Here is a 72,089-nt window from a genome sequence, read left to right as displayed (position 1 = left end):
TCCAAGTTTTATATGGACTCATCAGGTTCTGCCTAGATCACTTATGTCTAGGGTTTTCTTATTGAGTGTTACACACATGTGTTTCACTTTCTTACTTTGGAGTTTTATTTGAACAACACAATGTTCATATACTCCGGATTGATGAGTTGGCCACCAATTTTAATGCTTCTTTTGGCATGATTTATGTCCATTAGATGGTATGCATTGAGTTTTATGATCAACTATGGTTTTTATGGATTTAACGAGCGTCTATGCTTTTATCCATGGTTTTATAAGGATCTTTTGATCTTTTGGATAATTTCATGTGCCTTGAAGGTAGCATTTGCCTTCGTTTTTTGCACGTAATTTTGGACTATGTTCCTTGTACTCTTGTACATATTCCAACTCGGATACCTAGTTGCTTATGTATCTAGGTGAGTTATTTTTCTACCCTAACTTTATTGTGTTTTGGGTAGTTATCATTAGAAAGGCGCCAATAATTCAATTTCTTTTCTAATGATGTACTCAGAAGGAGTTATTCCTTGATGTAGTCTCAAGTATATAGAGACAGGTTTAGTATGTGAAAGTCTGGATAAGGCCATCTTATTCCTTTTATACAGGATTTTATTCATATTTTCCTAGACGGCATACTAGGGAGTTTCAAATTGTTAAGGTATGTATGGGTGGTATCATGGTGGTATGGGACGCTAGTGATCCCTCACATATATTATCTTATGGGATAATTTGGGCTCAAGATTGTTGCTTTGCTTACATCACTTAGCATGTTGACCTCAACATTCAAAGACAATCTTATTTTCTAAATTCACTAGAAGTTATACTGTGGGCATTCTTTAGATAAACTTCTTTTATCTATAGCCTGCATGTTTTGATGAGAAAAATCTCGTCGGCATTTTCACTTGTTGTGTTCAGATAAGGAAATTTGGATTCTTCCTTTGTTGGCATTTCTTTCTCTAGTTCCGTACTTTAGGTGATTTACACAATCAACCTGATAGGTTTACGGATGGACATATGTAACTCATCGAGACGTTGATGATTCTCTATGTTGATATGGGTAACTCGAGACGTCGATTATTCCATATGCAAATGTGGATATGTCGGGGCACTGATAAATCCCTGGTTTCTGCTGTTATAATGCCATGTTTTCTTACTTTATTCCGAATGGTTTACAACGAGGAAGTTACTTTGAATGTGAATTGCTCTGATCATCCGCAGTAGTCTGATGGGCAAACAGAGTGTATGAATCAGATTATAGAGTATATGCTACGTGCATGTCTCTAGAAAATCATCATATTGGAAAATATTTCAATGATGGAATTTGCCTATAATAGTTTTAAATTTACGGCTATTATTTTAGTCTGTGCATACTTATGTATGGGTATTAACCCAGGGCACCTATTGATGTCGGTCTTAAGGACATCGAGCTTGATGCATCGAGGGATTTCTTGCGAGATATGCAGGAAATGCTGACCGAAGCTCGGGATTCTATCATGAGTGCTCATGATAGGGCACGGTTTTATGCTGATAGGAGACGCTCATCTCGGTCTTTTGAACCAGGAGCGTTGGTTTATTTTAATGTTCCTAAAGATTCTCAGACTTGTTCAATGGAAAAATGCTCGAATTTATCTCCTAGATATTGTGGTCCATTTCGAGTTATACATCGGATTGGCACGGTTGCGTATGAACTGAAACTACCTCCAATTGTTAGAGTTCATCCAGTCTTTCATATCGATAGATTGAAAGGGAAACTGGGAGGTGAGGATAACACAGTTACTCCTCAAGAACTCGTTGAAGTCGATGAATTATCCTATGTTCCACATGAACCTGATAAGGTACTTGAATTCAGGGAAAGGAAACTTTGTAGTTGACTAATCCCTGAGGTTAAAATAAGGTGGAAAGATAGGAAAATTGAGAATTCGACTTGGGAGTCGGTTGAGATTGTTCAGCGCAGTTCTCCTTCTTTTCATTGCAAGAGTGCAATGTTTTGAGAGAGGGGAAGTATGTTATATGTACATTATGTGTGCTATGTTATATACACATTATGTGTGCATATACTAGGAGGCTAACCCACATTAGACTTGTGAGCATGGGAGCATGGGAACAAGCTCTAGTGGAGCATGGGTTAGGACTAACCTTAAGGTTTAAGGTTAGGGTCAGGCATCCAAGGGTCACACATGAGGAATGGAAAGTCAAGAGTCACTTGAGGGCCCTCCTATATAATAGGGGCATGGGGCACACTCAAGGGGGCTTGGTGGCTTAGGCTTATGAGGCCAAGGCTATGTTATGCTCTCTTGTGTAGAGGTTCATATCTACTCATCTACCATTTCACACTTTAGCTACATGCTATTGGATGGTGTTATACCTCTTGATGGTATGGGACATCAAGATAGAGGTATGATGTATTTCATTTATTATTCATGTGTGCATCCCTTGGGCTCGGGGGTGGTTGGGTGGTTGAGTTTATGCCTGATTTATGCATGTTTATGCATAACAATTATCTAGAGAGATCTTAGGGTTTTAACAAGTCATCATGATGGTCAACGACAAAAAGTTGAAAATACCATACTACGAGGAAGAGGATCCAACTTTAATGGATATCTATGATACTGAACGCAAAAAGATACAAGCCTCTTCCACAAAAGTCCCTGTACACCATGACCTACCATTTGCGTCAAATGACCGACTCTGATAAAGCCTCTACTCCTTCAATCCCATCCTAGCCTACGAAGTTCGATGCCAAGACCTCACAATTGGCATCTATTCTTGAAGCAATTCCTACAACCAAACCATCTATCTCTAATGGGGAACCCAAAGGAAAGGCCCTGGATCCTATGCATCTTCATCGACAAACCTCATCAAAGGAGACAACCACATGCTCAAAGGCCTCGTCACATCGACAGCCACTCAACAAGAGACTCTAACCTCATCATTAACAATGCCCATGAGTCTCAACCCTGCAGCCTCAGTGCCGCCAACAAAAGTCAAGGAGGGCCCCAAACCTTCCACATCACCCCAAAAGAAAACTCCACCATGACAACCACAATCAAGATATCTTAATAGTATCAAAATGTGGGTGGAGAAGCAGTTACTTGTAGCTCAAGGCTACTATGAAGGTGCCAATCAAATTTGGGTGCCTCGACAGTCAAAACCTCTTCCTCAACATAGCACTCAAAAGCCAAGGAAGAAGAAAAGTAATCCACAACAGCGTCCACAAAAGCCTATGCGAGTTCCTCAAAGAACTCCACCAATGCAACAAGTGTGGGTACCAAAAACACTCCTGCAAGCACAAGGGTACTACCAAAGACATACCAAAGCTTGGGTCCTCAAGCGCATCACAAAGTCCCCTAAGCTTGCACAAAGAAAGCCTCTGGTTGCCAAAATCAAACAATGTGAAGAAAACCTCACTACCGACTACAACCCCAACAACTTCACCTATAGTCTAACAAAAATGGAAGCCCAAGCAACAGCAAGCAAATCACTCAACCACTCGTGCATCCAGCACCAACACAAGAGCTTGTATGTTCAAGCAAACAATCATTAGTCTTCCCTACTGCCTCAACATCATTTCAGCAAAACAAATTCAAGACACATTTAAGACTCATCATGGATTAAGCCATATCACACAAATAGCCACTATATATTTATTAAGCTTATTGCTTACTATTTTTTTAAAAGCTAAATTAATGTAGCAGCTTCTCCATGAGTACGTATCCATACTCATGCACTGGAGAACATTTGCACCAAAACCTCACCATCGATAAGTTCCAGGTACATCTCTGGATGGGGGGCCATGGTGAGTGGGCGGAAGCCTGGTCAATGGTTAACCCATTGCCTGGAATTTTCCTTCAAATTATAAACCTCTCCAAACGATGCCACCATCTTCATCACAAATCAATGATCTTCAATCCTTAGTGAAGATCTCTATATTAGCCTCGCAAGTCGATGTAATTCTTTCAATCCTCACCAACAAGTGACTACTTCAACAGAGAGCAGTTCAATAAGAGTCTATATGACTCAATTCTTTCAATCCTCACCAACAAGTGACTACTTCAACAGAGAGCAGTTCAATAAGAGTCTATATGACTCAATTCTTGTACTTCATGTAAATATGCTTCTAAGAGCACTTAAATATACATAAAAACATAAAAATAACATGGACAGAAGAAGACATGATCAAGTCCTACTCAACAACATTTGACAACAATCCTGCCACACAAAGGGACATCATCACTCACAAGCCAATTACTTAAAATGATGAATGTCGCTTCAATGAATCAAATGAGGAACTGAGAATCACCATCTCGTTCTGATGATTACGTCTACGTTCCTCCAGATCCTTCTCTCTCTTCTCTCCCATTATTAACATCTCTTAGTGTCCCCACACTAACAAAAATCACATGTAACCTTGCCGATTATTGCCAAAAACACAGTGACGGGGGAATGTTAATCCAATTCTAGGATTAGCAAGAGCTACCGCCATTATCTTACATCAAGGAGTTATGATAGATACACCAAAGGGTCATATAATACATTCAAGATATCAAGCAATAGTGTCCAAAGCTACAACTTGGACGGGTGCCCGTAATAGTGTGATGGAGTATTTATGGCAATTCTCGCTTCAACAACGTGTGGTAGCACGATAGGATGAAGTCCTAAGTGATGTACTTCATGGATATATTGTGAGAGTAGTCATTCTAATAGCATTAGGCCTCTTATATGAACCTAAAGTGCCCGGTCGGCCCACAGTTTAAGTGAGTGTGAACACTTATGGCCATGTATATAAGTGAATTTCTCTCATAATACAACACTCTCCCATTGTGCAATTGAATCTTGCTCTTGCTAATCTCTCTCCCTAATGCATGCTAGTGAGTGTGTGTGAGTGAAGTGAGGTGAGAGGAGGGATTAGGATCCGTAGTGCAACGCGATGGTGTAACAACGCTCGCGAGACACGGTGGAATTGCTTCTCAAGGAGTTGTAGAGCTTGGAGAACTCGAGGGTTACAAGCTCGGCCATTGGAAAGATCCTCACATAACAGTTGCGGCTCACCAGGTAAGCTCTTTTTGGATGTGGGGTGAGCCATAACAGTTGTGCATATTTTACTTTTTATGTTCTTGTCTATTTGCAAAGCTTTATGCTATGTCTATAGAGGTGAATAAACATCATTGGTATCAAAACCAGTGTACGCTCCACCAAAAAGTTTTGTGTTTGGGGCACTCAGACGCCTCAGGACTGCATGTGATGTGTGTTTAGGTGCAGAGAGTAGCAGCACATGCACAAAATGCAAGGAACCATTATGCCAATAATAGCCGCGCGGGTGCATGTCCTAACAAGAGACATAGACACATGCCAGAGAGTCAGACGTACACAGACGAACACTTTGGATCTCTGACTGTGCGCAACAATGCAGACCAACAACCCATCTATGGAAGCAATCCAACCGATTGGCAATAGGCACGCACAAGATAAAGCAGCGAACGGACCAGCCCAACTGCCGGTAGTAGTGAAAGAAGGCGCGATCAACAGCCCCAATGTATATGTCTCCTAAGAGACAAGGACTAAGCCGTTTTGTTTCCTCCCCTTATACCCTTGTGTCAACTTCAAAGAAACGTCACGTGGGATGCGTGGTAGCTTGTGGCGAGCTGCAGGACAAGAGGAGAGAGAAGGAAGAAAAGAAGAAGAGGAGGAGAAGAGAAGAAAGAGAAGAGGAGGAAAAAAAAAGCGATTATTATTTCAATCTTGACCCATCATTGGATTCCCTGGTTTTAAATGTCTCCTCAACTCTACAAGGACTCTCATCTGGGGAAAATTTTCGAATTCCTAACTCAAGGCTAATGTTATTGTAGGCCGTATGATAATTTCACTTTACTAATTGATAGACTTGAGTTCGTACATGTGGTGTAAGTATGATGTGCAAGTTATACCAATGATCTCTACCATGGAGCCATGTTGAGTTTTTGACAATTATTGTCTCAACTTACACACGATAAGTCCTCATCCTTACCGAATAATTACATTTTCAGTTATTCACAAATTGTTTTAAATTATCTATTTCTCTTAACCTTTTGATTTTGTAGCCAACAATACATCACGGTAAGACTCTCTTACTTTTGGATTTTATTTTTACGTCATCAAATTTTATTTGATAATTCACTTGGACTCAATGATGATGAAGAACAAGACTATCACGACGACGACTACTCTGACTCTTAGGGTAGCATATTCATTTGTTTATCTTTACAATAAATTTATTTAAGACTTTTTGCAAATTTCAAGGAAGTTCTTATGCATCAAAAGTATAACTTCTTGGAGGAGCTGGCCCTTTCATCTTGAACTATACTTTATGAATTTTTCACTATGAATTAGTCTTGTGGTATGGGACACAAGATTAATCCTCCCCATCTACCCCCTTCTCGTGGTGACTTAGACCATAAGGTAGAACTTCTTCCAGGAATTCAACCACCTCACAAAGCACCATATAGACACGACCCTTTGCACAAACAAAAAGTGCAACGTCAAGTAGTTGAATTGCTTTTGACAAAGGTCTCATTCGCCCTAGTAGCTCCTCGTTTGGTGCGTCTATATTGCTTGTGCAAAAAAAGAATAAAACTTTTAGGATGTGCATAGACTATAGAGCACTAAATAAAGTGTCTGTTAAGAATCGCTACCTAATCCCTAGAATTGATGACCTATTAGATAAATTGAAAGGTGCAAGTGTATTTAGTAAAATTGACTTAAAATCTAGGTATCATCAAGTCCATATGGATCCTACTAATATCTTCAAGACTGCTTTCTATACACAATTAGGACATTATAAGTTCGTTGTCATGCCCTTCGGTCTCACTAATGCTTTTGCAACATTTGCACGCATGATGAACAACATTTTTATAGATTATCAAAACTTTGTAATTGTTTTCTTTGATGATATTCTTGTTTACAGTCACTCTAAAGAAGAACACAAGGATCACTTAAGTATTGTCTTTGATTTGTTATGGAAAAATCACTTATATGGTAACCCTGACTTATGTTTTTTCTTTCAAACTAAGATGGAATATCTAGGCCATATTGTATCGGCCGATGGTATTCGAGTAGACCCTAAGAAAGTCCAGACCATTCAAGACTGGCCTACTCCTAAAAACACCCATGAAGTTAGATCTTTTCTAGGTCTAGTAGGTTTTTACCGCGCAAGTTCGTCAAGAATTTCTCGCTCATTGCTCTCCCATTGACAATTTTGCTTTGCAAGAAGATAGTTTTTAGATGGGGTGATAGTCAACGTCGAAACTTTGAAGTACTTATTGACCCATACACACCTGTCCTACAACTTCTAGACTTTGATCATCCTTTCTTTTTAGTTGTCACACAGATACTAGTGGATCTGGCATAGGCGCAGTCCTCATGCAAGATGACCATCCCATAGCTTATGAGAGCTGCAAGCTCAGACCCAATGAAGCCAAGTATAGTACCTATGACAAGGAACTTTTGGGTGTTGTCCATGCCCACAAAATATGGAAGCATTATCTCATGGGATTTGAGGTACTAATAAAGACGGATCAACAGGTATCACTTGTTAAGCCAATCTTTAATATCAAATCGCCACATCCAATGGGATTCTTTTATCCAACATTTTCACCCTATGATCTAATATCAACCAGGCCGCATAATGTAGTTACAGATGCTCTAAGTCGCAAATCTCTTGATGATAACCAAAATTATGTTTGCAATTCTAATTCAGTTGATGAGCTTAAACATGCTTATTTGAATAATGTATTTGCTATTTAAGTGCAATCTTTTGATGCCATGATTGACTCATATGCTGATGATTCTGATTTTCCACCTACATGGAATGCCATACATGCTAACAATTCTTTGCAACTAAATGATTACTTATACAAATGGATTTTTTTTCTTTCAAAAGATACTTTGCATCATTGTACCATTTAGAGAACTAGCCATAACTGAGATGCATGCTCTTGCATATATGGGACATGGAGAATTTCAATCCACATTAGCTGCATGTAAATAATATTTCTTTTGGCCTAACATGAAACATGACATTGTAAAATTTGTGTCTAAATATATTGTTTGTTAAAGAATTAAACACCATAATGCTAAATCTTTTGGTCTTTTAATGCCTCTACCTATTCCCAAAGGTCCATGGGAAGAGATTTCAATGGACTTTATTACTGGTTTGCCGACTACATCCTCTCATAATGACATGATATGGAACATAGTTCACAGATTTAGCAAGCAAGCATACTTTGTACCTTGCAAGAAGACCCTGTCTACCCCTCAAGCTGCTAAGCTATTCATTAAGACTATCTTTCCTCAGCATGGCTTTTCCGAAGTCATTCTATCTGACCGAGATGGCCGCTTTTGCAATCATTTTTAGGTTGCTTTATTCAAGAATTTAGGTTCTAAAATGGACTTTACATCCGCTTTTCATCCAGAAAGCAATGGCCAGACTAAAGCTACTAACAACACTATTATGGATCTTCTTAGAACCTGCACTATTGACCAACCCTCCAATTGGGATCAACATTTGCCTCTACTTCAATTTGCTTACAATACCCCCCATTCGGCTACCGGTCGAGCTCCCTTTGAAATTGTCTATGGCAAGAAACTTCCTATTCCTGTCTCTACCATAACTAGTGATGTTCCAGCTGCGCTGCTGACACTTTAGCTCATGACCATGCTACTATTCTAGCTGAAGTCACTGAATCTATTAAGCGAGCACAACTGAAATACACCGCTCAAGCCAACAAGAAACGACAACCAATGACATTCAAAGAAAATGATCTAGTTTGGCTTCGCATAGAGAAAAGACGCTTAAAGAATATTGCTAGCATCCTAAGATCAAGTTGGCTCCTAGATTTTATGGACCATTCATAATTGTTGATCCCATTTTGGATTAACAAGTATGATCTTCCAATTGAGGACATTAATAAGTGTCATGAAAAGGCACTATAAAAGTTTTACATTATGAGATATTGGCCACCCAAGGCCTTCGTTAAGTAAGTTTTGGGCGCCCAAGTGTAAATAAGGGCCAATTGTATATAAGGCATTTTCTCATAATGAAAAAACACAATCTCCCTTTGTGCTATTAAGAGCTCTTCCTTGTGTCTTGAGAGAGAGCATTCTAGCATTTGTGCCTCTTCTATGCTTGTATGATTCATGCTTGTGTGGGAGAGTGAGAGAGAGTGATTGCCTTATGTGACGGTGTGAGCAACTCTACAGTGAGAGCGTGGAGGTTTGGAGCTTGACAAGTGAGCTTGGAGTCCTCAAGGGACTCAAGTTTGAAGCATTGGTAAGTGCCCCACGACAATTGTGATCTATTGCTCTTCCCTTAGGTGAATGCATTGAGTTCCCTCTTGGAGGTGTGGTATCCCATAACACTTTTGGCACCGCTGCTGAGGAAACACCTTTGTTTCTTTCTTCCTCTTGGAGTTTCAGCTCCCATTGCATAAGATTCATGATTGCCTTTGCATTCTGGTAATGCATTGTGTAGGAAATGAATGGATAAGATTTGTGTGAAAGTAAAAAGTCATGAGAAATTGGTTGTGTTTATTGTGTATGTGTGTGGTGGAGTGGTCTTAGAATAGAGCTTCACTATTTTTTAAAAGTTATTTTTAATATTTGCATCATTGGAATCATCAATGTGAATGAGCAGGTTGGTGTTCTATTTTTCTTCTTTTCAAAAATTCACAAAAATTGAAAAAATAAGGAGCCATTGACTGTGTGCCTTGAACTTGTATTCCACTCCTTAGACATGGCACAATCATTTTGGAAACTGTTGGATAAGTATTTTACACCCAAAATCACATTAGTCGACACGGGAAGTCCCCACATGAAATTGTAGGAAAATGAACACGTTGTGAACTATTTTCTGCAACTTCATGCCGTGAACCACTCTCGACATCAACGCCGCAATTCACGGGATTACCTTGCCAAAAATAGGTAGCCTTATCCTGACACCTCTAACACCACGAGTTCAAGAATCGTGAATGTACTGAAAATTGTTCACGACGCGAACTATTCCAGAACTCTTCACGACGTGAACTATTCTAGAACTCTTCATGGCGTAAACCACATCGTTCACGATGTGAACCATTTATTACTAACCTTCAGAGCGTGAACCATTTTTTGTTCACGACGTGAACCCTTATCTCTTCACGGCGTAAACTTTTTCTGCAATCTCATGCCTTAATCAAATCCAACTCATATAGTCACGTGAAGGCTAAGGAGGTCTTGAAAAGATTGACACCCATAGCAAGATAACGTGGAACTCTGATCCCAAGAGTAAAAAATTTTAAATAATTGAAAGTGCAGAAAATCGATCACGACGTGAACTGTTTTCTTACACTTCACGTCGTGAACTGTTCTCTCTGCAACTCAAGGCCTAGAAACAAGTCGAGAGAATCTGATCAAAACTTAATTGGGACAGCAAAGGAGCTTATCAAATCATACATACATGCACTTAAGGTCTGGAAAGCTCATCGGAGATAATCTTATACGTGACAATAGTGCATCAAATCACCCAAGATCTTCTTATCAAAAAAGTGTGGGTTTAGGCCACTCAATAAGCACTCACTTGAGTGTCTTAAGGGATCTGACCACCATTGAAACTAGTAGTGAATAATCCATGAAAGAAGGGCTGAGGTACTCTGGGTTTGGGGAAGAGGAGAAACCACCCTCCCCAACTAGATCCAATGGTATCATTAATATCGCCCGTGGATTTTTTGGTCTCCAAACCATTCATGACAAAGAAGGGCAATCTGTGGGGCATGGGTCCGTCAACCAGCGCTGGACTTGGTCCAAGGCAAGAGGTACCTATCCAAACGTCAAATTCAAGGCAGTCAAACACCGGCACCCCCCGAATGAGAGACATGACATGGAAAGTGTAGCCAGGACGAGTCAAGTATTCTTCCCAACCTCGAAGGAAGTAGAGTTAGATCTAAAATGGATCGAGATGGAACGACAACTACGAGAGTTGAGCTTAAGGAAACAAGAGCTTGATACTCCAAGGGCGAGAGCTGAACAAAAGGAGATGGGAGGTTTAAACTTACTCCAATCACGGGGTAAGGAGCCGTTATTAGTTATGGGAGAAAGTGAGGGAGAAATGCCTACCTTAGAACCCATAAATGAAGAGCCCAGAGTTGAGGAAGGGTTTGTAACCCTAAAAGAAGAGGATAATCTAGCAAGAGCAGTGGGTGAAGTAGAGGACCGTCTATACACCAAAAAGGACATCGAGCAGATGATCAATCATCCTACGTTCCTTCAGGACATGGAACTTTTAATTCTGCAAAGGTGTATAGAGGCAAAGGGAGAACCCTCAATCTCTAGAGAACCTGGACATAGGAAGTCTCGCAAGCGACGAGGAGACGAGGACTGTACTGTCCATGCTTGTGCAAATTCCATTGGGGCAACTGCTACGTAGTTCACCAACCTTATATGGACAGACATAAAAGAATGGATAGAAGGCGGACTAAGGCCAGCCGACACTATAGAGGAGGTTCTACCACCTCTAGCAGAAAGAACCCTAAAACACTCAAGGGAAACCTGAGTCATCAAGATACCAGTTAATCAATTGGGACGTTATTATAAAAGTGACGACACAAATGCTACAATCCCGATTCATCATGGCGGGCACTGGCTATCCTGGATGGTGGGGCGGGGTTAGCATCATCACAAAACATTGCTAGTAAAACTTGGGAAAACCCGATCTAAAAAGAGCAGATCTAGTCGTTAAAATGGCAGACGGAACATCTTCAAGACCCTTTGGACTTTTGGAGAATGTGAAACTCAAACTCTTTACATTTCTCTACCATTATACATCATGGCGGGTAGGCAGCACTAGCTATCCTGGATGGTGGGGCGGGGGTTAGCATCATCACAAAACATTACTAGGAAAACTGGAGAAAACCCGATCTAAAAAGAGCAGATCTAGTCGTTAAAATGGCAGACGGAACATCTTCAAGACCCTTCGGACTTTTGGAGAATGTGAAACTCAAACTCTTTACATTTCTCTACCATCATACATTTGTGGTAATAGACTTCCTGCGCCAATCTGACTCATATGACATAATATTCATGATGAGTTTTCTAAGGATTGGGGTGAGGAATTAAGTAAGATATCACTGGAGGGAAAACATAAGGAGAAAGTCACCCTTCAAGAGCCAGAAACACCTAAGCTTATGAAAGTTGAGCGTCGAAAACGGAACAAAGCTTTGACAAAAGCTAAGCGTGAGGCTAGAAAAGTCATGGCTAAAACAAAAAGTGAGAATGACGATAAACCAGACTTGCTCTCAGCAGACCACTTCAAAACCTACACTGTTGAGACGAATGGAAAGTGGTCTGACTGACGGCAAAAAGGGTTAAGGAGGATGGGTTGTCCACATCATATGATGGCTCGACGGAAGTCAAGGAAGTTGATATGGCGGGACTAGGGGAGGAAGCCAGGCCTGTATATATTGCTAAGGACTTGACTTCAGCTGAAAGATGAGCTCGTTGCCCTTCTTAAGGAAATTAAGGAATGTTTCTCCTGGAATTACAAGGAGATGAAGGGTGTACCACCCTAAGGTAGTGCAGCATATGATTCCAATCATGGAAGGATCAAGACCAACTAGGCAAAAGCCATACCAAATGAATCTTAAGTACACGCGGCAATTGTAAAGGAGGAAATAGATAAACTCATTGCTGCGGATTTCATCTATGAGATAGAACACACGGATTGGTTGTCACCAATCGTAATTCCAAAAAAGAATGGGAAACTTAGGGTATGTGTCCATCTTAAAAAGGTCAACGTAACTACTAGGAAATACCATTATCCATTGCCCTATACAGAACATGTTTTGGAGAGAGTGGCTGGTGAAGAAGCTTACAGCTTCTTGGATGGATTTTTAGGCTACAATCAGGTGTCAATAGCACCAAAAGACTAGCATAAGATAGCTTTCAATACAATGTGGGGGACATTTGTATACAAAGTCATGCTCTTCGGTCTCACCAATGCCCTAGCAACATTCTAACGATTAATGTACATAGCCTTCAAAGACTACTTTGCGAAAGTGGTTGGAGGTATTCATTGATCTGTGAGCACACTCTCAATGGGCGGACCATCTGGTTTCCTTAAGGAAGGTGTTCGAGTGATGTCGATTATATTGTATATCCCTAAACCCTTTAAAGTGCCAATTTTGGGTCAAATATTATGTTGGGACACATTGTCTCAAAGAACGGTATATCCACGGATGATAGCAAGGTCAAGTTGATATTGGAGCTGCCACCCACCCACTAATTACAAAGGTGTGCAAAGATTTATGGGCCACGTTAGGTATTACCGCCGTTTTATAATTTTATATGCTAAAATCGCTAGGCCATTGTACAAGCTATTCATTGTCTTTGAATGGACTGAGGAACGCAAGAAAAGCATATGATCGATTGAAGCAGGCATTGGCTAGCGCGCCAATTCTACGACCCACCAATTGGGACCTCATATTTCATGTGCATATTGATGTATCAAACTTTGCTATTGGATGCGTACTAGCCCATCCTAGTGAGTTCAAATTGGACTATCCAGTCTGCTTTGCTAGTTGTCAATTAAATGATGTAGAGGTGAATTACACCACCACAGAGAGAGAAGGATTGGCCATGGTTTATGCTATCAAGAAGAATCGACATGACCTAACTATTAGCTAACAAATTCGTATTCTTCGTGGACCATTAAGCCTTATTATACTTAGTGAATAAGCCTTACACAACAAGAAGAATCACACGTTAGTTGCTATTACTATTGGAATTTGAATTTACAGTTACGATAAGGAAAGGGACACATCATGTGTTAGCCGATCATATGTCAAGAATTCCAAATGGGAAACCAGCCAACTAGTTTTGATGATGACCTCTCGGATGCTTGTTTGTTCAAACTGGACATGGAACCCGAATGGAGCGAGGAGATATCTGATTATCTAGCTTATGGTTTTTCGTAAAGAAACACCATTGAACAAAGATCAAATGCAGCGACTTATCAAGCTTCCTGCACCTTATCAATTAATTGCGGGAGAACTATATAAGCTAGGTAGAGACAATGTCCTAAGAAGATGTGTGAGAGAAGATGAGTTCGTCCACGATATTAGATGAAGCTCATTCAAGGATAGCAGGAGGGCATTTTGCCAGAAGGGAGATCACGGCTCGAAGGTACTTCAAGCAGGATTATGGTGGCCTACGTTGTTTTCGGAGATGCCATAGAATTTGTCAAAAGGTGCAAAGAATGTCAGCAATTTGCTATTCCACAACAAAGGGACAAGATGCCGCACACCCCTATGATTGTAAGACAACCCTTTGAAAAATGGGGGGTAGATTTTGTTGGACCTATTAGTCCAGTGGCACATCCATCACAAGCCTGATATGTGATCATGGCCACGGACTATTTCACCAAATGGGGAAAAGCCAGAGCCTCGAAAGCAAGCTGATGCACGAACAACAACAAAATTCTTATAGGAGCAAATTATCTCAAGATTCGGTTGCCCATTAGAATTAGTTAGTGATCGTGGCTCGCATTTTATTAATGAGGTGATTGATCATTTACTTGCTGGATTCTTAGTAGTCCATCGAAAATCATCACCTTATTATCCACAGGCTAATGGTCAAGTAGAGAATACAAACAAAATTTTGTGTACTATCTTTACAAAAACCTTGGAAGCAAGTCGAACGGACTAGGAGCATAAACTGACAGCGGCTCTATGGGCATACCAAACATCATATAAGGTAGTGACGAGATACACTCCCTTCCATCTAGCTTATGGTGTTGAGACAGTAATGCCTATGGAATACCTAGCAAGAACATCTGATGGAGAATGCATTAACTGAAAGGCTAATCGATTTAGAAAGGCTTGATAAGACCTAACTAACTACATCGCATGGACTCATGGTCGAGAAACTATGCAAAAAGCATTGGTTCGACCAAAACTTGAAACAAAAAGAACTGGAAACGGGGGACCTTGTCCTCATGTATGGTGTAGGAAGCACCAGGAAAAAGAAACTCAAATACAAAGGCCTAGGACTCTTCCTAGTGTCTGAGATCACACCTCAGGTGTCGGTTAGAATTGAGACAATTGACGGCGTACAGATGGAGGGTTACGTCAATGAAAGCAAACTCAAAAAATATTTTGGACCACTGACCCAAGAGATGCTCTTGCAAGAACATCTCTTAAAACAACAAAAACAGCTCTAAGGAAAAATCCAGCAAGCTCAAGAAAAGGCTAAGGCAAGGGAGGCCAAAGCTAGACAATTACTCCATAAGAGAATGTTACACGTGAACATGGCTTCCTTGACTCTCCTAGATGAAGAGGAACTGAACATTAAGCCAGCACGACTGAGGGTGGAACTCTCTATGGCTAAATGCCATGCAACGAGCATTGCACTAATAAATACGGGATCAAGTCATAACCTGATCTCATATGAGACATGTGTAGCCTTAGATAGACCGCACCTTGAACCCACCAATGCACAAGTACGCAGTGTGCACTTGATAACTACGAAAGCTAAGGGATTTTTAAGTGTTAACATTTTCATTAGAAATAATTCCTTGTTTGGAAAGGTGTTTGTCATGCCTGCAGGTTCCATGGAAGAGGAAACAATCCTAGGACGATCCTGGATTTGTGCCAGCAAATGTAATATCCAATGGGAGAAGAGGACAACACTACTAAGCGGGGGTGACAATGTCATGTCCATACCCTTATAGAGCCTGACAAACACAGGAAAACAGGACATGATTGAGGAGATAACAACACCAAGCACCGTGACATCAACTCGTGAAGCAAAAAAAGCATCAATTCCACAAACCCTACACAAACAATATCCAAAGTCACAGGGTACACAACAATGAGTGCCCAAGGTTCAACTCAGAAACCAGCCCCACAAGGAGGAGAAGGAGGTTAATACGGAAACAATAAGAAGGATTCAAAAAGGGGCCAAAAATAAAAAATGGTCTTTATAAAGCAGGTTGGCAATACTCCAGACAAACCAACACCCCACAAAGGCATTCGTAATAAGCAATGGGTCCAAAAGGATTTACTACTGGCACAAGGATACTACCAAAGCAATACGGTAGTGTGGGTGCCCAAACCCCACCTAGTGGCCGCTATCAAACTACTCTGAATACAAAGGAAAAGGTAGTAAAAGCATGCAGCACCACTCCCAACTAAAACCAATGCTCAAACTGTACAAACACTAGTATGGAGAAAGAAGACAACTCAACAAGATGGGTTGAGTGTTGCCAAAGCAATATCAATAACCACTTCAATCAAGGAGCTGGACAAGGACCCTAAAAGAAGAAACAAAGAAGTCCAGCAAAGGGACATGTATAAAAGCCCCCAACCACAGGACCCAGCAATAACATTGTTCAATTGGGTGGAAGGAAGAATCAAACACTCCCACAAGGAGCTAAAATGCCTGCAACAACACCTACCCAGAAGTGCCAAGGTGTCACCTTGGTTTTCATCGCAAAAGCGTGCACCTTCACGCTACATTATTAACCTGTTCAATTAACACACCTTGTTTATTGCTCCTACCACTAACACACTTCTCATCTCGATTAACCATCTTACCATTTAAAAATAAAAAAAATGAAAAAGAAAAGGAATGGTACCTACCCCACCAGTCTAGAGATTGATTTTCTTTCCATGTACAGACGTCGACCTCAAACCTCGAAGCCGTAGAGACCCCCCGTAGCAGTAACCCAAACCAGCGCTACAGTCTCCTCGGTGAGTCAGAAGAAGAAACCAACGTGGGGACCAAAGACGAACTACTTGGGCCCATATGCCCAAGCCTTCCATGGGACCATCATCAGCAAGGAGATCCATACGGCCCATGGAAAGATGGCACTGCAGTATCATAGCAAGGAGTGCCTCCAAATCCTGGAAGAGGCAGAAGTAAAAGAAAAGCTGGAGAAAGTGGGCCTAGGTAGCATGGCACAGATTCTTCCCAAGAACATTGACACTGAGCTTTGTGCTCAGTACATTAAGACTTATGACAAAGCTACCAACGCGGGGCACAATCACGAAGGCCGATGGCACAACAAAGCAGATCCTGATCATGGAAGATCTAATCCGTGAAGCTTTGCAGCTCCCACCACCAGTCAAGGTACATGCCCATGCCTTTGACAAGATGCCCTTGGATGCTATGCTGAAGAAGAGATCATATAACTCCAATGGGGCAGAATATGAGAATATCCAAGATGAGGCCACAGAGAAGGCATGCAGAGCAATGTCGTTGATCATGCAGGTGAAGCCAATGGACCACTACAACAGGGTCCCACTAAACAAAATTGCAAAAGTCCATGAAGAGAAGGAAGAAGACTGAGCGCACTACATACATCGGGAGATGGAAAACTACCATAAGGCCCATCAGTCCAAGATATGCAATCCCTGCTTGCTGCTGACACGGGTCCTAAACTATGTGGCAAAGAGGACTGAGCACACTACATACATCGGGAGATGGAAAACTACCATAAGGCCCATCAGTCCAAGATATGCAATCCCTACCTGCTGACATGGGTCCTAAACTATGTGGCAAAGAGGACTCTTCTAGAACCTGAACCAGCAGAGCAAATGTAATTAGCACTACTGCTAGAGCAACCAACGCTGACAGCTGCAGAGATGCAAGAGGGCCAAGCTGTCCTAATAGAAACACAAGCCATAATGAAGGAGACAATAAAAGGAAGAAGAAAATAGAAAGGAAGATGAGGGGCATCATTCCTGCCGTGGTTCAAGAATCACAAAGGATAGAGGCTGAGCTGGCACCAAAGATTGGATCATACCAGGAAGTACCGACACTGCAGGAAGCCATTGTCAGTTAGGCCACTCAAGAACAACCGCAACAGATTACTCCTCCTCAAAGCCCAACACAGCTTATATTCACAAACCTATCCCCGCTCAAGGATTCTACCATGGCAGACACACCTGCAGAGATGGAGCCAGAGACAACAACATCAATCCCAATGCCCGCAGCTGAAGAATCACAAGAACTTGAGATAGCAACATCAACCCTAGTGCAAGATCCAATAGCACCACTTGATACATGTAAAAGACCAAGGAGTGAAGATACATCTAGTCCAAGCAAAAGAAGGGGTCTGGAGGATGAAGAAAGACTACCCCAACTGTCATTCCTACAGAATATTGATTATAAACAGTTCATGTAGGAAACTATGGAAGGTTTGGATGGACTATTAAACCTACCGCATGCTGGACTGGAAGGGGCCACAAGCACAAGTGCACCACTATGTGGGAGCAGGAGAAAAGGGTATGGCGCTACCATCTCCTCACTACACACATGTTGCATGATCGTAAAGCTACACTTTGGAAGCAAGTTCAAGAGTCAAACACACAAGTACATACCTTAAAGGAACACTTGACAACAACAGAGGCCACGCATCGAGATGTCATCTTATGAAGAGTTTGAATTTCACCACCACTGATGAGGAGGAAGAGGCCAGGTATAAATCACTAGAAAGCAATAATTTGGTTCTAAGCCAAACTCAACAAATTAAAGAGAATACATATCTTAAGGCAAAGCTAGAACAGGCTAAGGAGGTCACCCATAAGGAGGTCAACAAATTAAAGAGAATACATATCTTAAGGCAAAGCTGGAACAGGCTAAGGAGCAACTCTAGAAGGAGGTCACCCACAACCACGAGCTCACAACTATTCCTACCCAGCAAGTACAAGAAGCTGGAACAGGCTAAGGAGCAACTCTAGAAGGAGTTCACCCACAACCACGAGCTCACAACTATTCCTGCCCACCAGCAAGTACAAGAACTCCAACACATGTCCATGGCCAAAGAAGTCAAGAACTCACAGCACATGTCCATGGCCAAAGAAGAAGAGCTGCAAAGCCAGATTCAGCAGTTATCCTCAAGTCTGAGGAAGCAGAAAGCAGTTATCCTCATGTCCATGGCCAAAGAAGAAGAGCTGCAAAGCCAGATTCAGCAGTTATCCTCAAGTCTGAAGGAAGCAGAAAGCAGGGCAAGAAAGAGAACAAACAAACAAGGCACATGTAGAGAAAGTGAGAGCCCTTAATGATGCCATTAGTGCCAATCAAGTTGAGATGCAAAGAATGGTGATAGCACACCAAGAGGCAATGGCACAAGTCACCCAACAGTTACAAGACAGTCAAAGGTTGGCTGTTAAAAGACTTCAGAGAATCACAAAAGCTCAAGAAAGAGAGGCTATCGTACTAGACGTGCCCAAGAGGAAGTAACACAGTGCTTCGAGGAGTTGGATGCTGCAAGGATGGTCCACGAAACCACCATATCGAACCTCCTCAACACCAATGACTCCCATCTACAAGAGTTGGAACACCAATTGGCAATATAGGACCGAAGTTAATGGCAAGAGCCTACAGATGGCATGCACCTACTCCGTGAGCGAGCCTCGAAGATAGGTCAGTGTTGCCAGTAACCCCTCGGGCCCCTCCTCAAACTCTTACTCTATTTTTGTCTACACTACCCCTCTCCTTACTTCAATACGATATAAATCTGTCCTGAGGACCTAGGCCTAGGTGAACTAACCCTCATTAAGCAGAATACTAAGCGTGACGCTAACCCCACTATTATAATGAGAATTTTGCGGGGAGATATAGTATTAACTAATCCATAGGACATCTACTTTTATCCATTACATCCTATTGTGTTAAACCTTCGTAGTTGGTGTCAAGTACTACAAAACTCTGAAATTCTAGACAACAGTGTTGACAAATTAGACCTGTTTGTTCTAGATGATATTTCCGAGACACTGGCCAACTACGAGGTGGTAGCACAAATTTATCAATGGATTATAAGCCATGGGTGGCTCGAAGTCTGTAACAATACTCACTAGCATTTAAACTTATGTGAGTCTTCTTTATATCACCCTTTTGGAATTCTGAAACTATACTCTAATATCTATAAACACTTAGAATCCATGTTAACCAGTGTACTTTACACTCTTGATGCCACCCATATTGAATATCCTAACATAAATCCTGGAAGATATCCCTGACCTTCAAGAGTTTATAAAATCTCAAAAACCTAGCCACCACCCCCCCCAGCTCAAGTCATGGTCTGGAAGAGACACAATCTTCATCTTCCATCTCCACTTACTCCGTATATTCTAATGTCGCTAGTAAACTACTTAATCCCTATCCTACTCAGGCTGATTGCATCTCTTCTACTCTCACTCCCGAGGAGATAGTGGCACCTCACCCGTCTGCCCAACAGCAACCTGAGGAGGTATGCTATACTGTTCCCTAAGACAATATTGAAGCTTTTAATGATGATACAATTTTGGAGTCATTGTTTGGTGCAGAATATGAAGGCTTCATTCGAGCTGACAATCCGCTGTTAAAGCCGAAGCTGATGTTCAAGGTGTTAATGCAAATAACACCATTTGAGCCAACTCGAAGAATTTTACCCGAGGCCTACTCCGAGGTCACACCGACAAAATAGCCTTATGTACCATACCCTCTACGAGAACCTCCCCAAATTTAGAAGAACTACTCCCTTTGGCTGGAGAGGGTACATTGTGGTCTAATGTGGCACGGCAGACAAAATTAGCCAATCCACAATTGGCCAACCTGTTGGAAATTTGAATTGTTACCTTCATAATTAGTTATTGCTTTCGCAGAGGTGGAGAAAAACTCACCCAGTCCACATATGAGAGGGCTATGCCACTATCATCACAGATGATACACATCCCAAATTAGAAGATTTTGGAATACAGCCGGACTGGAGAAAGGATTTCTTAACAATTCCAAAATACAGCCAAGTCTATATATGCGTGCCACCAACTCAACGAGTTGACCCATTATACATGCCACTAAAGAGAAGATGGACTCCACTGGAGTTTCAGGAGGCCAAGTAGTCGCATGACTCGCATGTCTGTTATAATTTCCCAGTCTTCATGCTAGCAACCTTTACAGACATACGGGAGTAAAGAAAATAGATGCTCACTTGGATACAGGCATGGTGCTGTATCCCGGACCCAGCAATCGTGGCCAATGTTAGATTTTTAAAATTGCTTGTGGTCCTGATTGATCAACCCAAAGAGCCCTATGATGGATATGAAGCTGAACAACTACAATTCAACATGAATCAAGGCCTATCTAACAGGGGTATGATGCTGTATTATCATCGTTTACGTTGTCTTCCTGCATACATGCGTGTCACATTCGAAGACATGGTGGACACAGGGTTCTAGTGTTCACACTCAGCATTCAGAAGAACCCTCAAAAGCTTCAGTCACGTCGAGACTTTTACCATCATCATGAGTTCGATGACGAGGTCTTTCGACCTCGATAAACAGGTTCTAAGGACAGAACCTACATCAGGTAGGGGGGGATGTTAATCCCATTTTGGATTAACAAGTATGCTCCTCTAATTGAGGACATTAATAAGTGTCATGAAAAGGCACTATAAAAGTAGTACATTATGAGATATTGGCCACCCAAGGCCTTAGTTAAGTAAGTTTTGGGCGCCCAAGTGTGAATAAGGGCCAATTGTATATAAAGCATTTTCTCATAATGAAAAGACACAATCCCCCTTTGTGCTATTGAGAGCTCTTCCTTGTGTCTTGAGAGAGATTGAGAGAGAGCATTCTAGCACTTGTGCCTCTTCTATGCTTGTATGATTCATGCTTGTGTGGGAGAGTGAGAGAGAGTGATTGCCTTATGCGATGGTGTGAGCGACTCTACGGTGATAGCGTGGAGGTGGAGTTTGGAGGTTTGGAGCTTGACAAGTGAGCTTGGAGCCTCAAGGGACTCAAGTTCAAAGCATTGGTAAGTGCCCCACGATAATTGTGATCTATTGCTCTTCCCTTAGGTGAATGCATTGAGTTCCCTCTTGGAGGTGTGGTAGCCCATAACAATAATTATCCAACAAATCAATGAAAATGCATTCCGCTTGGGCATTCCCACTCACTGGAAGATACATAACTCATTCCACAATAGTTTATAGGCCCCACTCCTATTAACCCTATTATTAATGACCCTCCTCTCCTCGAGGATGACTCTAAAGTTCTAGTATCTCAAAGTATTATTGACCATGCCCAAACAACCACCCATACTGGCACTGTGTATCATCATTACTTAGTGAAATACAAGAATCATTGTATTGAGGAATTATAGTGGATTTATGAAACATCGCTTACCCCGCACTACTGACACTGGATTTCGGCATACCACTCACATTCACATTGATTCTTTTATGGATACCGATACGCCGATTGAGGCAATGTCATAGTTCTTCATGTTTTGGTGCCAATTCGCCGACTGAGGCAGTTAATTCATTTAGTGCCGATTCGTCGACTGAGGCAGCACGTTAGTTTAGTGCCGATTCGTCGGCTGAGGCAGCACGTTGATTGAGTGCCGATTCGCTGACTGAGGTAGCATTATAGCATGACGTTGGGCACCCTTGCTTTTGTTTATTTCACACAACTAAGGACATTTGCTTTTTAACCTCGCAGTATGTTATGGAAATGTGAATTGTGGAATTATTTGATATTTTAGGTGATATTTATGGTACGCTCATTTGCCACACAGTCGTGATTGGCTACGCACGAGAGTATGGAGCCCATTGTTATGGGCGGATAAGCAAGATTTAATGTGTCTTGTGGTGAGCATATCAGTGCGCAGAGGAGCGTGGGTGCGATGGATTTTGGCTGGTGTGCGACCGTCGAATTTTGGTGTACGTCGATGGTCACCCGCCCATAGTTTCATTTAATTAAATTGCTATAATTTTAATGTAAATAGCCAAGCTTGGGGACCAAGTTACTTTTTGATATTATTAGCCCAAAGTGGAATGTATCAAGCTATTTTTGAGCACTTGCTGTTTGCTAGTAAATAAATACATGCATGAGGAAGCGTGCTCACTCATGCATGGGGGGAGATTTAACCCACTCTTGTGTCGTGCATATTTTGCTTTCTATGTTCTTCTTGTCTATTTGCAAAGCTTTATGCTATGGCTATGGAGGTGAATAAACAACATATTTTATGTGTACGATCGCCACTTGTATATGAAAGGCGTGCCATGGGATAGCTTAATTAAGGGTACCAAAATGAGTATAAGTAAACCCTTATTGGAGACCTCTTAGCTGTCGACACCAGCCACTCCATCATTTTCACCTCTTTTGACCATGGGCATCGGAAGGTTGAATACACATTAAACAATTGTAATGTATTATTTTACGTGCGCGATTGCCACTTGTATATAAAAGGCATGCCACGAGATAACTTAATTAAGGATATTAGTGAGTATAAGGTTTACACTAGTGCAAGCAGTCTAGGAGGCCTATGACCTAATTTTTAGCTTTGGCTAGCCTAAATGGTGTAACCCTAAAAACCGAGGAGATAAGGAAAAATCCAACCCCCCCATTCTCTCTTGTATTCTCCTATTTTATAAGCAATTAGTACTTGTCTTCTCTACTCTCTTCTTCTTACCTTGCTTGATTTGTGCTTTAGTGTGCTTGTCTATGTGCGTGCCTGAGTGTGCTTGTTTGTGTATGTGTGTTGTGTTGTGTGTGTCTGTGTGAGTGACTACGAGGAGGGTGGAGCTTCTCTTGTTTGCGACGCTATGTTGAGGTCAAGCTCTCGTGTGCTCCATCGACGACGCTTCCTACAAGGATCAAGAAATCCAAGCATTCACGAGGTAAGTGACATACCGCAACCATGCATTCTAGGCAATGCCATGGTACATTGGTTGCTTAATTGAGCTCTTGTGTGCTCCTAATGATGGTCTAGCAATTCCCCATGACATTGGTAGTGCACCTGCGCCTTTCCCATGGCACTAGGGACACCCATAATTTCTTGAGTATATACGAGTAACTGGTTTGAAGAAAGGGAATGGAAGAAATTCCACAATCATGGGATTTTATGTTTTAAAAAAGAGAGCCTTGGTTGTAGAAAGGATGATTTGTAAGGAAAGGTAAAACGTACAATGGTGATGTGGAGTGTGTGTAGCAAAGATTATAACCATAGACTATGGTCAGGCTCTATCTCCAAAAGCTAATCAAGTACACAAATTTGTAAGTACAATAGCTTGGACCACAAATAAATATGTACAAAATCACATGTAGTGCTTGAATGTATAACCATGAATGGATGTTTGCAAGTTGAGTGCATGCCAAGAAGTCAATTTTAGAAGTAAGGTTGTTTAAACCGAACCAATTGTACAGAAAGAAATTTGTGTGAGCTTTATTCGAGCATGTTCTCTGTGGTGTGTGAATGGGTTGGGAGATTTTTGGGGCTCTAGAGGGGGTGATGTCCCTGTCGGCTTGTGTGTGTTATAATTGTGGCCTAAGTTTGTGCTAGTATGGATGCTAAGGGTGTTTACTGACTACGAGCCTGCCCATGAAAAAGGTTGAGAGTTGTGGGCAGGCACCTTGTTGGGTGACAATACCCTTTACAGACCGCAGGCATGCCCACGGAAAAGGCATCCTGCAGCTAAGAGTTGTGGTGGGCAGGCTATTCGCCTGGGACTGGAACGGTGGTGGTTGGGCTCCAGTCAGCAAACACATCAAGGCTGAGGGTGCATGGGCGTGGTCACAGTCTGTAAAGAAATGTGAGACGGGTGGGTGATTGTGGTGGTTTGATTGGTTGGGCAAAACGTTTTTCGTGGGCTTCCACCCTAGTGTGTAAACACACTAAGAGGGCAAAGTTGATGCAAGTGTGGATGCACTAGGATAGGGCAAGGGCAGGTACATTGAGCTCTAATGAACTTGGACGATGAAGGTGGGGCCCCCGCCTATGATAATGCCTATTTTTAATATTATTTATTGCGATATGGCCAATGAGAATAATTTTGTTTATTTTTCCCATCTCCGACGTACATTCCCTTACCTCATTTCTAAACTCTCTTCTAACCTGCAACAAGCACCAATCCTTCTCCCAGTTTCAACAATGGCCGTGGAAGGTGCCAACATCGCTGCAGACGTGACCCAGGTTTTCCATTAATTCTCGCTTAACCATGCTTAACATCTCCCAATGATCTCTAAATCGCCTCATTTTTTAATTATCTTGTTTTAGTGTTTTTTTTTTGGTGACCTCTTGATTGAGGTTCCAGCTGTTTTAGCACCATTTAATCAAAGAGAAACACCATTGCACTGAACGAATCAATCCTTTGCACCATTTTTTTCAACTAATTTGCATAAACTCGTTGTGCTTTGTGTAGCTCATCGGCAGGACCCCCATGGTTTACCTCAAAAAAGTAACGGATGGATGCGTTGGATTTGTAGCTTGCAAGCTAGAATCCATGGAGCCCTGTTCAAGTGTGAAAGATCGGTGCTTATCTTTATCAATCTCACTAATCAACACCTATAGTCATTACGGCTTTTAATCTCCTAAGTTATTTAAGATCTCTTATACTGCGAGTTTTGTACAAAATTCAACTCGTATGTATGCATGCACATGTTGTTTGTGGATGCATGTATCTGTTTGAATATCAATATCATATGTGCACATATATGCATGTTGTTGTATGTACATATACATTCTATGTCTACATATCATATGCATACTAAGTATGCATGTTGTGGTATGTACGTGACATATAATGTATACACGTCTTATGCATATATTAATATGTAAGTATGTCCACATATATATGCCTCATGATTTGTACCAAAGATTTTTACTTGTGTGTGTGATTATTCCCATCAGAGTTCATGTCTTTATTGAGAACTGCAAATATATTGTGTTTATATTTGTGATTAATTTTTCATATTCATGATAATGGGTGTTTGCAGGATTGGGAAGAGTATGATTGAGGATGCTGAATCTAAGGGCCTTATCACCCCTGGAAAAGTAAGCTGATGATCAGTTCATCACGCGTCGTCCTAGAACTGTGGTTTTTAACCTATAGTTTTCTTTCGTTTTGGTTAGAGTATTCTAGTCGAGCCTACAAGTGGCAACACGGGTATAGGTCTGGCTTTCATTGCAGCATCCAAAGGCTACAAGCTGATCCTAACAATGCCTGCTTCCATGAGTATGGAGCGTCGGGTGTTGTTGAAAGCCTTTGGAGCTGAGCTGGTTTTGACAGATCCAGCCAAAGGCATGAAGGGAGCTATTCAGAAAGCTGAAGAGATTTTGGCAAAAAACCCTGATTCTTTCATGCTCCAGCAGTTCGAAAACCCGGCAAATCCAAAGGTTTCTTATTGAGCTGACAGTACTGGTTGTTGCCTCTAGAGCCTTTTGATAGATCCTAATTGCATCTCTTCCAACAGGTGCACTTTGAAACCACTGGGCCGGAGATCTGGAAAGACACAGCTGGCAAGGTGGATATTTTGGTGTCTGGTATCGGCACAGGTGGGACAGTTACGGGTGTCGGCCGCTTTTTGAAGGGCCAAAATCCCAACATCAAGGTGAGTAAAGAAGTAGCTTGTTGGAGCACTATATGATTGAGAAGTTTCTTTTGCATTTTACAAGTTTGTAGTGAGAACCTTCTCTCATCCTATCGTTGTATGTGTAATGTGTCGTACAGATTTATGGGGTAGAGCCAACGGAAAGCAGTGTGCTGTCAGGCGGAAAGCCAGGTGGAGTTTCTTTTGCCTCCCAGGAGTAGGACATTTTAGAAGCCGTCTCTCATTGCTTTGATCATACATGAAGCCCCTACATGCTGCACTTTGGTTGGTTTCTACAGGTCCTCACAAGATTCAGGGCATTGGTGCTGGCTTTATTCCGGGCATTTTGGATGTGGATATTTTGGACGAGGTCATACAGGTCAGTATGACCTTTCATTCTATCCATTGCACCATACATTCAAAGATTGTGCTATTATTTTGCATGCCTTTAAGGCAAAGTAGTGCATTCAATTTTGACCACATATGCTCTTTGCATTCAAGGAAAGCCATGAACTGATTTTAGCAACTAGTTGCTTAGAGGAAGACAGGGCCAGTTATGATAATCTTTTTCTTCTCTCTACTGTCTCTCCCATGTGATGAATCTTTTTGAATGTATGTAACCAACTGAAATAATGCATCTACCTGCATTGGGTGTGCTGCAAACTCTCTTAAGATAATATGATGTGGGATAGAGGGCTTATTGCGGATAAGGCATGAGAGCATCATTATCTCTATCTTGACTCTCCTCTAGTTGAGGGATGTCCACATCCCCAAATGGCGCACCAAACATTACTGTTGGTCTGACAAGACAATAGAGAAGGAGTGCCTTGGTTTCAACCTGTTGAAAGTGGGCTTGAAAGCACTCTCAAGGTGGGCCACTGATGCAAATCCTCTTGTTAGCCATAATGTGGCAGCTGGAGGGTGCCATGGAGTGCTGGTATGCACAAACCACACATTGGATGCAATCTCAGGCTTTGATGCTCCTTTTGGATACACACAATCACAAGCTGCCATATTGACCTCTTGCTAGCCATAATGTGGCAGCTGGAGGGTGCCATAGAGTGCTGCTATGCACAAACCACACGTTGGAAGAAATCCTCATGCTTTCGATGGATGCTCCTTTCGAATACACACAATCGCAAGCTCATCAATCAACTTAATGCATCTGCATGTGAGGACAAACAACTGTGCTGTGGCATCTGTTGTCCAGATTGGAGTTGCTGCTGCTTTTCTTGTGTTTGGAGAAACCCTGATTGGCAGATGCTGATGGCAAAGGATTTTTGCGAAGAATCTGAGATGAAGGCTAGTGTATGACACACCTCTGGGTGGTTCACCAGCCAGCCCACACCCTTTGGTGGCCGGCTGTCTGAGTCGAACAGGCCCGGACAGACCCCTGACCAGCCCTATGCCCTCCTATATAAAGGCGCCCCAGCGCCCCCTCTCCATCATCAATGATTTCTGCACTCTAGGCCTATAACGCAAGGCAATTCCAGGAGTGTGTGGGGCTGTCCAGTATATCTGTTTGCTCCAGGGCTGCGATCTGGCAGATTTTTGGTTAGAACATTTGTACAGATTTTGCATTGTTCATAATATACATTTAGGTGAACTTGAGTTTATGTGTTCCTCGTCTCTGTTAACTCTTTCACAAGATTAAGTATACCACAGTACATAAGTGACAATCCCTGTCCTAGGCATGCCTTGTGAAACTATTTATGCTCACTGTTCACTCTTGACCATCTTTCTTCCCTTTCAAGGCTAACATCAGGGCCTGTCCATCCTAGGAGAGAGCTATACATTGTTGACAAATTGCACTTCTGGAGCATTAGACAATGATGAAAAGGCACTAGATCATGGCGATTACAGCCATAGGGACTTTCCATCTTAACATCCAAATTCCTAGCTGCTGCTAGAGGCCCTTGGATGAGGACAGACACAGCACATCAAGGACCCAAAGCTCAGCAGAAGAGACCACTCTCCATGCGATGCCACTCCTGGACACGCAACACTCCTGACAGAGAGGACCATTTTTCACCTCATGTCTCTCATCAGAGGAGGCCTTGGGACGCCTCTACAACCATCTGGCTTTGACATAGCTTGCCTTCATTGTCCATTGGTGTGGCATACCTCACAGTTTCCTTTCGTTGTTTATTTGCATTATGTTTGTTTAGGCTGTAGGCATAGTAGCAGGGGAACGCCGTTTCCACCCCTTGGGAACGGTGGAACGCGTTCCCCCAAGGCTGAGATGCCTAAACCGGGTGGAACGTGCATGGGGGAACGATTTGGCATGGGAACGGCCAGGGGAACGTGGGGGAACGTGGGGGAACGGTTTCATGGAACGTTTGGCTGCCGTTCCCCCTGTGGGGAACGTTTTTTATGTTTGGCTAAGAAAAAGAAAAAAGAAAAAGAGAAAAAGTGTACCTATTGTTGCGAGCCACCTGTGGATATCCTTGAAAGACGTACCCTACTGTCGCTTGCCCGCATACTTCCTAGGCCCGTGCGGCGTGCGTACTTGACAGCTCTGAGTTACGAGTGGGCTCCTCTCTCGAGTCTCTTTAGACTTCGACTCCTACTTTCCAAGGCAAGGTAGCAAGGCTACTTACTTTTCCCTCTCTTTCTCTCTCGTTCCCCCTTACCGTTCCCCCTCGTTCTCGTTCCCCTTGTGGTCCGTTCCCGTTCCCCTGATGGGGCTTTCATTCCGTTCCCGTTCCCGTTCTGTTGCTACTATGGCTGTAGGAGATGCCCTATGCATCTTCCACCATAGTACTCACACATTGTATCATAATTGATCTCATGGGCCATATCGGCCTCCTGAAACATTAATAACCTCTCTCTCTCACTGATTCTCTCTCTTTGGTAAGTGTTTCATTTTTCATGTCTCTGACATCAGTTATTCATGGATCATTTGTACTCATCCTTAGTCTCATAGACACTTTGGTTCTTTCGAAGATGTTTAATGCAATCTCTCTCTCTCTCTCTCTCCCCCCCCCACACACACACACACACACACACACACACACACACATGCATCATGTCCAATATCACTTTTATCTATGCGTGCGTGTACACATGCATGAATATAGTGTTTTGCGTAGAACTTTGAAGCGTTCCAAACCTCAAGAAATGTTTTTGCAGTTTCTCATGTAACAAAACTGTTTACATGCAGCCAGTCTGTTCCAGCTGCCTTTTTGGGCATATATATGCCAACTCCTGTTTGTCCATGTCACTGTCCGTGTTCGAAGAATTTTGCGAGGGTCGCGCTACCATTGTTATCTTGTGCTCCAACCCCATCTGGCATGTTGTTGGGCGATTTCTATGTCTTCTTCTAACTGAGCTGTACAAACAGAGCATACTGGGCACTGGTCCAAGGGTGGAGCATTGGTTTTCTAACACAAGGGACCTGTGCAAAAGTGAAGCAAGGGGCATATGAGCAAGACTCTGATGGCCCTATTATTTTGCTTGGGTGAGGGATCTTAACAAAGGATGGGGCTGAACGTGACATTGTGGTAATAATATAATTACGCAGGGAGTGATGATTGATCTTATATAATGAACTCTGCACAAGTTTGTGTATGGTTGGGAGGTGTTCAGCATGCATAGCTGTATGTTCGTTTCTTTATACAGAGGGTGCCCCAGTGGCCTTTCAGCAAGGTAGGCTGGCATCTCACCTTGTAGTTGTGACACACTTGAGGCGTTTCATAGTGACTGCATTTACTACCCATCTTGTTCATGTTTTCCTCCTTAAACGTAGCACACATTTGGTGGCTCATTATAGCCCATGGTGGTGAGGATAACTATCTATCTCATGGCGCAAAAGAAGTATGCATTCAGTTGTGCATGCATACTTGAGACTGTCATTGTCCGGTAAAGACTCAACACTTCAGTGGTTCCGGACCACCTAGCAAGCTTTTATGAGCTGAGCTGTGTAGCGACTGTGCCCAATGCCATATGTGGGCAACACATGCCAAGCATGGGTTTGCATGAGCAGGGAATGCTTTGGAGATTAGTCCAGATGAGCTAGAGTACATTCTGGAATGTGTTCGGACTGGAAAAAGGAGTGCCTATTGCCGTTAATTGTGCAAGAAAGACACGTGAGTGTGAACTATAGTGCTCATTTGCATGCTTAAACAGTGCAAAATAAAGACTAACGATGTTAAAGTGAACACATTGGCACATCATGATATGAATAGACGCACTCCAGACAGTACACAGATAGAACACAATGAACATAATAGACTGAACCATTAAGTAAAAGACAATACGAGGTGTGCCTCTAATGGTTCGAGGCGTCCACAGTCAGCCAAAATTTTATTATTATTTTTTGTGGCCCATTTGAGTCTCTAGGGGCTTTAAATATATATATAGTGATAGATAGATATATAGTGAAAGTGGAGAGAGACTAGATACCCGCCTCGTACCAAACGCCTCTGACAACCATGGTCAATGTAGCTTTCAATTCCATCAGATTCCTGACTCCATCACCGGCAACTAGCTATGCTTCCACCCTATGCTCAACCTTTTTCTGTCCATACCAGCTCATCCGGGTACTACCCATTACAAAAGGACGTTCCAAAGAAAGATTGCCGGCTCACGATGAGTCCGTTACAGGTGAGACAACCAAAAGTCTGTTGGTGTGAACTATGGGGTGTTCACCCACCAACAGAAACTCTCCCACAGTGCCATCAATGTAGATGGAGTGCGTAGACCCTCGATGCCTTTACCTGGCCTATTGATAATAGATAGACTAACTGGTGGAAAGGAGTCATCTATCTGATTCTTGGCTTCTTTGTTATTTGAGCCCGGGCATGTAATTCTCGAGACCCAGCTAACTACTGCGTTTGAGTTCTGCCTGTTATCGACTCACTCAAGAATTTTAAGGCGTACCCTAATCCTAACTGTGTTTATCTGGTTGTACCAAGGCTTTTGAGGTTCCCTTGCGTTTGGGATATTGTAAGGACATTTTAATTTTGGGCATAGTAACATGGAATGGAAATGGAAATGGAAACTGCTGTCGTCTCTGCAACGGAAATGGTCGAAAATTAGGAATGGCTAGGAAACGGCAGGTGGTAAAAATTATCAAATATAAAAAATTGGAGAAAATTGATAATGGAGAGAATTTTGAGCAAAATAGAGGAAGAATTTGAAGTACAACATATGTACTAGATGAGGGTTGTCAGTGGAGACTAGGAAATGAGAAAGGGAAACATAAATGGAGTTTTGCTCTTTCTAGGCTAGGAAATGGCTGTTTCCTATTACCAGGCATTAGGGTCATATACGTGCTGTCTTTATGGTGGTGGTTGTGTAATATTGGAACCGCTGTAAAAAGCTTGGATTATTTGCTGGCAGGTTTCCAGCAGTGAATCAGTTGAAATGGCTAAACAACTTGCTCTTCGAGAGGGCTTGCTGGTAGTTACATATTGATACTTTGGCTATATGATGTGGTGGAATATTTATTCATCACATTTCTAGGTAGTAAAACACATGTATACTTATATTGTTGGGTGGTGTCTGACAGGTCGGCATTTCATCGGGAGCAGCTGCTGTTGCTGCCATTCAGGTCGCAAAGCGGCCAGAAAATGCAGGGAAGCTTATTGCAGTAAGTTACTAAGTAGTCAACCAAATTGTGATTCCTTCTTCTCAAAATAGAAATATGGGAGTCCTTTTTTAGGCTAGCTACATTTTATCCATTTGCGGTCACGCTGGCCCTACCTGCGGCATGCGGGAAGGGGCAGGCGCACAATTTGCCAGATTTGTTGGCAGAAGGCACTGTGCAGCCTTGGTGACTGTAAAGAGCAGACTGGAGCAAAGAAGATGAGCCTCACTGGTGAAGGTGACGGCTCTGCTCCTTGTATAAACGACCTCTGTTGGCCGTCTCAAAGGTCTAATGTCCCACATTGCATGATGGTTTGAGTGCTGCTGGCGGCCAAGGGACGTGCGTGTATTCTGCTTAAGTTCTGTCTCAACTTATTTTTCAATTTGTAATCTTGTATATAATCCAACCTTATGAGGGTGTTCTAAGGTTTTATATGATTACAGACAAACATAATCTGTGATGTCTTGTGACATGCAGGTGGTGTTTCCTAGCTTTGGTGAGCGGTACCTATCAACAGTTCTTTTTGAATCAATACGCGAGGAAGCTGAGAAAATGCAACCAGAAGCTTAGGCTAGACAATTTTTGGTCATGTCTGAACATTCGATATACTTGTTTTTCTTGGACTGCATTTGCCGTGCCATCTCAGGGCTGCCCGTTCAATAATATATTATGATTAAATGTTGTTAGTAGGGCCCCAATGTCTTGAGCCTAAATCACTTTTTTTGTTTGTTTACCTTAGGTCTGGCTTATTTGTTATCAGTTGACTTTCAGTGACTTGAATATGTTTGTGCGTCGATACTGCTACTAAATCAAGAAAAATGGAATGTTTGGTTATCAACTTAGTTCGGCAAACATTAGTTTTAGGATGAAATTATCTCCGTGCTTTTGGATCAAACTTGAGGACTTGTACCATATGAAAAGCAAAGATATGCAAAGCAACTGTATGTGGCAATGACAGAGAGCTGTTGATTACCTCAATGTTCTATGCATGAGGTTACCTATCAATGTTCTATGCATGAGCTTATTTATCATGTTCTATACAGGGTCTGCTTTTCGACTTCAGTCGTCACCATGAAGTTGTGGCTTTAGTAAGGTGTTTTCTTATCAGAGGTGGGTGACCTATTCCTGAAGATGATGGATCACTCATTTTGACCAGTGGTAGGAAATTTATAGTTGATAAGCAGAGATGGTGGTAGATGCTTGTTTGTTGCTTGCATGTGAACCCTCTCCATGTTTTTAACCCAGATTCAAAATCAAGCGCTTAGGGATGAGAAATGTTTGTTAGTTGGGTGTGTGGCCACGGTCAAGCATGATATGTGATGGCGTGCATGTTCTTCATGTGGATGGATGATAGACTAGCCGTGTAGGTTGACACCACGTGTCACAAGTATATATATATATATATATATATATATATATATAGAGAGAGAGAGAGAGAGAGAGAGAGAGAGAGAGAGAGAGAGAGAGAGAACGTCCGTCCAGAGGGTCTATGAGACCAACGAGGTATAACAATGTATCCGTGATGAATTTTGAACCATGGAAAAGAAAAAACTGTACAAAACTAGCTATATAAGCTTAAGTATGTATGTGATGCCACATGAGGACAATGTGTGGTCACATTGTTATACCATCCTCCTCCAAAATAGAACGCAAAGTAGCCATAGCATCTCCCCTCTATGATGGGAGCTCACCCTATCATCAAAGGATATCGCATATCTAGAGTTGAGTGGGACATAGTCCTTTTGAGATTTGGAGCAGTTCTTAGAAGGGATAATGTGTGGAGCTATAAGGGACTGTGCATGCTCACTAGTGACACCTTGTGTAGGGCTAGAGGTTTGTGTTAGTTGTCATGGACCTAGCTAGTCCTACTGGTGGCATTGTTGGGCCACTATACCCAAAGAATTCATGATGGAGGTCTAGGAGGTGCTTCATTGGCTTCGTCTCTTGGGGTGATGTCTTACAATGACTTCTTTGTGATTGGGAAGATCTAGTAAATACGTATCTTAACATCTCTCATCCTCACTCCATGACTTGTAAAAGGGGTCTGAATTTGTCTTGGAAGAGAATGGAATTTTCCTCGGATCTCATAGTAGGGTGGGCATTTGGATAAATGCTAGTGCTCATCCTCCACCTCACCAATGCAAAGAGAGAGAGAGAGAGAGAGAGAGAGAGAGAGAGAGAGAGCCACTTGAATCTCAGTTGGCAAAAAAGCAAAATTTACTCTCTGCAATTTCTCAATATCTGGTGCAAATTGCACTTGCAACTCTAAGGAGCATCTTGAAGTACAAAACTTGCACTATTACAAAACAATGTTGGCAAAAATTCATAGAATTGAATTGTGGTTTGTTAATGTTGAAAAATCTATCTATTATGTGGCGTTGACAAATAAATTCTTTTTTTTTTCATTAAATATGCATTTGTGTTGAAGAAAGATGATAGAGAAGCAAATGCGTTGTCAGGCGTTCTTAATACTTGAAGAAATCCGTATGTCAGGCGTTCTTAATACTTGAAGAAATCCGTACATATGGCATGCATGGCTGCAGAGGTTAGCTGCCACTTTTGATAATCCTGAAATTAAGGGCCCTCCCCTAGCAGAATGCTTAATCACAACATGCATCAGATACTGGAACAACCAAACACAAGCCCTATTCAAGCTAGAGAAGAGGCTGTTGATTAAATTACAAAAGAGGAAATCAGATTACACAATGAATCAACTTGAAAAAACCAGAGACAAGATCCTCTTAATCCTCTCAAAAGACAGAGCATTAATAGAAGCTATCAGAAGGATGCAGTAAACAATCCTAACCCTCCCCTCACAGGAGAAGAGGGAAACACCAGACATGCAGGCATTAATCAACCAAGAGAAGTCAAAAGGCAGCTAAGGAAAAGTGACCTGTCGACTATATGGAGTCACCGTTGGCCTGTCCACCAGGATTTCTGGAGAGGCTAACGCATCTCGGCAAATTCAGGCAAGTTCACAACCGCATGACCCCGATGTGCCAGAGTCATCGAAAACAGAACCCCAATTCATCAAGAGACCGGTGCCAGCCTCAGCATCCTCTATGTACCTGCAAAGAAGGAAAAGAGTCAGAACGAGCCATCTTATCCATCATCAAGAGAGGAAGGCGTCCTGGTGATTCAAGAGGAAAGTCCAAGGGCCCCATAAGGGCTCCCAACAAAGGATCGAAACCAATCTGTCATAAAGGGCGAGGAATCTACAAGACTCCCAGGGGTAGTCCCCCTTCCGCCGCCAGGAGAGCCCACCACCTGGACTCAAGATCAAGAAAGAAAAGAAGCAGCACAGAAGGTCTGCCGGCCAGAGGCCTGTCGAGGGCGCCTGCAAATCTGATCAATGTACCAACGCCTTCCTCCCCCAGATTGGAGAAGCGTGGACCGAGCCAGAACTGACCGAGCCGGAAGAGACAAAGGAGGAAGGGCCAATCAGCAAGATGAAGCTCCCTTTCAAGCCCCAACCAGCGGCCAGAGTGAGAGAAGGAGCCGGCGGCTAGGCAGAGAAGGAAGGGAGGCATTACTGGTCGAGTAGGCGGACGACACCAACAGGCAAGGCCGAAGGTCGAACAAGCACCAGGATGAAGACTCGCCATGCAAACTGCAGACCAATCCTTATCGCCCCTCCCACGCGGCGCACATGCCATCACGTGATCGGTGTGCGCCAAATGGCATGTCTTCATCGGATCCCTCTGACTCAGCGTAGTCGAATTTTGTTTTTTTTTTCCTTTTTAGCATCATGCATGGCCACATGCAGTGTCCATGCGGCAAAAGCGCCTGGAGGCCTCGCATGAAGGACACGTGGTGGTCTTTGTAAATTCGCCCCTCTCTTTTCATAATTCATCAGCCTATTTTTGAAAAAAAAACACTATTGTTTAAGGACAAGAAAAAGTTGTTGAGACTACGAGTGGTTTCGCTTCCGTAATTCCATTCTTCAATTCTACTTAATAATCAAGGCTTGTCTTCTTCTTCTTCTTCTCCTTCTCCTTCTTTTGTTGTTCTTCACCTTCTTATTCTTCTTGTGTCCTTCTATTTATGTGAATGATTTCTTGTGTTCAGCTAAAACATTTGGCTAAACACAAGATTGGCGTAGAAAATTTTGATGAGTGGATCTAAGGCATAGTATCTTCTTGAATGTTAAAAGCCACACAAAGTTTGAAGTGTGAAACAAGTACGTGGCTGCACCACCTGTGCAGAGGAAATGCTCATCTCAGTGTTGGTTGCACTATGCTATTCCTCTACTTGAGAAGGCACAACTATCACAAGAGGAGGTTACAATCCTTAACAAAAAAATTGATGGGTTCACTACAACCATGGGCGACGCTTGAGGGGAAACACACATTACACACTATATGGTTCACTATACCCATGGTCGATGCTGGGGAAACACACCTTATACACTATATGGTAAACCCTTAGTGCAAAAATAACCCTTAAAACAAATCTTATATTTTTATGTAAGTAATTTCTGGCATACCATCTAAGCACATGTGGTCACTTGCACTTTGGAGCACACAAGGAATGGAATGACCCCAATATCTAGCACTTAAATACAAGGCATATTGGGGGATTGTAGAAGAGTAATACCATTCATGAAATGTTCAACTGGTTAGGTGTCTGAGTGGTAGAAAACACTTTAAAAAAAACACAAACAAAAATTCCCTCTCTATTCTATAGTTAAAAAGGTCATGAATCCACACATTTAAGCACGATGCACTTATTATTATAGTATATATTTAAGCCTAATACATTTTTAAAGTGAGTATAAAAGTCACTTATTTTATGGCAAGGACAAAGCAATTGTTCATAACATTATTTTTGCAGCACGTAATGCCACACTAAACCATGTAAGATACATGTTACGATGTAATTTGTTTTTCCCAAATCAAATACGGACTATGATATAATGTTTTCTAAGAAGAAATCTAATAAATTGTAATCGAGCCCTAAACAATATGGGTTACCATGTTTTTCTTTCTCTCCAAATATGGAGTATGATCTAATGTTTTCCAAGAAGAAATATAATAACTTGTAATCTATTTTTTGGATTATCTATAATTGCAAAACAAAATTTCGTCATGATATAATGTCTTTTGATATCCCAAATTCCATTTTGAAAATTTACAAAATGATGCTATGAAGTTGACTATAGATGTTTATGAAATGCTTACATGTGAAATTTTAACAAAAAAGTTTAATCCCTACAAGTGTGATGGTTGGTTGGCCAACACATGGCCTTATGTTGAGAATTTGTTGACATGCCAACTAATGTGAGGAAAAGTGATGTCTAGCCAACAGTGGCCTAGTTTAATATTATTTTTTCAAATATTAATTGATGATGATAGGTGTGAGAAGTCAATTAGGCCAACATTGGCCTAGTTTGATATTATTTCTTCAAATACCAATTGATGATGATAGGTGTGATGAGTCAACTAGTTTCCATCTTCTTCTCCCTCTAGCCCCCAATGATGATCTTTCGTTCAGCCTCATCTTCTCCCATGACTTCGGCCTCATTTGTTGTTCTTCTCAACCTCTTCATGATTTCTACCTGCCCACCTTTCTATCTGCCTCAATTGTTGCGCTTCATGCTTTCTACATGCCCACCTTTCCCAAGCTCTTCATTCCTTCTCTCAAAACATCTCTAAACCTCTTAGCACATGAGTCTAGACCTTTCTTAAGCTCTCTATAGCATATTTGTAGACCTTTGATGAGCACAACATCTCAAGGCCTTTCCCAAGCTCTCCATCTCCACACTATCATATTTTAGAGCACATCTATAGATCTTTGAGCACATCTATAGACCTCTAAACAAATCTCTAGGCCTTTCCCAAGCTCTCCAGTCTTTATTTCTTCCTTTTTTCACACTAGCATATAACACATACGTAGATCTCTGAGAGCACATTTACACACTATTCCTAATCTATTCATTCTTAATTCTTACTTATCTCAACATTATCAAAGATTTGGACATTGGCATCCACCTCTTAATACTCTACTTAAAGTCAAAGCTCTCTAATAGAGCTTAGAGCATAACGTCCCCACTTATGTTTAGAAGGCTAATGCTAGTGACATTGCATCCTTTAACGAGAGGGGCACATAGAGTATTGAAAAGGCACATTCTTGATTTTTAACTTAGCAAGGATGGGAAACAATTGGTGAAGGTTAATGACATCTTACTGAAGTCGGAGCTAGGAAAAAGTTTTAAAGGAGGAGCAATTGATATTGTCAGATATGTATTGGTACTACACTGTGAGGTCATGCGCTTATACCATGGGCACTTTTATCCCCCTAGGTTTTCCCCCATGGCCATCCAGGTGTGAACAAGCACCTTAGGATTAGTGAGTATATAAGTAACCTCATCCTCAATTTAGTTGTTGTTGATTTTGTACTTCATTGTACCTTGAGCTCTTGCTCTTAGGATTAGCTAGTATATAAGTAGCCTCATCCTCAGTTTAGGGTGGTTGTTCATTTTGTACTTCATTATACTTGGAGCTCTTGCCAGGGATTTCACTGATGTAATTCCAAGCACGTCAATAAGTTATTAACTCTTGATAATGATGCTTGAAATCAATGTTAATAATGTTGTAGTAACATTCCCGATAATTGACCTAAGGTTTTGGTAAACCCCATCGGGCTTTTGTTGTTTCCTAGCGATCTATTATTATAATCTATAAAGTTGATAGATGGTGTCATTTCTCATTTTTTAATAGTAGTGACACACCGCTTCTCTCACAGATAGGAAGCCCTTTCTTAGTCAGGTTAGGTAGGTACTATCCCTGAGAAAATCCATGTGCTGCTTGTGGATTGGGCTATTAGTCCTATTATTGGACTATTTTGGCCCTTGATATAGACAGCTTAGCCTATGTTTTGCATATAGAGTACAGTGTACGGATTGGACATCTTGTCCTTCATTAGGTGGTGGTTGTCCTTGATTTACGTTTGTACGCTATTTGTGTGCGCTTTAGTTTAGACTTAGGGTTAGGGTCCGAGGATTACTTTATGCTTTAGCTTAGACTAGTAGTGCTAGTCCTTGCTATGGAGAAATATGATTGTGTATATGGGTGATTGGACCATTTGTCCTACTATTGGGCCGTTGTGGTCCTTTCTTGTGCCTCCTTTCTTGTGCCACATCTCTTGCCATAGGATAGCAAATGTGATCGATTGGACCATTTGTCCTACTATTTAGTAGTGTTGGTCCTTTTGTCTTTTGTAATCTCTATTTTGTTATGAAGTGTAGGCCATTGGAGTATTGATCCTTTAGTGGGTTGTACTACTCCCTTGGTGTAAGCTACTTGTTTGATATCACTTGCATATATTGCAGTGTAGTTTGGACTATGAGTCCTTTGTGTAAGCTACTTGTTTGATATCACTTGCATATTGCAGAGTGTGGTTTGGACTACGAGTCCTTTGTTGGGCTGTAGTGGTCCTTGCTGGTGGTGATTCGCATCTTACGCATATTTTTTTGAGGTATGCTCTCAATTTTTATATGTAATTGGACATGTATAATATGCTTTTGTATTATATTGTCTTACATCTTGGTTATATCCTATTGAAAGTTTTTTTTAATTTTAATGGCAAAGAGGATGTAGTATATTTATGGAAGTCTTTAAAAGCTATAAATGTTAAAGTGATTTTTTAAACACAACTTACAAGATTAGTGTATAATTTAATGTCATTTAAATCTAGTTTTTATATTTATTACATGTAGACTTTTTTAGTAAACCATGTACCACTTGAAAACTAAACGCAAAAAGTTAAAATTATTACCTATGTGATGCTGCCCTCACCTCTTGATGACAACGGCCAACTACTGCAGTCTCTCTACACTCACTTTCTCTCTCTTTAGCACTCTCTCTCTCTCTCTCTCTCTCTCTCTCTCTCTCTCTCTCTTTCACACACACACACACACACACACACACAAATGTGAAAATGCATCTGGTAGGCCCATCGTGGCTATATTTATATCACTGTCGGGCCTGTCGAGCTTTTGCATTTTCCCAGAGGGCACGCTGGGAAACTTCAAAAGCCCAATGGGCTCGGTGGGAAAATGCAATAGCCTGACAGGCCTTTATTGGTTTCACAGTCCCTCACAAGAGGTCAACTTTTTTGGTGTCAATGACACTGGTGTATTATTGACTTATTTACACATGTTAATAATGTAAAAAATTTGAGTAATTATGTAAATATGAAATTCTATTTAGAGTTCTTGTTGATGGTGCAAGTAGGCAAGCGATCTTTGAGGAGTAGGTAAAGCCAAAGCTCCATTAGTTAGATTACCTTTCAGTGTAGGATTAAATCTATAACATTGGCTAATGTTATGATTTCCCGTACCCGCGTAATAACCACACCATAGATTAGGTCTTAGTTTAAGGTGTGGAGACTCCATTGTCGTGTGATTTGATTTACAATAGTACGCACACCAAATCATATCTCTCTTTAGGTAGAAGTGAGAATTGCTCATTTTTTCAAAGTGAGTTTAAATTTGTTTTTCAATTGTTTCATCAATCTATTGATGAAATCAGGATGATCTTTCTTCCCTTTGAACTTCTGTCCTTTAGTTCTTTCACTTCTTGAGCTAGCCTTGAATGATGCTTTAGAGCCATGTATTTCTCTGGGTGGTCCCATGAAATTGTCACTATAATCTATGGCATCCACTGCACATTCATTGAAGGTTTTGTGCCTTTGAGCATAAAGTGCATCATGTAGCTTTTTCTTTCTAAGCCGTCTAAGAAAAGAGAGATCAATCAAGTTTGTCTAGGTCTCTCATCAGGCTCACTCCATAGAGATACTTGGCCTTGCTAATGTATTCCCTCATCGTCTTAGTTTATCTAGGTCTCTCATTAAGCTCACACCATAGACAGACTTGGCCCTGCTAATGTATTCCCTAGTTGTCTTTGTTTATTTTATCTTAAGAGTGCTCAATTGATTTACTGAACTCCATTTAGCTCTAATCTTGGAATAAGCAATCAAAAAGGATTATTTCAAATCTTTATAAGTTGCTTTTCCTTTGGGTTCTAAAGTTTTAAACCATTTGGTAGCATGATGCTCTAGGGTAAATTGAAAAGCTCTAACCTTAGTGGGGTCGTCATTCAATTCTAAAGCTTCACAAACTTGGTCAAAGGTCTTTAAATGGCTATGTGCATCACCAATCCCACTAAACTTTTGCATTGCCTTAAACACACTCCAGACCCCTTAAACACACTCCAGACCCCTTAAATACACTCCAGACCCTAGAGTTTTGTTTGTTACACTCTCTCTCCCAAGGACCGTGGAATGCCACCAACTGTCGCAATATCATGTTTCCTAGTAGTAACTACTCTACCAATAGCTTTAGCCAATTTGATGGCATCACCGGCTGACACCATTCCAACTAGTGGCATGACATGTGGTTGAACTAGAATGGGTCTTTCCAATGGTGCAAGAGATGGAACTCCTGTAGTTTCTCCTCCTCTTACTGGAATAACATGCACTCTTGGGGGAGCATAGGTGGGAACACAATGATATAACCCTACTATCACTTCAAGACTTTCGGCAATCTACATAGGTCTAATAGAAGTGGTTTACTCTATTGATAGCATATGCATGCTCCTCACTAAGTGATGTACCATAGTGTGTTCCCCTTGGGAAATAGGTGGAAATACCAAATTAAGATAGTTGTAAGATGCATATCCACAACAGGATACCCATCACCATATAGGGTCCATTATCAGGTATCAAGTAATCATGATGAGGCAGAGGTGCAATGTCGATTGAGTTACCATAGAAAGTAAGAAACCCACTCGAGGCTTCTATGTCCCAGGTTCCTCTAGAGATTGCTTCATCATCCCTTATCTTCACATTTACACTTTCATCTCCCCCTACCTTGCCTCTTTCATGAATTGCTCCACTTTAGGCTCGTCCCATAGGGAATATATCTATTATCCTAAATATCCCTGTAGAAATAGAATCCCAAGTTGATTCTATCTATGTAGAAGACATTTGGATTTTTTGGATATTGACTCGAATTGGTTTCCCTTATTGTTGGTAATCACATTGAAAACTTTGTTCTTTAAGTCCGTATACATATACTTGCCTAAAGATTTCCTATCTCCGTGTCTCTCTGGGTGTGTGGAGGTTCACTTAGAGATTGTCTAACAATTTCTCCACTTGTAGAAATCCTCATAAAGGGGTTAGTATTACTACTCAACATCATGCCTTCTATCTTGGACATGGTGGCCTTGGCTTCATGTGCAATATCTTGATACCAAGAGCCTTCATGTGCAATATCTTGGCTTCATGTGCAATATCTTAACACCAAGAGTCTTCACTCCCAATTGATAATAAGTGGTCAAACTCACTACTTGTCTTACGACCCAACCTGTTAGGCTTAGTAGGTTCAACTCCATTACCAATAGTGGGAGCATGAGAAGCTCTTTATGTATCAGGATGCAGCCCCAACCTGTTAGGCTTAACAGGTTTAGTTCCACTGCCAACAGTAGGAGCATGAGAAGCTCTTTCTAATCCACCAAACCGAGAGCTACCTAAGACTATTCCACTATGCAATTGCATAGAAACAATGCCCAAATGAGTCTAAACTCTAAGGGGCCTTTGTTCAACTAAGTTCCTTGATACAAGAACTTTTAGGCTAGTGGAAATTTAAGCTGAGAATTACCCTTCTTCCACTATGTTTTTAGTTTCATCAAAGTAACCAATGTCTCCGCTTCTCTAAGATTCAATTGCACCTCTGTCAATCTCATTAAAAGAGAAAAGCAAGTAGTTAATCAAATTGAGGAAAGGACTGAAGTCTTGAAAAGAAGTTGCTCTTAGGTCAACAAAGTACTCTCCTGTATAGCAGTCTCGGTATTATTCAAGGGTGGTAGTAATAAGTTATACATGCTATGCAATTCCAAGGACATAACACAGTTGGATGTACACAAGATTTTTCTTCCCAACCTTGATCCTAGGTAATTCGTTGGTAGAAATCTACTAAGAAGGTGGTTTCTATTAGCTCAATTGAGTAAGATTCAGGAATCAACTATAGTATTCTAAATTGGATACTCTAGCCTCTTACACCTAGTGAACTAGACTTCTACACTCTCTCTCTCCCTTGTGTTCTTTGATCTATGAGCATCGAGTGAGTGAGTGTGCAGCTTTGCTTTTATTAAAACCATAAAACTATGATTGCCAACTTCATGATGAAGAGATATACATTACATGGGAAAAAATTTCCAGAATGTCCATTATTGTCAAAAACCGTCATGTTGAAGAGCTATGCATCATATGGAAAAGGGTGAAAAGATCATATATCATGCATAATATGGCCATACACACAAAATCTTCATATCTAGAACACTACTTAAGATTGCCATTGTGAGTTGAAAAGGACACTAAACCATGTCCAAGTCTTATGTAGCAAGGGGAGTTGGTTTTAGCTCATGAAAGCAAACACAATCTTTCATTGCCTTGGAAGCCTCAATCCATGGGAGCACATAAATTAATAATTATATACCTTGGAAGCATCAGTTGAAATAATTATATGCCTTGGAAGCCTCAATTCATAGGAGCACATAAATCACGTCATTGGAATAATTGTGAAAATTAAAAAGAGATAATTGCTTTTGGGAATGATGATTTTTATGGACACTTGAAACTTGTAGAAATCTTGGTCAAATTGATGAAATTGTATATATGTATATATTTACATGCATGCTCATGTTTCATGTTATAAATTTTGTAGATCACACCTACCATGTGCCTTCTTTCGGCCGTAACCCTCTGCTTGAGAGGCTAACGTATTTTGGTAATGGTGACTCAACATGTAAACCTTGAGTCATTCTCATAAGGATGTGGTAGACAATATGGAAAGATATGCTTTTTATCATAATTTTAAGGCACTCTCACATTTTATGTGGCAATTAAATAATTATTATTTCTCTCTTGAGGATGCAACCCTCCTAGGAATTCAAGAATCCAAATAAGTTCTAACTAGGTTTCATAAATAATTGAGTCAAGCTTCATCCAAGTTGTTCAGCTTCATTAAATAATTATACTTAGTCAAAAGTGCTTATGTTCTCGTCATGATGACATTGTAAGACATGCTTGTACTCTTCACATAAATCCAAAGATTGTATATTTAGGCCATGTCCATGTAAGGTAAGAAAAGAGGATTTTTACATTCAATGATGTTAAAGTTGAATATTAGTACCATCTTAAACTTCACATGCAAAGGGCCTTTATTCTTCCTTTTAAAACCACACACACTACTACTCTATCTATAAAAGACTTTTAATAAGATGGGAAAAATAATCATAGAATTTTGATCTATAGGGGGGATGAGTTTGAGCATGACACATAGAGTCTTCAAACATTATTCCACCCATCAAAATGCTAGACTACTGCATGTGATGAGCGGACATCTAGAGCATGGATGGGGGATACTCGCTTTCCATTCTTTTTAATGCCTACTCGCGTAAATCCCATAAATGTGAGAGTTGATTATATTAAATCTAAGGATGGTTGGGGATGTGTGGAGCTTAAAAGAGGAACATCTCTTGGATGTTCTCCACAATGCTCAACACATATGAGGCCAAAAGGAAGGGCATAATCTCTCAAGCTTGGAACATTCTCAAAGACTAAAGGGTACCTAATTTCATGCTTCTAATTAGAATATTCCTTGGAACATGCCCAAGAGCGCAAAAGGTTGATGCTAATTTCAAGGTTTAGACCATATGAGGTGGCTGGCTTGGAACATGCCCAAATGCGTAAAAGGGTAATACTAATTTCAATGTTTAGACCTTATGAGGGGTTTGCCTTGGAACATTCCCAAAAGCACAAAAGGGTAAGGTAATTTCAAGGTTCAGGCCTCATGAGGCATTTGCAAGATGAGAAAGAAACCCATGCAACAAACCTTTTGAACTTTGTGTAGGACATAAAAGCCCAAATAGCAAAGTTGTTTTTGCATTGAAAGGAAAGAATGTATACATAAAGTCATGAAACAATCTAGTAGATTTACAAAGGCCTCTCTCTCTCTCTCTCTATCTCTCTCTCTATCTCTCTCTCTCTCTCTATATATATATATCTTCTCTCTTTGTATATATACATATGTAATAAGGTCCAAGACTTGACCCAAAATCTATGCAATCTACCTTTTACCAAAATTGGGCAGATTTGGGAGTTCATTTTCAAGCTCATTTCAAGCCAAGAGGTGAAGGGCGATGCAGCACACCAATTAAGGGTTCTTGACATGCGGGGGACGTTGTGCCCTTGGCTTCGCCGACAGCAGCTTTGACAAGGAGCTCGTCTTCAAATCTCACCTTCATCACCTGGATGTGCAGGAGCTCACTTGGCTGCAATTTCGACAAAGGCGGACCACTGTGGTGGTGGGAAGGAGAGGAGGATTTCTGGGTTGCAGGAGCAGTGATCTCTCGTCCCATAGCTGGTGAGAAATTGGAGGCAAGGGAATGGGGGCAGGCGAAGGCAGGAAGAGCGCAATTGCAAGATGAGTTTGTTGGGAGATAACACACACACACACACACAAAATAATGGAGCGGGAGAAGGCAAGGCTGACGGGCTTGTACAGACGTGAAGGTTATGGGCGCAAGCTAACGCAGGACGAGCGCAATTGCAAGATTACTTTGTTGGGTCTCTCTCTCTCTCTCACACACACACAGTGTGATGCGGCGGCAGAAGGCAAGGCTGATGGGCTTGTACAGACGTGAAGGTTATGGGCGCAGGCTAAGGCAGGAAGAGCGCAATTGCAAGATCAGTTTGTTGGGATAAAACACACACACACACACACACACACTCTGATGGAGCGGGAGAAGGCGAGGCTGATGGGCTTGTACAGACGTGAAGGTTATGGGCGCAAGCGAAGGCCGGAAGAGCGCAATTGCAAGATCAGTCTGTTGGGATAAAACACACACAGACACACACACAATGATGGAGCCGCGGGAGAAGGCAAGGCTGATGGGCTTGTACAGACGAAGCGAAGGAAGGAAGAGCGCAATTGCAAGGGTAACACACACACACACACACAGACACACAGTGATGGAGCGGCAGAAGGCAAGGCTGATGGGGTTGTAAGAGCGCAATTTTGCTGCGAGACACCTCCCCACACACACAGAGAGAGAGAGGGGTAACACACACACGCACACACAGAGTGATGGAGAGGGAGAAGGCAAGGCTGCGAGAGACACACACACACACACTGATGGAGGGCTTGTATAGGCTTTTTTTTGCAGGGGCCAAGCCCCTTTAGAGAAACTGCATGCGCACATTCCTTTGGTACCGAGATTGGCTGCCACACGCAAAGTTGACCTTGTACCAAAAAGCATTCTAAAATTGTGGACAAAGTCTCCGCCGACACGCCCAACGAAAACGCGGCACGTCACATGATATATTGGTCCTTTTTTTTGGGACGACACGGTAAAATACACGAGCCCTTTAAAGTTATGAGTCAAGGAGCACAATTGGAAGCATCCACTCAAATCCATAAGCACTTTTGGATGACACTTTGTAATGGCTTGTCTTTCTTTTTTTTCCCTCTCTCTCACTTCGGTCGTGTCGTGCTTGCTTTTGGGCATTTTAGTCGTTACATGTAGTCAATTCATTTGTTTATTCATTAACTCTACAGCCACTTAATCTATGTGCCCGTTAACAAAAAATGTAAAATATGAATCGGTGAACGCCGATGAATGATTCATTCTTACTTTTTGCTTTGAAGAAACGAAGACAATGCGCTACTCACAATGGTGGCATTCATGTTGACCTAAGCGTGTAGAGCGTTTCTGGTCAAGAATTCATTGTTATTATTGATGCAAAGAAGGAAAGTCGACTTTTCAAAATGACAGGGGATTGATCCAAACTAAGGCATGCACCAACAGTAACAAATCGATGCCTCATTTTTTTTATTGCTAGAATGAAACATAGACAACTTTATTGAATGCCAAAAAACTACAACGAGAAATTTTTATTTTAATTGGTCTTTAATACGAAAACAAGGTTTTTTATAGAATCCTTAGAGTAATTATCAAGAATGAGGTAAATGCTTCGATCGTTCCTTGAATATAGAAGAAGCCTCTAACATGCTAACCAATATAAGTCTTCAATTAAGTTAATCTTAACAACACTTTTTCTGTGGATATGTGTGTGAGTGGAAAAAGAAAAAGAAAAAAGAAAAGACACACAAGCGTAGAGGAATGTAGCCTTCCCCCATTACTTTCAATGTTGAAAGTAATAGGGGAAGGGTACATTTATCTACACTTTCAATGTTAAAAGTGTAGAGAATGGATTCTTTTTATAGTGATGCTATATGCATAGCTTGGAAATCGTGCGTATGCTGTCATAAGCTTGAACTCGTTGTTTTCAATATCTATTGAATGCTTAACACTATAAAATCTCATGCTCAAATGTGTATACTCATGCCCCATCTCAAACCTTTGCCAAAAGCCCACCTCCAATCTTAAACAGGTTCTCTTTTTGTAGTAGATGCAACCTAACCCATTCAATTGCTCATATTTGTGCGCTCTTGTTTATTTTAGTAGTAGGCAAATTCAGAGAGATGGCCCAACCTACAAATAATGCAGTCACTTGTATCGACCCTCCACCTTTTGGTGTGGGAAGCTAGACGGGATAAATTACACTCTTTGGAAATTCAAGATTAGGCCCATTTTGGATTCTCATATGAGTTGTGGAAAACAACAAGACATGGGTTGATGTAAAGTAGGGTCTTACTTTGACATGGGTTGATGTAAAGTAGGGTCTTACTTTGGATCCCCAATAGATCCATTACAGAACATACCTTCAAATCCTACTCTCTCTTTAGCATGGAGATGAAGGAATGCAGATTTGTCAATGATGATTTGGTGTGCCATTGTTACCAGTGTCATCAGGCACGATGACACTGATTCACCATACTACAACAACTTTTCAACCATGGAAAATTCTTAAGAACTAGTATATGAGACAAGGAATTAGACAAGGATACAAAGTAAAAAAGCATTATGAAGAAGAAGCAACAGAGCACTCTATATTGCAAATCAAGAATCTACAAGATTAGATGGCAACGATGAGGATCACCAAGACTTGTGAAGAAGTTCATGATCATTGTCCAATATGTAGATGACCTCATTATGATAGGGAACCATGAAGAGAGGCTCTAGCACATAGGTTAAGATGTTGAGAGTTCCTAGTTTAAAGAAATGACACACCTTGGGCTTGTGCATTTATATTTGGGGATTGAGGTATGGAAAAGTCAGATGGAATCTTTATTTCTTAGCAAAAGTTTGCAAAAAGAGAAATCGTGAAGGCATTTGACATGGTTGAGTGCAAGTGGTTACACCCATGAGATTGATGTGAAGCTATCTATAGAAGATATTTCTCCACTTGTGGATATGAAAGAGTACAAGAAGTTGACACTAAGATTTTGTGACTCAAATTGGGCAAGAGATCATAATAGTAGAAATTCTGTTGTTGTTGGCCATTCTTTTTTAATTAGGTTTGGAATGACATCTTAGATGAGCAAGAAGCAGCATATAGTGGCACTTTCATCTACAAAGACTATTGAGTATAGGGACTTTACTATTGGTGGGTACATGCATCATGCTTTCCTTCATATGAAGCAGTCTAGTTAAGAAGGATTTTGGGAGGTGTAGTTCAAAAGGGAGTGACAAGTTGTGGGACAATTAGAGTTACATACAAGAACTTGGTAATTTTTTTGCTTGCACAAAGCACGTTAAGATACAATATATTATGTGCATGAGCTTATTATGAATGGATATTGGGATTTAGTCATGAGGGTTGTCTCTTTGTGGTTTGAGCATTGGGAAAAGTGATGCTATGCTACCCAAGTATTTCTCAAATACCAATCATTTTGAAGGGTAACCCTACCCAATCAACAATTACAATTATCTCTACATTGAGAAAAGTGATGCTATGCTACATAGGTGCAAAGTGAGTAGTATTTCTCATAAACCAGTCATTCTAAAGGGCAACCCTACCCCATCAACAATCATCTCTACATTAGGAAAAGTGATGCTATGTGACCTAGGTAAAAAGTGAAGTATTTCGCATAGACTTGTCGTTTTGAAGGGTAATCCTACCTGTCAACAATAATCTCTACATGGAGGGGTTAATGTTATTGGAATATATGTATGGACTATAATGTATGATAATTAATGTGGCCTTTCACCATTTGAATGTGCACCCATGTCTACACTTCACTTTACTTCACACAAGTTTGTGCTCATGTGCAATGTGGTTTTAGCCCATTTTCATGTGCACCTATGTGTATATTTCATACACTCCATACACTAAATTGCCACTAAATTGCATTGAATGCCAACAACACTTCCCAAAAAAATACGTATTGGTCCCCAACTTTGACCCTTGCGCCCATGCCATATGTGCATCCATGTTCGTATTTCATGACACATGTCCTCAAACTTTCCATCATGATGCTAATTGTGTACATGTGCATGTGTGCATGCATGTGTGCAGTGGTGTATAAAGCTTTATGAACCTTAAGGGTTGAATTGGTAGAAAAGGATAATTTTTAGTTACCTTAAGGGTTGAGTACATGTGTGGAGGGGGGTATAAAGCTTAATGAACCTTTAGGGTTGAATAGGTTGAAAATGATAATTTTTAGTTATCTTAAGATGTATTTGAGTGGTGATTGTAGCTAGTCACTAGAGGGCTTATTGTTCCAATGTTTTTGAGGCTAGATTTATGTGAGAAATAGTACATACTAGAAGGATGGACATTGTTGTAATGGATAGCATATCATGATGTTCAAGATATTTCACAAAGAACATAAACTGTAGAGATGGAGGTTAAGTAGACAAGTTTCATGAGTACATCGGGAGCGTTGTGTGTGTGTGTGTGTGTGTGTGTGTGTGTGTGTGTGTGTGTGTGTGTGTGTGTGTTCCTATGCATGAGATGTAGGTTTAGTTAGTACATTGGAGCGTTCTACATGTGTGTGCATGTCTTCCTATGTATGAGTGTACATGTGTATGTAGTTTTGTGTATACATGCGTGTGTGCGCATGTGTTTATGTGTAGGTTTGTGCATGTGTTCCTCTTCATGTGCATCAATGTGTATGCATGTGTTCCTATGTGTGTGCATCAATGTTATGCATGTGTGTGTGTGTGTGTGCGCATGCGCGCGTGTGTGCGTGCATGCGTGCGTGCGCGTGTGGGTGTGTGTGTGTGTGTTTGTGTGCAAGTTTATGCATGTGTGTGTGTATCAATGTGTTGTGTAGGTATTTTCATGCATGCATTTGTGTGTATCAATGTGCGTGTGCGTGTGTGTGTGTGTGTGTGTGTTTGTGTGCAAGTTTATGCATGTGTGTGTGTATCAATGTGTTGTGTAGGTATTTTCATACATGCATTTGTGCATGCATTTGTGTGTATCAATGTGTGTGTGTGTGTGTGTGTGTGTGTGTGTGTGTGTGTGTGTGTGTGTGTGTGTGTGTGTGTGTGTGTGTTTGTGCGCAAGTTTATGCGTGTGTGTGTGTGTATCAATGTGTTGTGTAGGTATTTTCATGCATGCATGTGTGTGTACAAGGATACATACATGTGGGGAGGGGGGAGGGTGGAAAGGGGGGGAAAGCCCCCCCTTTCTACCACATGTTTATTCATCATGATCATTTACTTCATGCATGCCTACATCATTTTTGCATGGATTTTTTTAAAACTATGTATCCTTGTGCGTGTATGTGTATTTAAAGTTGTGTAGAGCAATTATCACTTTATTTAGATTTTATTTCACAAAATGGTCGAACAACACATCATAGGTAGAGGCATCCCATGAATAATGATTTTAATTGACAAGAATACGCTTGTATGCTCACAAGATTCTTTCTATTGTACCCTACACTCCCACATTTCCTTTATTATTTTTATGTCTTTTTTACTTTCTTATCTTTGTACCTCCCACACCTAGACTTTCACAAATTCCTAGTCAATTTTTGCATGTCCCCCTCTAACCATGTTTGTAGGGCCCCTATCTCTTGTGCCAAACCTTTGGGTCCCTTCTATGCTCAACCATTCACTTAACCATGTTTGTAGGGCCCCTATCTCTTGTGCCAAACCTTTGGGTCCCTTCTATGCTCAACCATTCACTTAACCTTGCATCTTTCCCATGTATAATGTTTCCTTGCTAACATCTATCTTTTTACAAATAAATTCCACATGCTTGCTCTTTCAATTTCTACATGTAGTACTTCATCATGTGCTTGGAGCCTATACTGCTTACTTTACATTTTGTACATCTATTCATATCATTTTTAAACATTCATTCACTGAATTGTATCCTCTCACAAGTCAATCTTGTGGGGCTAAAGGCATAGTCTCTTTCTTGCACAACACATGCACAATAAACCATAAAGCCCATAAAAAGTTTTTACACCCACAGTCACCAATTGGCTTTCCAACTAGTCTTGTTTTTCATAAGCATGTAGAGAGTCACCAGTCTAGGAGGTTGAGTCTTGCATAAAACATTCATGCTTCGCTATATGGGGGGCAGTGGCAACTCCGTTGAACGTATGGGGGGTAGTGGCAACTCGGTTGAACGTATGACCCATCACTTGGATAACCTTATTATATGCTTTTCTTACACAGCATAATGTTCCTTTATGTGAAGCATATAGATGTTTTCACCTTTCAAGTGCTTGCAACATTAGGCACTCTTTTATCGTGTTTACCCGTGCACATGCATTGTACTTGACATATAGGTGTTTTCACCTTTCAAGTGCTTGCATTAGACACTCTTCTATCATTTCTACCCATGCACATGCATTGCACTTGACATATGTAACCTTGTCAGCAAAAGCTAACTCTCACAATAATAACACCCACATAGTTTACTATTAAAATGTAGCACATATGGTTGTATACACAATAGGTCTCTAACTTCTTCTATATCAACCCATGAACACCTTTCTCTTCATTGCATAGTTCTAAGGATAGGCCTACATTAGGAAATGGGAGATGTTAACCCCATTTTTAGTGGTTAACTAGGCAGACGACTCTAGTAGGGCACATTGAAAAAAATTATTACTAGAGTTGTGGACATAGTGCCTAAGTTCTAAAAAGGATAAATATTTGGTGCATTGTAATAATGTCTGACAAAGGCAAACACTAGCCACTTAATGGTGGTGGTTAATGAGGAAGACATCTTTGATGGGTATTCTACACATTTTCAACAAAGCCAAAGTTATTGCGCGTGATCAGCATTAACTAATGTATTCATTTGAATCACTTTGTACTATTGGAAACCCACCTAATTTTTTAGCACTTTATGTAAATGTTTTAATTTTTTACTCTAATGCCCTCATAACAATGTAATCAAGGGATGATTGAGCTAAGTGTGATGCTAGCATCAAAGGTATGTATAAATTAGGTAGCCTATGACACACAAGTTTGGGTGCTTGAGCACTTAGTAAGTTGTACAAAACATAACTTTTATAATGAGAATGGGCACTTCCCTTGTATGAGAATAAGAGCACTATCTTCTCTACTCTATCTCTTGAGTGTGTGTGTGTGAGAGAGAGTCTAAGAGAGCTTGCTCATACCTCATAGCTTCTTATTGTGAGGGTTTTGTCCCTGGACAACTACTACAACACCATAGTAGGTGACAATGGTGGATGATGCAGCACAAGGTAGCTACTTCAATAAGTGGTTAGAGAGCCTCTCTTAGGAAGCTCTAAATAAATAGCCACTCTCATCTACTCTATCTCTTGAGTGTGTGTGTGTGAGAGAGAGTCTAAGAGAGCTTGCTCATACCTCATAGCTTCTTATTGTGAGGGTTTTGTCCTTGGACAACTACTACAACACCATAGTAGGTGACAATGGTGGATGATGCAGCACAAGGTAGATACTTCAATAAGTGGTTAGAGAGCCTCTCTTAGGAAGCTCTAAATAAATAGCCACTCTCATCTCCCCATGAAAAATAAGTAAGTCCTTTGAGTTTGGCTTAACAACCTTGAGAGGTATATATAAACCCCCACAATATCCATATCCACCTCTGTAAAGTACTACCACCTCAACCGGCTTCTCTAAGGACCACATATATACAATTGTACTATGTGACTCTCCCTACAGAGACAGAAACTCATGAACAAGAGAGCTATGAGTCTTATGAATAGAAAACCCATATGGCAACAATAGTATGATTAATATGAATATATCTTGAATTGGATTATGATAACATTAGTATGATCACAACAACGATCCAAACCACTGAGTGTGATTTTTGAGGGAGCTTTTCTTGTCTGCCCTCTCTCTACTTGAATAATCTCTCTCTAAATATTGCCACCACCGTCTCCGCGAGCGCCCACCACTGCCTAGTACGACCCAACCTAGCCCAGTGCACACCACCAACTTTTCTCCTTCCTTTCTCTCTCTATCTATTACCACCGTCTGTTCCTCTCCCCCCCTCCCTTTCACTCTCCCACCCTCCCTCTCTCTCCTTTTCCCACCCTCTTCCCTCCTCCTCTCTCACTCTCTCTATCCTTCTTTGCTCACTCTCTTTATCCTACCGTCTCTCTCTCTCTCTCTCTCTCTCTCTCTCTCTCTCTCTCTCTCTCTCTCTCTCTCTCTCTCTCTCTCTCTATCTTTCTCTTTGCTCTCGCCCTCTCTCCCTCTATCACTCTCTCTATCCTTCTCTTAGCTCTCTTTGGTAGCTCTCTCTATCCTCCCCTTCTCTCTCTCTGCTTCATTGCACTCTCACTCTCTCTATCCTTCTCTTAGCTCTCTTTGGTAGCTCTCTCTATCCTCCCCTTCTCTCTCTCTGCTTCATTGCACTCTCTCTCTCTCTCCCGCCCTTAAACTCTCCCGCCCTCCCCCTCTCTCCTTCTCCCACCCTATTCCCTCCCTGCCTCCCTCCCCCCCCCCCTCTCTCTCTCATTCATTTCCCTCTCCCTCCCTCCCATTCACTCTCCCACCCTCCCTCTCTCTCCTCTCCCTCCCTCCCTTTCACTCTCCCACACTCCCTCTCTCTCCTCTCCCTCCCTTTCACTCTCCCACCCCCCTCTCTCTCCTCTCCCACCCTCTTCCCTCTCTCTGTCTCTCTCCTTGTCCCACCCTCCCTACGCATAATCTCTGCTTCCCTTCCTTTGCCCCGTGTCTCTCTTTCACCTCATCTCTCTCTCTCTCTCTCTCTCTCTCTCTCTCTCTCTCTCTCTCTCTCTCTCTCTCTCTCTCTCTCTCTCTCTCTCTCTTTTCACATGCCTTTGCATAGCATTACATGTGAGTTTATTTTTCTACATTTGTATTTTTGCGTTTGCATGACATTACCTGCTCTTTATTATCCTTCTGCATGTCAATGCATGTATTACTATATGCATTGCATTACATCTGGATGTTATTACATGTGCATGTCGTTACATGGTACTTCTTGCCCTTTGTATAGTGTTGCATGTCATTTGCATAGTGTTGCATACCTTTTCATGTGATTGTATGTCATTTGAAGCCTTTACATGTGACCTTATATCATTGCATGATGCAAGTACAATTGACAAGGTGAATAATGTACGTAATTATACATACAAGATAATTTCATTCTAGGCATGATATCTAGTATGCCTTTAGTAAATTTTTATAAGAAACAATGAAGAATGCAAATTTATTAAGGTTAATAATTTTTTAAATATGATTGAGGTCATGGCATAATTATTTGACAGGAAGAGGGAGAGAGAGAGAGAATGAAAGGGGTAAGAGAGAGTGAGAGAGAGAAGAACATAATGACATTAAATCCTAGGATGGAAAATACCAGTTTCAATTACAAACAAAACCAAGTTCATTCACATACAACTTCAAATTATAACTCTTCTATCATTATTGGTATTCAAATCATGACAACAAACTGGAAATTTATTTAATTAATCAAAACAACAACAAACCAAAATTTTACAAGGCAATTAATACAAAAGACAAGGCAGTTAATACAAAAGACAAGGCAATCTATAGTTGAGACCCCTTTATTCCATAAAAGTTATTACATCATTCTCTCGGGCTAAAGACAACTATGTACTTATAAGGGCTACAGTAATCAAGCATTGTTCCTACACCTATGTGTGTTTTTGGGCTACTTTCTTCTTTAACTCCTCTCGTAGGGGCTCCTCTTTCTCTTCGAAAATATACCCGTAACTCCGGCAAGTGCCGATAGCACTTTCAATCTTCAAATTCCACACATACAAATCACCAGAATCAATAGGCTCATCCCCCAGCATCTTGCTCCAAAGATTACGGGCCTCTATATCGTGCTTCTGAGATGTTCTATTGTATCTCCACCTGTTTTGTTGCACAAATATATCCAAACCCTATCCAGGGTTTCCTTCAGAGTATAGCTCAGGCCATTAGAAGAAGCCATTAGAGATCAACAAAGGTTAGTTGATGATGGTGAGGGTTGTAAGGAAGAGAACGACGGTGAGGGAGAGAAATACAATGAGAGGGAGAGGGAGGCAATAAGATTTGGAAGTGAGTATTAGAGTAAGAGACATGGGTCATATTTATAAATACACAAAGCTAAAAGAAAAAAGGTACTTTTCATGGCTATCCACTAAATTTAGAAAAGGAGATGCATGGCTCCCTAAATTTAGAAAAGTAGATGTATGGCTATCCACTTAATTTAGAAAAGTAGATGAATGGAATGAACATATTCAAGCCATTGACATATAACCATATTGATTGTCCTCCTAAAACGTTAGAAAAGTAGATGAATGGAATGAAAAGTAGATGAACATATTCAAGCCATTGACATATAACCATATTGATTGTCCTCCTAAAACATGAGAAAAACAAAAAGTAAATCGTCCTTGCTTTAGATTCAAGACAAAGGACATTTTATTATTGCAACATGAAGGATCTTTTCAAAACTACAGTACAATGTCATCATTACAAAATGAGGTCCTTTTCACATTGTTCTCCTGGTGCTGAACATTCTTATTAGGTCCTCATTTTTTAGAGTGGGTTAATGTATAAACACATTATGGTTCGCATCTAACCCAAAGATATGCAAATATATAAAATAAAGGTGCTTGCATGCACAATATGGTCATCCAACACCTACCCTGATTTGAAAATTAGGACGTGTGTATGACGGATTCTTTCCCCTAGTCACCCGGTATTTTTCATTGCGTACTAGTGATTTCTCAGTCACCCGGTATTTTTCATTGCGTACTAGTGATTCCTTAGTCTTAATTACAAACACTTCCATATGCCCGACCTTAATTACCAAATACTCAAAGACTGTAACTGTGCTTCAAATTACCGAATCTATTCTCTTGGCTACCATATCCAATATGCCACTTTTGTACCTTATTGACCAATGTCCTACATCATCATTTTCTTCTTGACGTAGTCCCTTTTGCAACACAAACCCACCAACCTCCAATGTTCAGATCTCATCCACAGTCAGGTTTGTACCTCATCCCACAGCCAAACAATCGGGGCCTAGGAGGTGATTAACAGATGGTGTTACATACTCTCCAAGTATGATCCACACTACTGTTACAAACCACATGAAAGAACTGATGCCTTTGCCCCCCAAACCATTCTCTCATACCATAGAAAGAAGGAGCCGAAACACCTTGCCCGCAGTTCTTGATGCCAACTTGGTCACCTAACCATCCTTGGCAAGTTACCATGCTGTGTAGAGATGTTCAATGTATAGCCCACATTGAGTCGTGTACGTCACTCTCTACAATTTCCTGCACCTCTGCTTCAGTTGTCTCTCCCTCTGCATTGTGTTGACTACCCTCTGTAGCTAAAGGATAGTGGGTGGAATCACTTGTGCTCTTCTTGAAAATTCCTAACTACATATTGTACTATATGGATGTTCAAGCTTTACTCCCAATGAAAAAGACACGAATGCTCACGACCTTCTAATATATTCTTTGGTGGCTCCAGCCTCATCAGCCACATGAAGCCAAAAAAATCTGGTTTGGAAAAGCCTTTTTGGACCACCACATTGATAATCATTTCCTAGAAAAGCACTTGTGCTACTGTGTCCTTCTCTTTCATTTCGTAAGTTGCAAGTGTCATGAGCACACGCCATCATACAACAACTAGAAAACTACTAAAAACAAGATCAAATTTATTGAGAACTTTTTAAGACCAAACTGTACCTTGGATCATATACATGTGCAACCATTGTTGTCCATCCTTTCACATGCCTGACTTGATTAAAACAAATCCAAGCCCTCTTCAAATCAACATCTCCTATTATGGCACAAACGGTTCACAAGATCCAAACTCAATGCAAGCATTTTAAACATGTAACATTTCTCTAACTTCTCTAAAGCTTGCCAAGGAAAACAACTCCCATGGAAGAACTCAAGCAGCACATTGCCTCTTCAATTCTAGGATACTTGACTCTACTCCTTCCACTGAACCGTTGATCTTAGAAGCATGTACCATCCTCCTAAATTTACAAGAGAATTGGACAACTTAACAAACTATCTAAACTTAAGTTCACAAGAATCACCAAACAATTAAAATCAATATGGAATTAACATTACCTTTGACATTGAATTAGGGGATACATGTGTTCCAATAATAGTGAGTGACAACTCCATGATGCTAATATTTGATTCATTATTCATATGCTTCTTTTTGATGACAACTGCATCCAATATGAGTTGTTTGGTGATATCCATTTGTATCTTCCTTGGACCACTTATAGCCACCTCTGAAACAGCCTCTTACACAAGTTCTCTTATCTTTTGCAATGCTTGCCTTGATGTGTCCCTTTGCACCTCATGCAAATGTTCCCCTTGATGTATCATCAATCTCGTCATATGTGGGTCAGCAGCAGCATGCATACAATCGTACACCGTAGCACCACACATTCTTCTACATACATGTTTGTTCTTGAAGGCACTACAAGAAGAGAACGACGCTGATACCTCTTCATCAAAATATGACGAAAGAGATTCTGATGATAGCACTCGAGATCGAGGCAACTCCAAAAGTTAAAGAAGTGGGTCATGCAGTAACACAAGTAGGGCACTCTTTTACTTGTGATTCATTGGTATTACTATTACATTGTTTGGATACTAACATCGATTGAGTTATGGATTCAGATAAGCTTGGCAAGAGGTGAAGCGCTAAATGTACCATTGTGACATATTAATCCACCTAGCATGGGTGACCTGATCCAAATGAATTTTCAAGGTGTGATTTTACTCATTGGTAATGATAATGTAATGTATTTGTGTGGTGCATGCACTTACAAAATGTATGCTTTGTAGGATTGTCTCGCATCGTACCACGATACTGGTCCTCGACGTTCCGAGCGAACATCAAAGTGCTAGTTCCTCTACCGTTATAGAAGACTCGACGTTAACAGGTGTAATAATCAATTATGATCACATGTGAAAGGATTGTAAAGGTGTGTCTTTTATATCCTATAAAATGACAATTGATGTATAACTCTACTCAACATGGTGTGGCAGGATATCATTCCACAAAGATGATGGCATTTTTTGGGGATCCTTTGAGGATAGGCCATGCCCTTCTAAACCAGGAGTGTCCACAAGAGCTAGAACATGTCTTTGATATGTTGCAATCTACGTTGTCCATTGAGCATCACTTCTTGGTTGCTACAAAAAATCATCTCATACTCTTGCGCAGATACATACCCTCGTCGTCGTCGCTGCTACCTTCATGAGCATAGTTAGAGAAAACCATACACAACCTTTCTCACCTAATTATATCATCGATCCTTGTAATATGATGCATTAGGGTAGACGCTCAGATGGGACAGCATGGCAAGGTATGGAGTTAACATTTTTGTGCTCCAAAATAAGGGAGTTACGTTTTTTGGTGGAATTAAGAGAGATGTTTTCTTTGCAGGTGGATCTCAGCGTGGATATGACTTTTGGGATAGCCTGTTGAAGCGTCATGTAAAGAAAGGGCAAGTGATAGTAGAGCTTTATGCTGGATGTGGAGATTGTGCTATGGTAGAAAAAAAATTAGGCATGAACATTGTTTGTATTGATCCCGAAGAGGATGTATTGATGAAGATTTCATTGTAAGTGTAGTAAACATATTTATTTATGAATATTCAATTGATTGGGTTTAGCAATTGTTTATTATTGTGTCATGATCTTACTTTTCATATTAAAAAGAGAGAAAGAGGGCAAGAGAAATGCATGTTGGGGTTTTACAATAAGACGTCATTCCACATGTCATACAAATCAATACAGAATCAATATTTTCTGTATTGTGTGGATCAATAAGGTAGTGAAGTGTTTGTAGACTTAAGGATCTATACGCAAAACACGAGTTAAGTATGTTGTGTTGAGAAATGAGAAGAAAATATAGAGAGAGTGAGAAAAGAGAAGAACACAGAGAGAGAGAGAGAGAGAGAGAGAGAGAGAGAGAGAGAGAGAGAGAGAGAGAGAGAGAGAGAGAGAGAGAGAGAGAGAGAAGGGTAGAGAGAGAGAGAGAAAGAGAGAGAGGAAGGATAGAGAGAGTGAGCAAAGAGAAGGATAGAAGGGTGCGAGAGAGCGAGCGAGAGAGAGAGAGAGAGAGAGAGAGAGAGAGAGAGAGCAAAGAGAAGGGTAGAGAGAGAGAGAGAGAGAGAGAGAGAGAGAGAGAGAGAGAGAGAGAGATAGAGAGAGTGAGTAAAGAGAATGATAGAGAGAGTGAGATGATAGGGAGAGGATAGAGAGAGCTGCAAAAGAGAGAGAAGGATAAAGAGAGTGAGCAAAGAGAAGGAGAAGACTCATCCCATGGGTTGAGGCTATCTTGTCAATGATGAGTGTGACAGCATGTGTAAATGTTGCAATAAATTGTTGGATAGTGAAGATGAAAATCATGTTTATGAACTTGATAACTCTGAGGATTGGATTCATGTCTTGGCAAGCTATAAACACTCTCCCAAAAAATATTAGAACAAGGTTTACAAGACTAGATGGGAGGAAATCCCTTTTTGGAAGCAAAATGATGAATTTAAACACCAAGAGTAGCTAGTGATTCATCTAACGAGCGATGTGACGAGTCCTCCATGGAAGGATCAATTTTTGCATTGCCCATAGTCATCCAGCCAAGAAGGAGAAGACCACATAGAAAGCCTTCCCCCATGAAGAATGGAACTTCATTGGCTTTACTATGCTAAGGTCATGGATTCACATGAGACCTACGCAAAATAGTGGTAAGCTGACCTAAACACCAAGAGTAGCTAGTGATTCATCTAACGAGCGATGTGAGGAGTCCTCCATGGAAGGATCAATTTTTGCATTGCCCATAGTCATCCAGCCAAGAAGGAGAAGACCACATAGAAAGCCTTCCCCCATGAAGAATGGAACTTCATTGGCTTTACTATGCTAAGGTCATGGATTCACATGAGACCTACGCGAAATAGTGGTAAGCTGACCTAAACACCCTTCAGGCCAAGACATTGGCCAATGAAGGTGACAAGGAACCCATGAGCTCCAAGCAACACAACTTTTTCCAAACTACCTCGATACAAGCTCAATAAATTTAAGGTTGATGCAGAGAGGAAAGAAGCCAAACTTAAAGGACTCGCTGAGCCTCAAAGGGAAGAGTGCCCAAGTACTTAAAGTCCTACAACATCGAGGAGAGAGTGGTATACGGCAAGAAGGCTCAAAGAAGTATGGAGAGCCTCATCATTCCTTTTATGATGGCCCCCCCACAAGTCAAAGAAGTAAATCTTGCTAGCCCTAATGAAGAGCCTAAGACAATCTTTATCGCTTAGGACCTTGCCCCTAATGAGAAAAGAAGATTTGATAGCCTTAAGGAATTTTGGGATGTTTTTGCATGCACTGTTTTTGCATACACTGACATGAAGAGAATCCCTCTGGAAGTGGTGAAACACCATTCTTCTCTATGAAGGTGTAAAACCATCCAAACAGAGAACCTATCACTTTAATCCCAAGTACGGACAAGCTCATTGATGCAAGATTTGTGTATAAAATTGAGCACACCAAGTGGTTATCAATAGTGTTTGTTTCCAAAAAGAATGAAAAGCTTAGAGAGTGTGTGTTTACCTCATAAAGGTTAATGCCCCAAAGTTTGTGATCACCATCCCTTGCCTTACAGTGTGACCACATGTTGGAAAGAGTAGCTTCTTGGATGGCTACTTAGACTACAACCAAGTGACAATCGACCCAACCAATCATTATAAGAGAGCATTTGCTACGAAATGGGGAACCTACACTTCTACCGTGTCATGCTATTTGGCTTGAACAATTCCTTTGCCACCTATAGCCTTCATTAGATCTCCTTTGGAAGATCTTGGAGATATTCATTGATAACCTTTATGTGCACTCAAAGTGGAAGGATTATCTTTCTTATCTCAAGATAGTCTTTGAGAGATGCAACCTCTATCGCATCTTGTTGAACCCACTCAAATGTCAATTTTTGGGTAAACACGATATCATCCTAGGACATATTATCTCCATGACCAATATCTCGATAGATAAGAATCCATGTGATCTTGGAATTGCCACCACCTACCATCAACTATATAAGGGGGTGCAAGGATTCATGGGGCACATAGATCCTTATATAAGCTACATGGTCTAAGAGAAGGATCATATACCACTAATCCCTTTAATTTTTAACTGTAATTTTAAAACAACCAATAGGGTTTAGACTTTGTGGGTCCCATTAGCCCAAAGTCACTAAGGGAATTCATGCATGCTTCATTTGTCAGTGCGATTACTTTATGAACTGTATGGGGCCAAGAATGTGATTTCTCATTGTGGTTGCCCACTAGAAATAATGAGCAATTATAGTACACATTTTTTAAACGCAATGGAGGAGTTCTTGCTTAAAGAATTCCTTGTGGTGCACAAAAATTTGATACCTTAATACCCAACCACAAGATGTTGTGCACCATTCTCACAAAGATGGTAGAGGCATTGAGGAGCAATTGGAAGCATAAGTTGTACACTACTCTATGTGCCTACCACACCGCCTAGCTCAACTTGCATTGGTGCTTGATACAGTCATACTAATGGAACACTTGGTTCCAAGCCTTCAAATTACAGCAAGGCATAATCCCAAGGGAAACCCTCTCATAGAGACGTTAGTTTCTATTCAAGTCAAGAGATTACCTTAGCCTTATCAAAGCACTAGTGGCTCTCTCTCACAAAAGGCAGGGGAAGAAGAAGAAGCGAATTCTACAAGTAAACCTATTCAAGAAATTATCCATCTAGCACGCAACATGAATTCCAATAGCATACAAGTAAGCAAGAGTAGAGATGAGAAGAGCTCACAAGTATTATATTTCAAATATTGCTACTTAGTGTTAAAAATGGCTTATATACAGGTGACTAGATTCATACTAGGCCAACCAAACTAAAAATGGTCTGACCTAGTCTTAAGCAAGTATATACACAAAGTCCTTAGACTTTTCCTATTTGACATTAAGCGTAAGGATACTTTTTATATGCTCCAAGGTCATCTTTTTATAAAAGGGTAAGTGCCCATTTGAGCGGGTAAGATGGAAAAGTGTCTGATGATAGGTCGAGCAAGTGAAAGTATGTTAACCTACGGAGTGGTTATTACTAGTTGTAAAAAATGTTGGAGGAGGAAATGTTTAGAGGGGGGGGGGATCAGGAGAAATACAAGAGGAGGGGCTTTTGGGTAGAAAAAAGGGAGGGTTTGGAGAGAGGAGTGAAAAGATGTAGAAAAAGGGAGGGTTTGGAGAGAGGAGTGAAAAGATGTAGAAAAAGAGGGTTTTGGGGAGGGGAGTGAAAAGATATAAAAAGAGAGGTAAGTTGAAAAATTGAAGGGGGGAGGGGCAAGGGTAATTTATTTTTTTTCTTTCTTTCTTTTAAAGTGTTTGTCTATGTATGTGTGGTGTGTGGATAGAGGCAGGTATGTATGTGTAGAGGGTATGCATGTATAATGGGTCATATGTGTGCATAGAGGGGGGTATATGCACATGTGGGTGGGTGTGTTCATAGTGTGTAGATGTGCAAGTGTGTATGTTTTTTGTGTAAGTGTTGCTTTAGTATGTGTTTAAGTGTTGCTTTAGTATGTGTGTGCACACCGGATTATTTTTAATTTTTTGGTATTTTGTGTTTTGTTTTTGTTTTCAAGTTTTAAATCATTCTCGGGTATATGTGTTTGTACAATTGATGGGGGTGCTACATTATATATGTACAACGAAGGTTTTCAGTTTCACTAAGCAAAGAGGTAGAGAATTTCTTACCCATCCATGATGAAAGATTTGACCTCATCATCATGTCAACCTTGCTAGCGCTTGATTAAGCTGTGTCCTTCTAGTTCTAGAGTAGCTAGCAAGTTGTTGTTTTTCCAGAGTGGTGCACATGGGCTGTGGGGTCGTGGTGATCCGTTTGAGCCTTAGGAAGCTTGATGGTGCCACAAAAGCGTGTGTGCAGCTCTCTTAGAGATTTGGCACCATGGGTGGCTCTTCTTTAATGGGAATGGAATTGGTTAAAGCCACCGTGCATGAAGTTGGTAATGTCACCTTGGTGTCCGTGAACTCTTTTGACTCCTTTGAAAGTGGTGTCAATTCATGAGTCAAGGTGGAACCCACTACTCTCCACCATTCTTGCTTAAGCTTTGGGGTTGACATCGGAGGCACATCTCCACTCCATCTTTGGTTTGGCATTTGATGCAATGGTTGTTAAGGCCTATGGTACAATGTACAATGTTTCTTGACTTATGAGACCAAATGTAGGGGTTCCCTATGTAGTATCCTTGCGCTTCTCACAACCTGGTTTGTTGGGACCCACCAAAATGTTGGTTATTAGGCTCAAACTACATTTTGAGGTCATCACATGAATCTCTTTAGATTTGGAGATTGGGGTGTGGATCGCAAGATTTTTGGGACCAAAATAAAAAGGTTTCCATTTGTAAAAGCCTTGAGCTTCTAAAATTTTGATGGGGATCTAGCAAGACTCACGCTGCGGGTACAAATCTTTTGCTTTGGGCTCTCCTTTGGTAGATCTTCACCCATGGATAGGATTCTGTCCAAAAATAGTGGTTGCTACCAAGTCTTTTCTTTGGCATCATGAGTGTCTTAGCTAGGGTACCCACTCCTTCTTGGTGACCTCCCTGAAGGGTTGTTGAGGTTTGTTGTTTTTTGCTGGCGTAAGGTTTTGGATCTCCATGATGGTTTGAGAGGGTGGTCTACGTAGCAAGGTGAGAGGAGTGTTGGGTGTTACGGGTTACCTGAGGTGATGGCCTAGAGTTGAAGATGAGGCTTGGGGATTGAGATGATGATAGGTTCAGGGATCCCTCATCCACTAAGGGTATGATAACCATCCTATGGGGAACCTCAAGTGTTGTGGTTCTTTTTGGCCAAGCGAAGACATAATCAATGGCTATAATCTATCCTCCTCCTCTTTAGGTTTAAGTTTGTGGACTCTTAGGTTCCCAGAGTCATCATCATCAAGTCAGATAAGTCTTTCCAAATATGAGAATTTCCTTTTAGAAAAGAGCTTATCTATTAGATATCCATAACGCCACTACGGGCGTTACCACGAGAGGGGACGGCCTCTGGCTCACCACCCAGCCACCACAGAGGAAGAATGAGGATTGCCCCTCATCCCCCAGGCTATATAGTGTGTGGCCTGCCGTCCACACTAGCCTGGCCACCCATGACTCCGCATGGGCGTCCTCTCCCACTGAACCCCGGACATGGCCATCCGGTCTGCCGTCGGTCACCACAGGCATTACAGCCTACGTGACATAGTGTTAGATATCCATAACGCCACTACGGGCGTTACCACGAGAGGGGACGGCCTCTGGCTCACCACCTAGCCACACAGAGAGGAAGAATGAGGATTGCCCCTCATCCCCCAGGCTATATAGTGTGTGGCCTGTCGTCCACACTAGCCTGGCCGCCCATGACTCTGCATGGGCGTCCTCTCCCATGGCCATCCGGTCTGCCGTCGGTCACCACAGGCATTACAGCCTACGTGACATTATCCGAACTTGAACTTCCAAGGATAAAAAAGTTGTGAGGCCTACTATGTCTTACAGGTAGGCAATATTTGTACTCACTCACTTTGAGATGGGCTTAGACCTATCAACATATAAGGGATGCACATCATGTTCCCTAAGACGGGGTGCCTTTGACAAGGTCAAAATGAATTCATCACTTATCACCTCAGAGAAAATGTTATGGTGGTGACTATGATGACCCATGGAAGGCCTTTTACCTCCGACTGAGTCCTCCTTCACTACATCTAGCAATATTAGCCTAGTTGAATTGGTTCTAGAGGTAGAGGCTCTAAAATTGGCTCCTTTTGTGGCCACGTGAGAATAGTTTGTGAGATTGGTTATGGGTAACCAAGTCTTTTGGCATGCTTTAAGGTTATCCCTCTTAGGTTCTACAATTGGCTCCTCTTTTGGCATGCTTTAAGGTTATCCCTCTTAGGTTCTACAATTGGCTCCTCTTAAATAGTGTATGGGATATGCTCAGAGGCAACATAAGTGATTCATAGTCGATCACTTACTTAAGGATTCGCTCTAGTTGTTCAGCCTACACCTTTCTCACAAGCTCTTCAACATAGGGTTAGGGTACTCTTTGAGTTTATTTGGAAGGTAGGCATAGATAATGGGATTATTTTCTTTATGAAGAGAGTAGGTTTGAGCAGGACAATGGTCGTTGTCTCCGCAAGGGACGTTTCTTCATAACTCTCATCCAGACCACTTTCAATGGTCAGGACATCATTGTCCTTGTTGACAAATAATTCTATGTTTCCATGTAGTCTTTGATATTTTATTCTTTTTGATGTCTAGTTTTAGTCCTTTAGCCTTTTTAAGGGCTATTGTGGCCTTTGGGACCTGCATCTTAGGTTCTTAAGCTATTGGCATTGAGATTGAAGCTTAAGCTTTCTACTCGTCACACTACCTTAGATGTTTCCTTGGCTACTCACCTTGTCTTGGCTTGGATCCTTGTGATGGCATCAAGGGGGAATGTATGAATTAGTCCTCCTTATATACTTAACAAGTTAAGGCTCATCAAAGTGGTTGATGCTCTAGCACCACTAGGATGATTATCATCACTTTGTTGGGAGAATCCTTGAAGGCATGTTCAAAGCCACACTTGTAACATGTGCCATCTCCATATGGAATGACATTGGGATTTGGCATTAGATTCATTGGGGATAGGGGTACTTGGTGTGATAGCTCTAATTGAAGAGGTGGCCTATGTGACATGTTGTTGAAGTTGCTTGTGCCACCATGTCTTTAAACAAGGAAGCATTATTGATGGGGCTGGAGGTTAGGGCTGGAGGTTATTCTAAATATCCATATGAATCGTAGTGCTCATATGACTCATAGCGCTCCTTTTCTAGACTCTTGGAGTTTATTGACAAAGTCATCGAGTACTATTGCATTGGTGTAATTCCAAGGGGGAAACTACTAGAGTGGTAATATGAGAGGTGGATATGTATTGGTGTAGCTCCAAGGGGGAACTATTAGAGTGGTAATATGAGAGGTGGATATGGCATTGGGTGCATATCTCTCATTAAGGGTTTTGGATAAATGAGGGCACTAGAATATGTTGCGATTAAGGTGCATTTGGAATGGTTAGTGGGGCTAGTGGCTTCTTTGGCACATGGAGCATGGGCTTTGGTGTGCCAGAGTCCACCACGCCGAGTTTCCTCTTAGTACCACAACAATGGGTTATCTCGTGGTTCTCGTGGCATTGACAATGAGTCGACCCTATCTTGAAAGTTTCATGGGTACTAATAATGGGTTATCTTATGGTTCTCATGCCATTGACAATGAGCACAAAAATGCTGTTATCTAGACCTTAGTAATATACACTCCATGCTTTTATGGTTATTACAAAAAATTGTACACCAAACCATATCTCTTCTTGGAAGTAAGTGTGGGTGTCTTGCTTTTATAGTTACAGTAACAAATCGCACACCAAACCACATCTCTTCTTGGAAGTAAAAGTAGGTGTCTTTCTTGTGGAACTCCTGGCCTTATAGGTTGAGCGTATTTTTTACCAACTCATCCATGTTCACGTCCTTGAAAAGGACTCTTGTGCTGGTGTTATTTGGTCTCCTTTAGCCATTATTGAGGTTTTGGATGATGTGTTCCCTATCTCTTCATTTGGGTGGACAACTTCTACATCCCTTTCTTAAAGATTATAGATAAATTATATTGCCTTATGGCACACGCATCAAACATGTAGTGCCTAGATCTATAGAGATGATTGTGAAGCCTTTTTTTCAAAAAGGAGACTTCTATTAAGTATGAAAAAATTTTACAAAATGGATATTTCACACCAAGAAAGGTGGAGATCTCAACCAATCAGGAGCCCTGTACTGGTGCTACCAATAGGGTCCCGAGTGAGAGGACGAGAAAAAGATACCAATGTCCCACTCTCTCATAAACTGGCTGCGCTTCCTCTCCGTAGCCCTCGAAGATCCCTGGATTTTGGCCCAGGTAGCCATGATGGTGAGAATAATATCACTCCAAATCCTGCAAAGACACTGAGAAACAAGAACGGGAGGACCCTCAATGGCCTCCTCGGTGCATCTAGACTTCCAGATATTCCAGGCTAAGATGCTAGCAATAATCTCCCAAGAGCTGTCTAACCTCTATGCCAGAGGGACAAAGTGTGAAAGTGGCAAATCCTGAAGACAACACTACCGAGCAACTCCTTGCCTAACCATAATGGCCAAGCTCCTGTCAGTCCCCTCGAATCTCAGCTGAGGCCCAAACTGTGTCAACCAAATGATAGAACCAAAAGAAATGATAGCATCCCTCTTAATCCTACCAAAGAGGTGTGCAATCGCAAACCAAACCCTTTGTGCTTCCCTGCATTCCCATAAACAATGGTAAACTGACTCCGACGCTCCTGCACATCTAGGGCAAGCTAGGCAAGCACCAATAAAACTGACCTCCAGTGATTGGTGGACAGACCACCAAGAGAAACCTAGATAAAGGAGGAAATCTGTGGCTTCCTATAAGAATGCCACAATCTCTGCCAAAAAACCCTTTGAATGTCAGTCAAAATGCCGTAAGATTCCCAATGGGGTCTAAGAGTAGGGATACTCTGAATGTGTCCCAAGATAAGATGTCTGGCATTTCGCACTGTATAACTGAAAAAAGGCATGCTTTTCAAGGGGTTACAAGCATCCTTCCACACCCACTCACCGGGATCCCAATGCAAATGTCTGATAGGACAGCCACCATACAACCAAAGGCTAACACTCTCTGTGATCATCCCTAGGGGGGCTCAACAAAGACGTGCTTCCCTAACCTGCCAACAACTCTGACTAGACTAATCTGGGGGCCCTCAATAAGGTCTTTTACGTCACATCTCTCCAACTGCCATCCATCCCCTGTACAAAAAAAAAGACCGGTACATCATCCTCCCTAGGCAAGGGGAGACCCATAACCTAAACACAGGAACACTTGTCCTAGAAAAAACCCCAAACCAAGAATGATGACGATCTTCCAAAAAAGATCCAGTAATCGAGTGGTTGGGAATGGCTACATCAATCTGCGCAATCCTCTGACTAGAGCATCTCAAGTGCTACATGAGATCCAATCTATGTACCTCGGTGAGGCTCTGAAATCTCTTCCAAGCCAACACTTTGGGGAAAAGGGTGACTGGACTCTGAGCTCATGCTTTATTTTTTCAGATGCAATTCACCACTCCCCTTCATCCCCCCTGGTTAGGTCCCTCCTACGGGCCTGGGACTGCCTGAGGAGTTTTTTGGTACACATCCCCCCGCGTTCAGCAGAGGAAGTTAACCGACAGCCCATTCTGTGGAATGATTTGATCTTAGATGTGCATGGTAGGCCTCTTGGGGCAGCTATGCATATTCTTTGGGCTCTGGCTGGGAGACCCCTTGTGAAGCCTTTTGCTCTTGAGACCGATCATTAACCTATAAATGAGCAATAAATCAATCATTCATCTTTTCTTAGGATTGCATCTCATGTAGAGATACTTAGTTCTAGCAAGTTACATCAAATTTGGTCATCATCCTTGAGATGTGGATTGGTTTATTTTTCCCATCAACGTTGAGCCTCTAGGTGTTATGTTTGTGGCAAAGCCCCTTACTATTTCAAATTCCATCCTATGTGTTTCTTATGCCTGTTCCCGTGGAGATGGAATTAAGGGAGGTTGCACAAATCTCTTTGTTTCACAATTTGGAATTTCTTGTGACACGGGTTGGGATATATGATTTCCAATGGGGTTGGTTTGGAATTTCTTTCATCCCAACCCCATGATGTGGCAATAGTTTCCAATGGCACTTCTCCTACATCAGCCTTTGAGGCTATAGGGTTGCCATGGCTAACATGTAATGTGATTGCTCTTGTAATTGTTCTGGGGCTAAGGACATGTATTGGATTTATCTTATGGATCCCTTAGGTTTGAGGTAGTCCCACACATTGTCTCTTTACCCTTCCCCATGTTTTTTGTACCGAGGATGAACTGCAACTTGGTCCCATAGTAAAGAAGCTTCAATGGGTTCATGTAGAGAATAGAACTCCTACTTGCATTATTTGTGCTTGTTGTTGGGCGTTGTGCTTGCACTTTCTTTGCTTGCTATTGGGTGCTTTGTGAAATATTTTTCCTAATGGTACCGCAAAAGAGGCATGTCTCGATTGTTGTGTAACTATGGTTGTTGGGCTTCTTGGCCATGGCCACCAACTTGGGATAAATCGAGCTCAAGATCAACACAAAATGTTTGAAACATTATGGCATTCACCGACATGGTTTGAAATGGTTTGACCACTTCTTGAGAGAGTGAACCTTAAGGTTCTTAGCCCGCCGGCTCTCTCTCCTTCACTAGAGCTTTGCGCAAAGATAGGGTGGTTTAATGTCCTTTTTCACAAAGTTGATGATGTTTACAAAGTGAGTTTGTGACTCTGACTTAGAGGACCGTGGCGACTCCCATTTCTAAAGGTTATGTTGTGCCTCTTCTCACGTCTATGCTGAGTAAGCTCATGTAATCCCAAATCTCCTTGCTTAAATTAGATCCAAAGAAGTCTTGTCTTCTTAACAAAGGAGCACTCTATTTAGTGCTAGTTTTTAGGACCAAAGGTTGGCTAGGTTTGAGGAAGGGGGAGCTAAACACTTGGTGGGCTCACGCATGTAAGCTCATGTCTCTAGGCTCATATATGTAGACTCATTTACATAGACTCAAAACTTTTTTTATGACATCTAGGCTCACACGGGTTTGGGGAGCTAAACTCCCGCATGTAGGCTCACGTCTCTAGGTTTATGCATGTAGACTCATGTCTCTAGGCTCACGTTTTTTCTATATAAAATAGGCTCACACATTTGATTTTTATGAAATGGGCCTACCTAGGCATGAAATTTTATGAAACAAGCCTAAGACAGTGTTGGGATGTGGTCGCTTAAAGAGAAACACAAAAAAATAAATTATGTATAAGTACTTAGTAGTAGTATGTTCAGTCATTCAAATTGAACCATGCATTTAAAATATAATCAATAAAGTGTGTCAAAAATGGTGTCAAGAGTGTCATAACCCGTCCATTGTTGTGAATAAAATGAAACCTTACAATACTCTTAGACTAGCCACTAAAAATTAAGCACGAGTTTGACTAAAGGGGTTTAATGAACATTGTAACTAGGTGTAGCTCGATGTAGAGTTTAGTGAATATTGAGATGTCTTTGTTGCAATGTTCATAGTATGTTGACAAAGTCACTTTGATGTGTCCTACCACCCCAATTTGGTATAATATTAACTAATTACAATCCCCTAAGGTTTTCTAAGGTCCCCAACCTTGCCCCCTCTCACAATGACGACACACGAGGATTTTCTAAGGTTCCCTAAGGCTTTCTAAGGTCGCCAATGTTTCCCCTTCTTATAGCCAAATACCCTTATTATCTCTCCCTAGCCCTTCACATCCTCCCTACTCGATTACATGCTTGATTACATGATGGAAGAGAAAGGGTCTCATTGGACAACCCCCACGATAGTTCTACATTATTAGTGGGAGTAACTAGAGTTTGGGTTCAACCTCTAAAATTAGTGCGCCTACCCATGCCCATAGAGAGAGAGAGAGAGAGAGAGAGAGAGAGAGAGAGAGAGAGAGAGAGAGAGAGAGAGAGAGAGAGAGAGAGAGAGAGAGAGAGAGAGAGAGCAATAATGCCACATAGAAGGTAACACATAGAGAGAGGGAGAGTCAGAGATTAATCATGGCATGTAGAGGAGCAACCAAAAGCTATTGTCATCTATCCATGCCCATGGAGAAAGAAAGAAAAAAAAATAAGAAAGTTCTATTAATTCTACAGAAATCTAAAATTGAGACCAAAAAATATACATAAAGACCGTCTAGGTCTTACACGGTCTCTCTCGTACATAAAAGAACAAAATTCAAACTAAAAAAGAAAAGTCTAAGAGTCCCAAAACATCAAACTAAACAAAAAAAATGCTGAGTCCTAAGATTTATAGACTAAGCCATGGTGAATGACATCAACATCTTGTGTTCATGACTAGAGATCAATAAATTGATGTTTAGGCCAAAAATTCTAGATGAGGGCTTTTTTATAAACAAAAATAGCCCATTTGTCTTCTTGACATGTTATTCTTGGAATGTTTAAGGACATCCACTTTGTTGGATTTGATGTCAAAGGTGAGTAGTTGGGTTGCCATTTTGTTTATCAAAAATGGAATGGTCCTACTTGATTAAAATACAAATGCCTCTACTATCTCTCAAAATTTTGAACTCTCAAACTACTGCAATTATCAAAGATTTGCTTCCATCAGTTCTTATTTAAAAGCAAGATAAAAATTTATGTGGAGAAAGAAACTAATATGTTTCAAATGCATTGAAAGCTTTTGCAATAATAGGAAAGGGAGGAACCCGTGTTAATCAAATCCTCTGCTTCTAAATAAATCACCACGATTAAAACATCTGCCAAAATTATCGAAGTAAACCGTAGATGAAAGAGAGGATTATTAATTACCTCGGATTCTAAGACATCTTGGAGGCCGTCTTGATGGATTTGTAAGAGAAGAATAAGAGATTGATGTTATGAGATTTGGAAAAATCAATTAGAAAAATCTTGATTAATAATGTTGAGAAACCTAACATCATCTTTAGTCGTTCAAGGTTTTTTTAAATTTAAATTGGTGACTACCAGAAGGGAGCAACATACTTCGTGAGGACCCTTATATCCTCTACAAATTGAGGGCAAGGTAACAATCGGGT

The 72,089-nt window shown here is 41.2% G+C and overlaps 1 protein-coding gene across 1 annotated transcript; it reads left to right on the top strand.

The window, feature by feature from the left end:
• The first annotated feature begins 24,821 nt into the window (after nt 1-24,821).
• Nucleotides 24,822-32,627, top strand: LOC147603295 (cysteine synthase-like). Its single transcript, XM_086796545.1, has 10 exons — nt 24,822-24,954; nt 25,184-25,293; nt 25,758-25,815; nt 25,894-26,157; nt 26,235-26,372; nt 26,492-26,543; nt 26,651-26,730; nt 31,695-31,754; nt 31,864-31,944; nt 32,419-32,627. The coding sequence occupies exons 1-10, from the start codon at nt 24,913-24,915 to the stop codon at nt 32,509-32,511; spliced, it is 978 nt and encodes a 325-aa protein (XP_086652671.1). The 5' UTR covers nt 24,822-24,912; the 3' UTR covers nt 32,512-32,627.
• The last annotated feature ends 39,462 nt before the right edge of the window (nt 32,628-72,089 follow it).

This window comes from Cibotium barometz, chromosome 64 (assembly GCF_041138505.1).
Source record: "Cibotium barometz isolate CiBa-2024 chromosome 64, ASM4113850v1, whole genome shotgun sequence".
Lineage (NCBI taxonomy): Eukaryota > Viridiplantae > Streptophyta > Polypodiopsida > Cyatheales > Cibotiaceae > Cibotium > Cibotium barometz.
The sequence above is the reverse complement of the archived record's forward strand: the minus strand, read 5'-3'. Positions and strand labels throughout refer to the sequence as shown.

Excerpts from the sequence above, each read along its gene's own strand:
- LOC147603295 (XM_086796545.1), top strand. The coding sequence starts at position 24,913 with ATGGCCGTGGAAGGTGCCAACATCGCTGCAGACGTGACCCAG. Across the intron at positions 24,955-25,183 it reads TCGCTGCAGACGTGACCCAG|CTCATCGGCAGGACCCCCAT; the intron begins GTTTTCCATTAA and ends TGCTTTGTGTAG. Across the intron at positions 31,945-32,418 it reads ATGCAGGGAAGCTTATTGCA|GTGGTGTTTCCTAGCTTTGG; the intron begins GTAAGTTACTAA and ends TGTGACATGCAG.